We start from the raw sequence: 72,089 nt of genomic DNA on the forward strand, positions 1-72,089 counted from the left end.
ATTTGCCACGATCGCACCAGGGGCACATCTTGCCTGGTAGGTCAGTATTGTTGGACAATAAGGCCCATAGCTAAATAAAGTGTCCAGCCTTATAAGGGAAAGCCATCAGGGAAAGACTTCTCAATATGTGTCTACCTTTATTTTTTCCCATGTCCTGTGTCCAGAGGATGCGATGTCCTTAGTGATAGAATCTTACCATCTAGGTCTGATGGGCAGCAAATAAATATTGTGTGATGCCATGCCAAAACTTGGCCACTGGTAGTTTTAAAAGGGTTAGTTGCAATGTGGAATCTGAAAAAAAATATTAATGAATGTGTTTCAGTCCCATTATCTTAAAATGCTATTGGTCTGTCATACATTCTGAGTGCATTCCCATTTCATACGCATACATATGATGCTGTAGCATTGCACACTGGTCATCTGGAGGTTTCTTTCACTAGGTATACAGGTCTATATGCTGACACATTTCTTCGTGCAATGCCCAAATTAAAAAAAATCATATTCATTTCATATCGTGTCGTTAGCAAACTCAGTGTCATAAAGTTGTAAAATTGTTCACATCTTATATTTTTGCTGGAAAGTTCAGATATTACCACTGACAGGCACTGTTGCAGTTATTTTTCTTGAACTGACATTCTCTGCATTTCTGAGAGAATGCCTGCCAAATATCCAAATCTGAATAATCATAGTTTGACACTCTTTCTGATGAAACTAGTATTATGTGAACAAACATGGTAGTTCGGCCCACATTACGAGTCATTGCAAATGATTTATTAAGATAACCATTGCTCTTCACGATACAGTAGACTCAGGACGTGGAATTCCTGTTTCTTCACAAAGAATGTTTAAAAGATGTGCTCTCAAGAATCACAGGCACAGAGATAATCTGACAGGAAGAAAGGAATAACAGTGGGGACAGTGTGTTGTCCCTGCCTTGTCTTCTAAGTACTGGCAGCTTTACCCACGATGGCTTTTGTGTCACCACTGGAAATGTCAAAACTATTGTTCAAGGATGCAAACCAAAAACATTGGTCAAAATGAGAGAGAGGGAGAACCCAAAACACAGGTCCACACAACTTCACCACCACTTGTGTTTGTTACCAAGCAACCTAAACAAGGTGCTGTCATGGTGTGGAAGGGGGAAATCTCACAAGGCTTCACCGCAGGTGAAGAGTTACAGGCAAGGAGCAACGCTGCAGAGAGAATCAGCCCAGGGATGGGCATCCTGACAGGTTATCCAAGAGGTCAGCCCTAAGCACACACATGGAAGAGCAACACTAAATGGACTCATGTATATATGTGTACATATATATGGAGAGGGGGTGGAAAAGATACTAAATGCAGTACTCATGTACCAAAATCTCAAAATACTTAAATAAAAAGTATTCAGATAAAAAAAAAGAAAAAAAAAGTATTCAGATAAGAGAAGAGGTTATGAGTAGTCCATGATGATATTCCGAGGCTACGAGAAAACGCTCAGTCCCTATGCATGAAGCAGAAGAGAAGAGAGAGCAATGTAGGTTTCATGCTTGCAGCTGTGCCCTGAATTTGACAAGTGACTGCATCCTTGCAAAGTGGCATTGAGCTGCTCCAAATCCCATTCACGGACTGCATTCAGCACCATGAGGAATGAGGGAGTCCGAGCTTTGTCACTCTTGAGTCGCTGTGGGCTCCTCCAGCTGAGGCAGGGAGATAACTTATCTGGGGAGATGTTCCAGTAACTATTTCACTCTTAGCTTGAAAGCTGACAATTTTTGGCTTTCAAAGAGTGTATCATTTCTACATTCGCGATAGCTGATTCAGTTTTCTCTAAAATCTCAATGACTGCCTCAAAATGATGCTGTCACTTGCCCAGACCTATATTCAGTATACTCTGCTGTGTAAGGCATGATAGCACTCACTGCTAATATCCACATAATGGAGGCAAGGAGAGCTCATATCTTTGCTTTTTATTTATTTAGTTTTGCAGTTTCTTCGGAGGATATCCCTCCATTCTTCTAGTCAGAGAACTCTCTGGAATGCCCGTCTCATTTTTTTCTCAGTTTACTCAGACATAGTGATTCCGCTGTGGACGAGAAGCAGCAGCTGAACATCTTTCTTAAGTCACTAAGGGTTTAACTTTTCAGAGAGTACAAGACTGTGCATGCCTGGTTCTAAATGGGATGTCTGTATCACCCCCACTCCCACGGCTCATTCCAGAAGAGAGAGGGCAGAAAATCTTCTAAGAGCCAGAGAGAGTGAATATTCATGGTGAAAGAGCATTTGCTGGACATGTCATTGTGTCTGCAGGCACCAATTATAGCAACCGAGACTTGTGCCTAAGACCTGTTTGGTTAGGATCAAGACAGCCCAAATCCCAGCATGGGGAGGGGAGGGCTCATGAGGTCTCACTTTATCTGAGGAGTTATTGGCAAATGATGGCTTCTGAGGTAGGGGAGTCGGTGTTCTTCAGGCATGTGGCCCTTAAGGGGCTGCCCATGCTCCAGTAGCTGCTCATAATACATGTATAGACGGCCCTAAGTAGACTCAGTGAGAAAAAAAAGAGCATGTAAAGTTGGAAGGAAAAGTGGTAGAGGAGAGGAAATGAGGGTAGATTTGATTAAAACACATTATATGCATTTATGAAATTCTCAGACAATAAAATAAAACTGAAAACAATTGCACAAGAGAAAGTGTGTTTATTTTCCCCTCAGTACTAGGGTTGAACACAGACAGATTCCTGCACACTTAGGCAAGTGCTGAGCTATCCCCACTCTCCTCCTTTAAATTTCACTGGGACACTAAGTCTCTGGTTTTCCCAGGCTGGCCTTGAACTCACCATGTAGACCAGGCAGACATTGAACTTAGAATTACCCTAACTCAGCCTCCCAAGTAGCTAGGATTGCAGGCACATGTTATGCCTGATTTAAAGTGCTAACTTCGCTGAGACCCCAGACCAACCAAGCCCGGTTTTTCTGTAAGCTTGTTTGTCCGTCTTTTCCTTATTCCCTCACTTACTGGTCAGGTCCATGGCCCTAGAGGGGCTATGCGTGGACTTGGCACAGCAACATGCTAGGCATGAAGGCCATGCTCATAATCCAAGCACTCAGGAGGAAGAGACAGGAAGATTGTCAGTTCAAGGCCAGCTTGGGCTACATAGTAAAACCCTGCCTCAAAAGTTCTTTACTCTTTTCTGAACAGAGTACACAGTTTATAAGCTGGACTTTTTTTTTTCTTCAGATCAGTTAATAAGTGTCACCACTGTTTACTAGAAAACTATCATCAGGAGTGTGTGTAAAATATGGCGGTTGCTATATGAGGCTGGCAAGATGGCTTAGTGGAAATCGATATCTACTAAATGATGGAGAGGGAGGATCAGTCTTACTCTGTAGCCTGAGTTTACCTCCAAAGGTGTTTGGGTCTATTTCTGAAATTTTGCTTTTATGACTTCAGTTGTTCACGCATCAATGCAACAATGTTTTAATTATGGCTGCTTTATTCAAAGCCCTTTATATTCTAGGGTTTTTCTGTTATCTCTTGAATGGCTTTATTATTCTCGAGGCTCCTGGTTTAGTTGCCCATTGCTCCACAACAAAAGAGCCTGCAACCCTCAAGCTAGAGAACACATTGGCTCTGACCTGCTGGTTCCAGCTCAGTGCTCTCATGAGGTTGTGGTCAAGCTACCATCTGGGCTGCAGTTGTCTTCACTAGACCAGGGCTCAAAGATTAGCTGCCAAGCTGGCTCACTGAGTAGATGGCTGCAAAACTCAGGTCTTTGCTTCCTGGACCTTGTCATGGGTGACTCTCAATGTGTTAGATAGGACTGAGCCAATACGGAGACAGGAGGGCAGGGAGGGCCCAAGATGGCACTCAGCTTTTTGTCCTAATCACTCAGAGGCAAGACTGGTTTTTTGCCAGTTGGTCTGAAGTCAGTGGAGAACACACAGGGTGAGGATGCTGGGCAGCTGCGGTCATGGGGCCATCTAAGAAGCTGGTGTTCCGGGTCTAGCTTGTTTCCCTTTTCACTTGATTTACAGTCCTGGGGTCTCATATCGTCTTGAAAGCCATCAATGCCCCAATTGCTGTCCTCATCACTGAGTGGTCCTCCTGAGCACACACCTCAAGGCACAGTGCTTTCTCCGTTGACCTCACCATGTGGCTTTTCTCGTTGCTCTCAGACGGACCGGGCCCCACGCTCATACCATTCTGCACGTCATTTATCAGAATCGTCCAATCAATGGCAAACCTAATTGTACTAATTTTGAAACTCAGTGGGGAAATGCTCACCCAGGCTCTGCCTTCCTCATTTTGGTGTTTTCAGTACTCAGCATAGTTCCGGGCTTGACGTATGTTTTCCCTAGGACAGCCTGAGCGATTCATGGGTACCAGGAACTCCAGCTATTGATTTGGTTAGTTCCAGAGGTCTGACCTGGGAAAGAGGAGCCAATTCAGTGGCTTTGCAGCTGCGGCCTGTGGCCTCTTTCTGGTGCTGGCAGAAATGACTCTGCAGCCTTGTGGCCAGCTCTGCCTCTCCAGCCAGCTGAGCCCAGAGCTGTCTTCCCGCCCATCTTGGCTTGCCCTGTTTGGGGCCTGGAGCCTGCCTGAGTTCTGAGTCTGTTTCTGATATGACAGTTTATCAGGGGGGAGAGTCCTTGGGAGGGAGGTGTGGGGGCTCCATCTACTTGTTGACAGGTCTGCCCTTCCCCCAGCTTCTGCCCTCCCCAACTTGGGTGAGGCCCTTCCCCACATTCCTGAATTATGGGACTGTAAATTCCACCCGTATTGGAGTTTATTCAGATAGAATCGGCAGTCCCAGGAAATCAGCTCTGTGACAGCTCGTGAGGTCAACCCAACACATTCACAGCCCAAGGTTGGAATGATGTGGTCTGGGACAAGGCCTCATGGCTATACCAGGGCAAACGACTCTTGGAGCGGAGTCTTCATGCCTTTTCACTTCATGTCCCATCGCTTTCTCTCTGGACTTGTCTGCAGCTGTCTGTTGCTGTTGGTCGGTCACGGAAACCCTCAGGATCACCCAAGTCACCTCGGCTTTTGGAGGAGCAGAGGAGCTGAGAGGGGATGACAGGAGCCCAGCAGCATCCTTAAGCTCTCCGCTGACTGTCAGCATTTTAAGCATTGTGTGCTTCTCATTTTCTCCTTGAGTTTTTTTTTTCTCCCTCCTGCCTGCCTTCCTCATTTCCGCCCCACTTTTCTCTCTTTACTTCCTTGCCTCTTCAGGACTAAACATTGAGCCCAGGACCTCACATATGCTAGGCAAGTGTTCTACTTCTAGTTTATAATCCCAGCCTCTTTTTTAATGTTTATTTTGTGACATTGTCTCCATAAGTTGCTCAGGCTGGCCTTGAGTTCACGATCCTCTCACCTCAGCCTCCTGAGTAGCTAAGGTTACGGGCCTGCACTACGAGGATCGACTTTCTCCCCTAATCTTTCTTTTCTTTTTCTTTGCCCTCTCTTTTTGCTTTGGACCTAGCATTGAAGGTCGTTGGCCTCTGATTTGGGGCTGGTTTGAAAGTATGTCCATTTGGCTTCTGCACTCTCAAATCTATGCATCTGAATTAATCAACTTGGACAGGCTTAGAGACCACTGCAAAGGGGATGGATCTGCTGTCAGCTCGGCTCCTTCAGACTGCCTTGGAATAAAGTGTGACTCTGGGGGCCAGTGAGTGAGGGCTCTCTTGCTCCCTCTCTCTCTGGGTGAAAGGCACACGGCATGTAAGGAGAACCAAGCATAGACAAGGCTCACCTCCTCTCTGCAGTCTGTTTGCTTGCACCAGGCTAGAGCTGTTTTTCTAGTCAGTGGGCTAGCTTCTCTGTAATACCATCAGGCAAGCTCAGACCAGCAGGCCAAAGGAAATTTCCTGAAACAGGGCGGCTTCTCAGACATGTTATAACGCAGGCATTCCAGCAGGGGGTGCTCTAACACACAAAGTGTGAATCCTTTTTCTCTTGGGTCTAGTGGAGGAGCCTTGATTCTCTGTTCACTTACCCTCACTGTGTGGGGTTAATCTGTGTTGTGGCTTGGGGAGAAGAATCCCCCAGAGGGGTATTAGAATATTTAGAGCCCCGTATTTAGAAAAGGTAGATCAACCAACATCTGAAACCCCCTTAGCCCCTGGAAATATAAGACTTTCAATGTATTTCGTAGAGAAGAGGAAGGGACAGTTCAGAGGGGAAAGGAGGAAAACTGAGGGGTGGGAGGAGAACAGGGTAGGTCCAGTTTTGGAAATAAAATATCAAAAGAAGCATAATTTGGAAGCCAAGGCTGAGCCTGCCAACGTGAAGAGTTTGGTTGCCTTCATGAGGACGCTAGCTACAGACCAGAATTTAATATAAAATTTCTCTCCATTGCTGGAGCAGCACCCATCTACTTATAATTTATAGATATCAACTCTGAACTCAAGGGAATTGGGTTATGCAAGGGTTGCTAAGGAACAAGAGCAGACGTAGTAGGTAAGGCAGGGGTTGCTTAGTAACCAGGAGTCCCTGGGTGATGGAGTGGCCAGAGTAGGTTTGGAGCTGACAGGAATCATTCACATTGCGGTCTCCTGCAAGCTCCTTCAGTCTCTCGGCCTGGCATTGCTGGAGTTCACCTCTCTTCTGGTTGCCAGTCCCCAGGGGCCCTGGATTAATCCTGTCCCCTACCACTCTCTCCCTGTCTCAGTGGGAAGCTAGTCCTAGATGGAGTACAAGCACATGGGACCCTCATATTGAGAGACACAGGAGCTGCTGGGCTGATGTGGAGCTGGCACAGTTGGATTTGGGTGAAAGAAGACCTTGTAGACAAGCTGCCCATAGTCTTCCAACTCGTTGTGCCTGAGACTCCAAGGCCAGACCCTCCCCCTGCCTCGGTATCTGCACATATCTGTGGGGGCATATCTCTTCCCTCACGAGAGGCCTCCTGGGGCCCTGGGTCTCTATGTGGAGTTACCTGGCTTGGCTGCACGTGATGGACCTGCTTCAGAGAGCTTCACAGCCTGCTTTTTAAGTCACAGGCCCCGTCTCTGCCCTCCAGACACACAGGTGTTCGCACTGTTCCCGACTCCTCTGGATGCTCACACTACATACTCCTTTTCACCATTTCTCTCTGAAGACGAGGGTGTCTGTCCTGGCTAGGGAAGCCATGTCTTCCGAGGGAAAGCTTGGGTTTCCTAAGTCCTACTTCTCGGCAGCTTCCTATGCCTGAATCATTCACATCCTGCGTGAGCCTCTGGACACCGCGGAAGCCGGCAAGCAGGGAGGAAGCTTCCGATTCAGTCCCAGCTCCGTTTCTTTCTATCTTGCAGCAAAGGTGTGGAAGTGTCTTCAGCAGTAGGGGTGTTTTAAATTAACGACGGGGTTTTCCTAGGAGGCACGCTTAGACCAGCTGGCATGGAACTTACTCAGTAGACCAGCCCAGCCTCAAACTCACAGAAATCTGCCCACTTCTGCCTCTCAAGCACTGGGTTTAAAGGCCTGTGTCACCACGCTCAGGCAACAATAAGGTCCTACCATCTAGTTCCTAATGACAACCGAGAGTATTGGCAATAGTCTATAGTGTTTTCGGGGCCTCTGGGGCCTCTCTGACTAACAACTCATAAGGAGATATCCCTGGCACTGAGACATAATCCTAATTAAAAAAAAAAAAAAAAGAAAAAAGAAAAAACTAAAAAAGCCTAAACAAAACGAGGCTATAGACCTCTGGGGATTGTCTGAGTTAGGGTTTTATTGCTCTGAAGAGACACCATGACCAAGGCAAGGTTTATAAAGGACAACATTTAATTGGGGCTGGCTTACAATTTCAGAGGTACAGTCCACTATCATCATGGCAGGAAGCATGGCAGCCTGCAGGCAGACATGGTTCAGGAGAAGGAGATAAAAGTTCTATATTTTGATCTGAAGGCAGCCAGAAGGATACTCTTTTCCATACTGGGCAGATCTTGAGCATAGGACCTCAAAGCCCACCCCTACAGCCATGAACTTCCTCCTCTAAGGCCACACCCACTCCAACAAGGCCATGCCTCCCAATAGTGCCACTTTTTATGAGCCAAGTATATTCAAACTGCCTCTGGGTCCTCATGAGTACTTTTATTTAAACTGACACACAACACCAAACTGCAGTCTAAAGATTCATGTTTATACATACAGACAGTGCCAGTTTCATTCGAGAGAGACTTTTTTCTTTCTTTCTTTTTTCTGTGGAGGGTAGTGAATGCAGAGATCCATTGCAGTTCCACGATGACTGAGTGCTTCCCCCCAAGTGGGTACCGCCCTGTCTAAGGCTCAGGGAATATTGTGGAAGAGAGAATATAAGGAATTTAAGAGCCAGGGAGATAAGTAGGAGAGATATAAAATGGTATCTTTAGAACATGACACAGCCATTGTAAACAGGATCTCACAGCAGCTGTGGTGGCCTGCCCGGTGTCTGCATAGGCTGAGGCTTGTTGACAGCCAGTCATGGGTCACCTGGGGGCTGCTAGGACACCATCCCTGATGATTCTAGCAGAGGGAAAGTCATTGCCCTCAGAGAACCAAACCGTAGACCCAGCAGGCCACAGTGGACAATTCCAAGCCTGTGGACACACAGAGGGTCCTGGTTAAAACCAGCGGGTGACAAAGCAAACAAGGAGTCATGAATGTGGGACAGGGGAGTGTGGTGGGAAGGAGAAAGTGGGAAAAATATAAGGTGGGTGAGAGTAAGGAGAATGCACTGCACACCGGTAAGAAAATGTCAAAGGACAAATTCAGTTCATCAATAAACATGAAAACGATTGCAAACTATCGAAGCGAATTATATATAAAAAGAAGTCCTTCTGGGTGTGGCTGGACATGACTTTAATTCAAGTCAGGTAGATTTCTGTGAGCTCTACATCATGAGTTCCAGGCCAGCCAAAACCACATAGTAAGACCTTATTTAAAAAACAGAAAAACAAGACAAAAAAATAAAACCCACAAAAAAACCCCTCCAAGACCCCTATCATATTTCTGTGGAAGTCCTTGAGACAGTGGCAAGTGGCTTTATCTTTTAACTGAGACGGGGTCATGCTGGTCTTAAACTTGAGATGCTCTGCCGGTCGCAGCCTCTAAGTGTGGGGATCTCGACATGAGCCGACACGCTTGGCTACAGATTTGACCCTGGGAAGGGATGCGGGAAGTTTAGTGTTTGAATCCGTCTTGACCTGCTTGAGTTTTGAAGTTTACCATGAACTTTGAAAACTCTGTTCTTTCAGGTTTCATCCTCCTAACCCTGCCTCTCACTTACCCCAGAAGCACCCCCCCCCCAACCTCTGGAGTAGTCACGGCCACGTGCTTCCTGAGTTCTAACATGTGTTTGCATTATGACATGACAGAATTGCTTTGTCTGTTTGGCAAACTTGTACAATTACATTTGCATTTTGAATTAGGTTTCCTTCACTGGCTATCTTTTCAAGAGATGGGTTTTTTTGTTGTTGTTGTGCAGTATATCTTCTGAGCATTAATTTTTCACCGCTATGTAATATTTCACTGTACACATGTAACAAAACTGACTTATTTCTCTTATCACTAATGAGCACTTGCATCTGTCTTTCCTGCAGGGCTCTGACGGAGAATGTGGCTGTGAAGACACAGGGGTTTGTCACACAAGCACTGCTTCTTTTTGCTGGGCATGATGCAATCCCTTTGCATCCAGAGGTCTATTTTTACCGTCTATAAGTGACGAGCCATTTTCCCAAATGATTGTAGATTTACCCTTTGTCTAGAACTGAATGGGGGTTTCTGTTGTTTTTTACTTTTTGACTACACACAGTTAATTATGATCATTAAGTAGTAGGGTGTGGATAGCACAACACCTCTAATCCTAGCCCTCAGAGGAGGCAGGGGGACCAAGTTGGAAGTTGGGTTAATCAACAAAAAGAGGAAGGTAAGTTCAGGAAATAAGGGCTTTTGGTAGAAAACAAAACAAAACACCCAACAACATTTCTCACAACCTTAAGTTTGAGGTGAGATGTACTTCCTGCCAAGTTCCGTGTTAGACATGGTTGTACAGCCCCGCATCCCCCCCCCCCGCCCCCGCCCTCCGAGAGCCCATAACCCCAAGAGCCCACACCGCAGAGAGCCCACGGCCCCTCTGGCACACCTTGCCAAGTGGGAAGCAAGGAGGCACTAGTGCAATCCTTTTTGTTGTTGCTCAGAACCCTCGCTTGCTTCGTGATGCTCCGTGGTGGGGGAGGGGTCAGAGTGGGCCTGGTGCCCAGTGAAGGAAGCGTCTTGATATCAACTGCCCAGTCTGGGAGGCTGAGGCGGGCTGATTTCTGTGAGTTCTAGGTTAGCCAGAGCTACATAGTTCCTGTCACACAAAATCAATAAGGTTGGCAAGATGGCTTAGCCAACTGGCTGCTCTTAAAGTGGAATGAGGTGGAAAAGACCAATCGTTAGACGCTGATTCATTGATTTATTTAGTGACTTACTTAAAAAGCACTGTTTGCACTGCCTGTTGCCAAGATGACTTCACCCGATACCTGGAACAGAATGACCTGGAGAAATGGCTGAGATCACGGGTCGTTGCCCTTAGCAACCTGCGGACTGCCACGTAAGCATCTGAAAGTCCCACTGGCTCGCCCGGCCTCCTCACCTTGTAGTTTTACAGCAATAAATCAAGAGAACGCAAACGGAGCCGTGACCCAGGCCTTCCTGGAACTGTCCTGTCTTTGGCCCACCCGACATCTCTTTCCTTCTTCCTTCATGGGTGTAGAATGCTTACTTCAGAAATCCCCCCATGACACTCTGCTAGAGGACCCTGGCTTGGGTCCCAGCACCCATGTGGCAGCTCACAACTGTCTGTATCTCCAGTTTTATGGGATCTGGTGCCCTTTTCTTGTCTCCCCAGGCACCAGGCACACAAGTGGTACACAAACATACATGCAGGCAAAGCACCCACACACATAAAAATAAATATGCACTGCCCAGTATCTGGCACCATCAAAGAGCTCAGAGATTGCTGGTGGGGAAAATTTCCTTGGTCTGCTGAGTGTCAGGATGTAGGAGCTGTAATAAGCTTGGGGGCTCTAACAAGTCAGGCTGGCCCACTAACCTTCGGTAAGCCAATTAGACAAAGCAGATGAATAGTGAAAGGCAGAAAAGTAGCTTTATTCAGTGAGGCCACACTAGGGAGAAGAACAAAGAACTCTATTTAGCAAGCTCCCACCAGTCCTTCTTCAGCATCCTACAGGAGGGTAAGGTCCAGGCAGCAGAATTAGAGGGTCAATCCTGTACAGCTCACCCACTACTCTTGTCTCAGTCCAGCCTCTCCTGAAAGGATGTCGGACAAATCTTTCCTGGGAGACCATCTCCTCTTCCAATTGCCCTCAGGCCTTGCCCCTCCATCCCCAGCCTGGGCCATTGGGAGATTCCAATTTTGTGGAGTGTATTGTTTCAACAGTCTGATTGATGAGGGTGAGAGCAGGTATCTCTTGAGTACAGCCCTGGTGCTGTCCAGCAGGCCAGACTGCAGTCTCATACCATTTCCTTTTTTGTTTGTTGTGGTTCTTAGATGTCTTACCACTGAGTTGTAGCCCCAGGTTTCCTGCCTTCAGAGCCCACCTCCCATCCCTGACTTAATTTTGAGACAGTGCCTTACTAAATTACCCATGCCAGCTGTGAACTCGTAGTCCTCCTGCCTTGGCCACCCCAGTAGCTCAGGCTACAGGTTTGCACCACCTGACCCATTGGATCACAGACTGTTTATTGGTGTGGATCATCACTCACAGTGCTGGCTTTTGCAAAGGTATTTTCTTTTCTTTTTTTTTTTTTTAAAGATTTATTTATTTATTTATTTATTTATTTATTTATTTATTTATTATATGTAAGTACACTGTAGATGTCTTCAGACGCACCAGAAGAGGGCATCAGATCTCGTTATGGGTGGTTGTGAGCCACCATGTGGTTGCTGGGATTTGAACTTCGGACCTTTGGAAGAACAGTCGGGTGCTCTTACCCACTGAGCCATCTCACCAGCCCCGCAAAGGTATTTTCTTACAAGTATTCTAAATACTGTACTCTGACCACGTTAGCCCATTTGTTGCCGCCTGTCTTTCCTCCCCTCTCCACATTCTGCTGCCCCATTTTCTCCTGGGCTCTTCTGTCCCTACTTCATTTTTATGTATACATGTACGATTTTATGTGTCTGTATGAAAATCTAGGGTCCTCAAATGAAAGAAAAGATAGTAGAGCTGGGTGTGGTGGCTCCCATTGATCCCAGCACTTGGGACGAAGAGGCAGAGGGAAATCTGAATTTGAGGCCAGCCTCAACTCAAAATTGAGTTCCAGGATAACCAGCACTACACAGAGACCTGTCCTGAGAAACTGAAAAAAGAAAAAGAAAAGGAAAAAGAAAACACGATTTTTTTTCTGAGACCAGTTCAGTTCACTTAAACAGAAATGCAGCCACATCCTCTCTTTCCTGCAAATATTTCATTCTTTGCAACCAAGTGTAATTCCACTGTGCACACGCACTGCATTTTCTTTATCTACCCCTTGGCTGATGGTCCATAACTTGGCTGTAGTGATGTCGCAGACATGGGTGTGCTTACTGTCTTTGTGACTTACTGACACCGAGTCCTCGGGCTGACCACTCAGCTACGGTCGGTCTAACTGCCATCTGTGCAGGAGTGCTCTCTCTTTAGTTTAAGGAAATATCACCTCCTGATTTCCACTATGGGAGGGCTAGTTTATGTTCCTACCCACTGTGCACTGTGGAAGTGCCCCCCACACCCTCCCCATTCTCAACAGCACTTGCCATTTCCTTAGTGAAGGCCATTCTGACTTGAGTGAAATGGTCTCTATGTTTGTCTTGGTTTGCATTCCATTGGTGGCTAATATCATGGCCTAGATTCCATCTTGCTAGGATCTAGAATCAACTAAGAAAGACACACCTTGAAGTAGGTCTGTGAGGGTACATCAGAAAAGGACTAACCCTGACTCCAGTCGGGTGTCAGAGAAGGGAGAGGGAAAGAGGTTTGAGAGAGGTGTGGAGACAAGATAACCCTTCACACGGGAGCTTTACTAAGAGGGTTATTAACGTCCCAGAGAGTACAATGGGGGTCCAAAGCAAGAGGGACGTTCAGTTCAATCAGACAAAGTAGAGGGAAGAACCCAGACATCACGAGGAAGCAGGCTTAGTTAATATGTGACCTATGTATGTTGTCAGGTTGTATCTGGTTTCTGGGTAGTGGAGGTGGGGAGGATTCTGTCTGTCAGCTTTTTGTAGCAGTATCAGAGGTGGGTGTTGGGGAATGGGCACACACAACAGGGGGCTGTGGTTGGAGCAGTGTCCTAAATAGGCCCAACCCTTGCCATTATAAGAAAAGAAACAGAGGATGGCTTTAATAGAAATGAGATGGGAGTCCATCACTGATGGGCATCAACATCAGTCTGCTCCTGTTGAGCTGGGGTGTCACTGGGTCAGTCCCCCCATAGTCAGGTGCTGGGGTGTCACTGGGTCAGTCCCCCATAGTCAGGTGCTGGTCTCTGGGTTTACGTATCAGACGGATATTGTCCACATGTCGTAAGAGTGTTGGAACTGGGTTTGTTGAGTTCTGGGAGAGATGAACTGTTTGTTTATTGGGAATAATGGAATGGAAGCAAAGAGGAGTCAAAGAACAGTCTTTATCAGAAGAAGGGGTGCTCTTAAGACCACGATTTAAGTGTTTTTGCTCCTTAAGGAACTTTAAAAAATTTATTTACCTTTATTTTATGTGCATTTTTTTTTTTTTTTTGCCTGCATGTATGTCTGTGTCAGAGTGTCAAATCTTGGAGTTAGAGTTTTGAGCTGCCATGTGAGTGCTGGGATTTGAACCCAGGTACCTCCTCAAGAGCAATCAGTGCCCTTAACCACTGAGTCACCTCTCTAGCCCCTTCAGGATATTTTTGATAACTCAGTAGTTATAAGCTAGGTTATAGAAGGCTGTTGGGAGGCATCAGAGAGTAAAGATGCTTTTCCAGTGGGGCTGCTAAAGATGTTCTGTGGTTAATTCCAAATAATTGATGATGTCTCCCCTAAAAAGATGGATTGGCCAGGGCTGGCAGTCAGGTGGGTTTGTTTTTCCATCCAGAGCCTCTTTACTGTATATACAGGAAGGAATTTGTCATTTTACCCAGGTTAAATATTTGCACAGTAAGCATCCAGGGGTGAGCGAAGTCTCACTTGTGCCCAATTTGTGACTGGACAAGTTCGATGCTGTTCTAAGTCTCCTAGGCCAATAACCATTGGCTGGCAGAAGATTGGAAAGGCTGCTTCTATATGTTTTCCCAAATGCTGGCTGAATGTGACTTCTTCATCTAGTTGGAGGCACATAGCAAGCAATGGTGGGTGATATTTAGGAGGGAAATAGCTTAATTGGCCAGGTCATAAGCAATGGGGTGTTGAAATGTTATAATTCAGAAGGGAATAGAAGGATCAAAAGGAAAATGTTTAGGACACCCCTGATGGTGAAAGGCGTAGGGAGACTGCTAAAGTGAGCCTGGCACATAAAAGAATGGTTTCGTCCCGGGAGAGTAAACAGGCTCTCACGAATAATCTAGATACGCTGCCTTGAAAGAACTGCCCCTCAGAGCAGGGTGTCTCGGAGCATCTGGGTGAACTTCGCTTCTCTGATTGGTTGAGGAGTCATCGGGAGAGAAGTTTCAGATATTTTATTGGTTTTCAGTCATCTGAGGCAAACTGCAGAGGACTCTTCTGGCACCGGAGTTCCTGTCACAGGGCTGTGATGTCACACAATGGCATGGACAATGATTGACTATTTTAAGTAGCTGAGACAGTCTGCGAGAGTCTCGGCTGCGGACCTGCACTGCTCTCTGCAGTTGCTGATGTCCATCACCTAAGTTCTCAGGACCCGGGTAGCTTTCATTCTGGGAACTTTCTAGTTCCCCTGCTGGCCAAACACCACAGTTTGTGTGTGTGTGTGTGTGTGTGTGTGTGTGTGTGTGTGTGTGTGTGTGTGTGTGTGGCAAAGAGCATCTCATGTTCTCTTCTGCCAGGGAAACTTAATCCCAGGATCTCAGACAGATGAGGCCGAACAGGCCGGGAATCAGTCATCAGTGGAGAGAACCAGTGGGCACCTCATTAAGGGAGGAACCCACGGATCAAGCCAAGGCTGAGTCATTGTGATTGGGTCTGGTTTTTATCTTGTGTCCTCTGTATATGAAATAACATTGCATGTCACATGTAATAGGAGGGTGACACTTAAAATAAGCAAGAACACAGTATGGCCTAAATAAATCAAAGTAGCAGATGAAGGAAAAAGCACTTATCTTCTTTTAAGCTTATTTATTTTATATACGTGGTCACTCAGTCATTGTTGTTAGACACACAGGCATCAGGTCCCATTACAGATGGTTGTGAGCTACCACATGGTTGCTAGGAATTGACCTCAGAACCTCTGGAAGAGCAGTCACTGCCCTTAACCACTGAGCCACCTTTCCAGCCCTAGAAGAAGGTATTTTAAAGTTGGTTAGGAAGAGTTAACCCATGGAGGTAGTTACTGTAAGTCTGTTAGAAGTTTGGGAATATTGTGGGACTTCTTAGAACATTTAATTTAGTTGTAGCTTAATATCACAGTAACATAGTGATACAACTGGTTGGACCCAATTCATATTTTCCCTTATTAGGAAAGTCTTTGTTTAAAACTTTAAATATGGGCAAGAGAGATGGCTCAGCAGTTAAAAGCACTGACTGCTCTTCCAGAGGTCCTGAGTTCAATTCCCAGCAACCAAATGGTGGCTCACAACCATCTGCAATGGAATCTGATGCCCTCTTCTGATGTGTCTGAAGGCAGCTACAGTGTCCTCATACACATTAAATAAATAATATTTTTAAAAAACTTTAAATATTTGAATTTGAAATAGAAGTACCACCCAGATGGAGTTCTTTTGGATTTTTTTTTTTTGACAGGGTCTCACTCTGTAGCTCTGGGTGTCTTAGAATTCACTTTGTAGACCAGGCTGGGCTCAAACTCATGGAGATCTACCTGCCTCTGCCCTGAGAATGCTGAGATCAAAGGCGTGCACCATCATGCCCAGCACTACCATTTGGAAAATTAAAAATAAGGGTTTTTTCCTACTTAAAATTAGAATTTAAATTTTTTTAAAAAAGATTTATTTATTTTATGTATGTGAGTACACTGTAGCTGTCTTCAGACACACCAGAAGAGGACATTGGATCTCATTACAGATGGTTGTGAGCCACCATGTGGTTGCTGGGAATTGAACTCAGGACCTCTGGAAGAGCAGCCAGTGGTCATAACCACTGAACCATGTCTCTAGCCCTAAGTTTTAAAATTTTTTAAATATTAAAATGTAATTACATCATTTCCTCCTCTCCCTTCTTCCTTCCAACCCCTCCTGTGGAGCATCTTGCTCCTTCTCTCTGGAATTTTTAGCCTTAAAAAATAAATATCAATTAAATATCATATATATGCCTACATACATAACGCAACCTTTACAGTCAGCTTACTGTGACACACCACACACACACACACACACACACACATACACACACGCCTGTGTGTGTGCCTGTGTCCCGTCCCTTTTCTCTAGGCTGGAAGGAGTCTTGGATGAGACCTTTTTCCAATTAACTAAACCACCTACTTTTCTTTATCTTCTGGGCGTTTACTGTGAAAAGACTTTATAAACAATTTTGAATTTTTAGCTAATATGTATAAAACATCCATTATAATCACATTTATCTTTCTTTAATAAAAGTGGGTCATGTAATTTTTAAAATTAGTTTAAAAAAGTATTTATTTGTATATGAGTGAACTATCTTCACACACACCCAGAAAAGGAAATCAGATCCCATTACAGATGGTTGTGAGCCACCATGTGTTTGGTGGGAATTGAACTCAGGACTTCTGGAGCAATAGCCAGCTCTCTTAACCCCTGAGCCATCTCTCCAGCCCTTAAATTTAGTTTTTATAGAACATTCTGTACTTATTTTATAAGGAGATAATGAATGTTTTCCTGAAGGGGCAGATCACAGATTTAAAAAAAGTGATGGGAATATTTTAGGCTAAGAATATAAAAAGAAAAAAATCTTTAGTTAACTCAGACAATTATTATACCATTTTTATATCACCAGTATAAAAGACTGAAGATCACAGACACAATGAAATTTCCAGACAATAAGCCAACTTTTAAATAGATTTAAAACGTTTGTCCAATAAGGTTTTATGATAATTTTGTAACTTGAAAGGAATGCCTTAGGTAGGAATACTTTTAAAGACTTTCTATTAGTTCTTTGAGAATTTTCCATCATGCACCTCAGACCCACTCATTTCCCTTATCCTTCCTACCCTCTCCAGCCTTGCAACTTCCCGACCCACAGAAGGAAAAATATTCTCACTGTGGAAGCTGTAGTGTGTAGCAGTGTGTCACACAGTATTCCCTTTTGTCCACATGTCTTTGCTTGTAAACGTTCATTGCAATGAGTCTTTGGTCTGGTGCAAGGCCTCTGGCGTCTGCTACACTCTCAATATGGGAGCTTCACTGGGACTCCTCTCAGATATCCTGTGGTTGCCCTGTGTCATGGAGATCCTGTAGCTTTGGATCTGTAGGACCGACTCCTTCAAGCACTCTAGCAGTTTATCAATGTGGTGGATGATGTTGGGGTGAACCAATTCAAAGTCCTGGATCTGAGCCTGAGAGGCATCTGAGCTGGCTAGGCTGTCAGCTCACCCGCAGCCCAAACCACTAGGGCCTTATCCAGTTATGCAGTCCGCAAGGGGCAGAGCCAGCTCCGCGCTCCCCCCCCCCCCCCCCCAAGGTCCTTGAGGCCTGTTCACCCGCAATCCCCATATGCAAGGCAAGTTCTACTGTACTGTTCAGGCGAGGTTCCCAGCCTGCTCTCCTTAGTGCTGCCATAGGGGCACTGTCTGCTCCTCTGCTCGCATGCCCCCAGAGCCAGCTCTCCCACAATGCCCAGGCAAGGGTAGGGCCACTTTTGCACAGCCCTCTGACATAAACATGTCCTTGAGTGGCAGCCCAGAACAGAGATGTCTGCCTGGACTTTGGTAGTAACAAATCCCTGCTGCTGCAGGGCCATGGACCCAGAAGTGGTCTCCAGTGTCAGTTCAGGCCAGGGACCCTACCATGATCCCAGGTGGCACCACTGGGTACTCGCATCAGGCTGTTCCTTGTTACCCTTGAGTCTCCAGTTCTATCTCTCTTCATTGTGCCCACATCCTTCTGTTTCTCGTTCTCTTGCATTTCTCCACCACTTGTTTGCTCCTCTAAGTGGCTCCTGAGGTCTCTGAGTGTTTGGGGTCATTTCAGGAGTGTGCTCCGGAGCGCTATGTCCCACCTGTGCAATTCAAAGCCAATTATATTATTCGGTAGGGGTCATCTCTGGCATGGTCCGCCTGCCCCAGGCTTGCGCCGTACAAGACTGGTGGTCATCTCAGGCTAGCTCCCTTTTTGGGTCCCATGGGGTTGGACCGGTGTTGTCTCAGGCTCGCTCCTGTCCCCATTTGGCCCCATTTGGGAGTTGTCTGTCTTTGACTCATTCCTGCCTGGAGCTTGCAGTTCCAAGCAGGGTTTTTCTAGTCTCTGGCTCATTGCCCCAGGTGGGGTTTATCTGTTCTCCCTCCAGCTTGCTCCCCATCCTGGGAGCCCATCTGGACCTGTGCCCAGCCTGGTTGCGCCCAGCCTGGTGAGAGGAGTCGTCACAGGCTCCTCCTTTTCGGGGAGTTTTGACTACGAATCATTCAGCTGTTCATAGGTCAGAACAGCGAGCATAGACCTAGCCTCGCTCCTTTCTGCCACCTACTGGCACAACGAGACACAGCAGCCACACCTGCAGCGTCTCTAGGGGCAGCAAGAGTTTTTTGTTTGTGTGTGTGGTTTTTTTTGTTTTGTTTTGTTTTTTTGTTTTGTTTTGTTTTTGTTTTTTGTTTTTTGTTTTTTGAGATAGGGTTTCTCTGTGTAGCCTTGGCTGTCCTGGAACTTAACTCTGTAGATCAGGCTGTCCTGAGTTCTGGGATTAAAGATGTGTGCCACCACTGTCTGGCTTATATATATATATGTATATAATAGAAAAATTTCCTATGTCTAATACAAACAACATACAAACTCAGCATTAGGATAAATCTTTTTTTTTTTTTTTTACTTTTAAAGGTTCACCTATATCTATTTATTTTTAAGGAAGATCTCTTATTTTTGTTTTATGTGCATGATTTTATCGGCATGTATGTGTGTGTGCCGGATGCATGCTTGGTGCCCAAGGAACCAGAAGAGGGCGTCAGGTCTCCTGGAACTGGAGCTACAGATGGCTATTGTTAGGAGGGGTTTCCTGAGTCCAGCCATCTAGGGGATAAGTTCCACTAAGATCAAAACTGAGTTCATGTTCCCAGGACCCAGAATCAACTCCTATGCCGCGTCTTCATTTGTTTTATGTCTGTCTGTTAACCGGTAAAGGATGTACAGAGGGAAGATGCTTTATCCGGTTGCCTAAACTAAGGCACATGAGTCATGAATGTGCTGCCTCCTCTAGACTTAACTGACTACCTGCAGCTTGCCCACTCCTTTGTTCCTTTATCATTCTAGATTCCAGGTCAAAGTCCATGAGGGGACCCAACTCACTGCAAAAGCTGACTCAAGGGCCCTGAAACCAGGTGACCCAGATAAGGCCCAGTCACCAACGTTAATTGGTCAATGCAACAACCCAGCCCTGTCCCCCTTGCTTTATGTTCCCATATTATAAAAATCTTGTCTAATATTCGGGGACAAGGTTCAGATGCTGAACTGGCTGCCTCCCTGAGTGCTCAGAAAACAAAGCTTTCATCTTTAAGCTTTGGTATCTGAAGTGAGTGAGTTTTCTTGGCTTCCACCCGGATCTGAACAGTTCCAAGTCATCTTGTGGGCACTGGAAACTGAATGTGAGTCCTCTACACAAAAGGAACTCAGGCCACTAGGCGTGGTGGTAAGAGCCACTTGGCTTTTCCCACCAAGCCATCTTTCTGGTTGATTATTTATTTATCCAGACAGGGCATTTCAATGTAGCTCTGGTTGTCTTGGAGCTCACTATGTAGACCAGGCCTTGAACTGAGAGATCCTCCTGCCGCTCTCTCATGAGTGCTGGGATTAAAGGCATGCACCACCACTGCCTGGCCTTTTTGTTGTTGTTGTTGTTGTTGTTTTTTTTAATTTTCCATATTCTTTCAGTTCAATTTGCAGTGTTCAAGTATAATTAATTTATAGTGTGGCAGAGATGGTTCCTCTCCACTTTATCAGCTAAACCCTCTCAGGTCACATGCTTAGGGGGTAGGTACAGTTCCCAACATCACTCCAAGAGTAAAATCTTAACTGCAGTGGCAACTGAATTGCTGCTTAGGCTTGTCATGAAATAGTGTAGTAGCTGGTTAGGCGGTTGTTCCTTTAGCTCCAATAACTACCAGGAGCAAAGGAACAAGGGTTGTATGGTGTGTACTAAGACACTTGCTATGAGAGAGTTTCTGGGTTCAAACTCCATCTCAGAGAACCTGACTTAAGTGTGAACTCAGGTAAACTAACAGGCCAGTATCTAGCGTCAGTTTCCAAGTTACCTCCCAGCAAAACCCAAGCTTAGCTCTAGTTTCTAGGCTAACTCCAACAAGACCTAAATCTCTTGGTTCATCTCCCCCAACAAATCCAGCATTTCCAGGTTAATCCAACAAGCCTGCCCCCTGCCTAACACCCACCAATGCAGAGGGAAGCCGAAGTTAAGTCTATGCTTTGACTCCCAGCACCAGCCAATTATGCTAATGGCTCAGGAGCTCTCCAATCAGAGGCTTGTTGGGCTAGAAACACTCATTCCCTGCTTGCTGCTTTCTATAAAACCTTGCCCTGACAGATGCTCGGGGCTCCTCTCCACTAAAATCGTCCTGGGTGTTGGTGGCTTGATTGCATCAGATCAGCTCCTGTCTGGTCTTTTGAGGTTCACTTCCTTGGCACTATAGTTACTAAGGCTGGAATGGATAGGCTAATGATAGGTACTAATCAGCTGAGAAAAATAATCAAACTGAGGAAAGCAGGTGGAAGAAGAAAGTGGCGATATTGTTAGAATCCAAAGTTCAAGGGTTACTATTAAAGCGTTTGGAAGCCACGTTGAGTCAAAAGAAGAGGGGCTGGTAAAGAAGAGGTCAGAGAAGCAGAAAATGTGTTATGAATTGTGCATAGCATGACCAGCAGAGCACACACTTAGAGTAGGTTCAGAAGAAAACTGCATAACCATGAAGCCTACCAAAGCAGTATCCGAACCAAACATCATTCTAGTCTCTCTTAAGAGATTCATGCAAGAGTGAAGATTTTTAAAAAAAGTAAAATAAAAGTACACTAGATAAGAACTCTGATGACAGGACAGTCCGAGTTGCTTCCTTGATGGAACGGATTGCTTTGATACCTGTCAAAACTGTGTACTACACGTATCAAACTGTGCGAGTGGAAGAGGGAGAGTTTGTAATCCAGGCCAAACCTATGAAACCTGATTTATGGGTATCCAGTTTCCTGGTAGGGTTTAAACAAACGGCCTTTTGATCAAGTTTCTGTCCCTGGACTGGGTTCAGCAGTTTCTCTCTCAGTCTCTGCTTTGTTCACTAGACCAGTAAGTGACGCTCACCTCCTGGTTTCCCTGGGGAGTCAGGGGCAACCTTACATGCACCTGCCTGTACTGATCCAGCATCTCCCTGCTCATGGTGTCTCCAGTCATCATAGCTGGTCCCTCCCCAGCTAGCTTTTCATGGGGTCTGTAAGAATTAAAGTGGGCAGAGAGGATGGAGAAGAAGATTGAAAGCTCAGATTGACCTCAGTGGCAAGAGCAGAGTTCCAGGGTCTGGAGAGGGAGAGGCACAGTGTGGGGGGTGGGGCAGGAGAGCTCACAGTCTAGAGACTGGGAGGAGATTTTGTTATTGAGTGGGGATGGGAAAGGACCATAGCTTTGCCAGACCCAGAAACTGTTGTGGATAAACTGCTTTTCCAAACTATAGGGTGGAAGATAAGCCAGACAGGTTAGAAAGTTTCCGAAATTTCCCCAGTAGCAGACTTACTAGAACCATAGGCCGATTTTAGGGCCCTCGAATTGGAAGGACGTTTCCTTTATGAAGTGTAGGGAGCACCATGTTGGATCTGGCTGCTTCCTGCTGGTGGATGTGTATGGGGCATTATTTTTGGTTCCTGGGATGGAAGGACTGTGAAAGAAACATCGTCTTTACTTCATCTTGTATGGTGGACTGGATAGTGTGGGAACGTGACTCAGGAGGAACTTCTGCCAAAAAGTTTAAAAGACACAGTAAAATTGTAAATACGCTAAAACTGTAAATACGGTAAAAGCCCTGACTCTGAGGATAACCAGGAGCAAAGGGGTGAGCCCTGGGAGGAGCTCCAGTGGGGGAGAACTCAGGGCCCACCCACAGGAGGGGGCTCGTTGCCCAATTCGGTGTCGGGTCCTAAGTCTCTGTTTCCGTCTCAACCAGTTTTGATCTGTTGGTATAGAAGCAGCTCTGCTCATGGAGGACCATGCAGATCCCTCCAGGGCCAGGAGTGTGGAGGTCTAGCCCTCTTTGACCAAAGAATCCAGTTGATCCTGAGTGGGGTTGAGCTGATCTGACATTTCTTTAAGGCTTTCTGAAAGCCGGTGAGGTGAGGCAGAGAAGTTACTGATGTCAAGAAGTCCCCAGTCCAGCTATTCCTGTTCTGAGACCTGAAAGGATGCCCAGAGACAAGCTAGACATCTTTCTTAGACTGGGGTTTTGGGGGTGATGAGGGAACAGTGGATGAGATAAAGCCAAGGGTACAGGTACCTTGTTCAGTTAGTTATAAGCATGCACATATTTGTTCGAAAACTCAGAAGTCTTGTGTTGTAAGGGAGGCAGGGAATGGGACTAAAGTGAGTTATTTGGTATAGGCCCCTATTTCCAGGGCAGTTTTCCTTGTGTGATGGAGCCAAATGATGACACCTGTAACTTAGTGTTTGAATGAATGTCCGTAGTTCAGCTGGTCATATGGCAGAGCCTCTGTATTATCTTTATTGGAAATTGCCCTGGGATGTATAGAATTAGGTATATTGATCTCTCAACATTGGGATTAGGTTTACTAAGAGGGGGAGAATGGAAGGCCTGGATAAAGGAATGGCCAACTAGACTGCTGTGGAGGTCCATGCTAGTTGTGTGGTGAGCTTAGATATACTTGAGACAGGATGCAGTGCCATGCAGGACCAGGATGCAGTGCCATGCAGGATCAGGGTGTGTGCATTTAATCCATTTTCCATAACCAGGTTTTATTTTTACAGAAGTCTGTATTGTGAGAGAGATAAACTGTCCTCTTCCTCCAATCTTGTCTCTATCAATAGATAACATTTATATTAGATATGACTATAAGTACAGTTCTAGGCATATCAAAGACATTTAATCACTTATAAGGTGAATGTTTATTAACTTTTATATTTTAATTGCCATTGTTTTTTTAAAACAGTTTATAATAAACAAGAAGCTCCCATAAGATTAGGATTTTAACTAAGGTAACTTAACTTTGCTAAGATTCTGAGTTTTAAGAAACAACGGTTTTTGAAATTCAAGTTCTTTTTACTACCAAAATAAACATTAACCATAAATACAACCCATGAAGAAACTGGGAACCTCTATCTAAAGTGTGGGTGCTGGGAATTGAACCAAATTCATTCATTTTAACTATGAGTCTTCAAGGGCTCTAGGTTCCAAGATTAGTGAGTTTAAAAAGAATCAGTGTACCCAGAGAGGCAGAGAGGCAGAGAGGCAGAGAGGCAGAGGCAGAGAGGCAGAGGCAGAGGCAGAGGCAGAGGCAGAGAAGCAGAGAGGCAGAGGCAGAGGCAGAGGCAGAGAGGCAGAGAGGCAGAGAGGCAGAGAGGCAGAGAGGCAGAGAGGCAGAGAGGCAGAGAGGCAGAGAGGCAGAGAGGCAGAGAGGCAGAGAGGCAGAGAGGCAGAGAGGCAGAGAGGCAGAGAGGCAGAGAGGCAGAGGCAGAGAGGCAGAGGCAGAGAGGCAGAGGCAGAGAGAGAGAGAGGCAGAGGCAGAGAGGCAGAGGCAGAGAGGCAGAGGCAGAGGCAGAGGCAGAGGCAGAGGCAGAGGCAGAGGCAGAGAGGCAGAGGCAGAGAGGCAGAGGCAGAGAGGCAGAGGCAGAGAGGCAGAGGCAGAGGCAGAGGCAGAGGCAGAGGCAGAGGCAGAGGCAGAGAGGCAGAGAGGCAGAGGCAGAGAGGCAGAGGCAGAGAGGCAGAGGCAGAGGCAGAGGCAGAGGCAGAGGCAGAGGCAGAGGCAGAGGCAGAGGCAGAGGCAGAGGCAGAGGCAGAGAGGCAGAGGCAGAGAGGCAGAGAGGCAGAGGCAGAGAGGCAGAGGCAGAGAGGCAGAGGCAGAGAGGCAGAGGCAGAGGCAGAGGCAGAGAGGCAGAGGCAGAGAGGCAGAGGCAGAGAGGCAGAGGCAGAGAGGCAGAGGCAGAGGCAGAGGCAGAGAGGCAGAGGCAGAGAGGCAGAGGCAGAGAGGCAGAGGCAGAGGCAGAGGCAGAGGCAGAGGCAGAGGCAGAGGCAGAGGCAGAGGCAGAGAGGCAGAGGCAGAGAGGCAGAGGCAGAGAGGCAGAGGCAGAGAGGCAGAGGCAGAGGCAGAGGCAGAGGCAGAGGCAGAGGCAGAGGCAGAGGCAGAGGCAGAGAGGCAGAGGCAGGGAGGCAGAGGCAGGGAGGCAGAGGCAGAGGGAGGCAGAGGCAGAGGCATCTCTGGGTTTGTTAAGGGTTGATTGGGCTTTACACTTGCTCATTGCTGTTCATCACTGAAGGAAGTCAGGATGGGAATTCAAGTAGGCCAGGAACCTGGAGGCAGGAGCTGATGCAGGAGCTATAGAAGGGTGCTGCTTACTGGCTTGCTCCTCATGGCTTGCTCAGCCTGTTTTATTATAGATCCCAGGATCACCAGCCCGGGGATGGTACCACCCACAATGGGCTGGGTCCTCTGCATCAATCACTAATTAAAAAAATGTCCTATAGGCTTGAGTACAGCCTCATCTTCTGGAGCCATTTTTCTTTCTTTCTTTAATTGATAACTTAATATTTGCTAAGCAAGTTTATTAGTACATCCTTTATAGCATCAATTTTATTTTTACAAGTTCCTCTTGCATCAAAAGGACATCTGATCTTGAAGGGTGACTCTATGATATCTGTAAGTTAATAAAGATCATAGGTACATGACACTCTGCATTTATGATCAAGCAAAATCAGGCTGGCCAAGGAAGGTGCCTGAATTTCCCCTGTCTCCGTTTGGGAGCCGAATTGCACAAAAGCATATACCCACACTCAATTTATGTGTATCCGCAGATGGGAACAGACAGCTTGAAAAACTTAATAAGTATTTTTACCTTTACATGTCCCCTTTGGCCTCCCTTTTAAATGTGTAAGTACTTACAACCTAGGGGACGCTCAACAGCAAGCGATAAGGCAGACATTTAAATGGATCAGAAAGTGGGAAGTGGGAGTCTGAGGGGACCCATTCCTATTACCTGCTTTTCTGAATCTCACCAGCAGCAGATTTCCTGGAACCCTGGGCTTGTTTTAGGAGCTTGGCTGGGGGGTGGGGGGCGAGGGGCAAGGGGTGTGGGAAGGGGCGGGGGGGGGGAGGAGACAGATTTTCCTTTAGTATTGCTCTCTCTGCGTGAATAGGAAACCTTTTCCTGAAGGCTTCAACGGAGTCAGCTGGAGGCCAGCATGCAGGGCATCTCTGTTTGGGGCTGCACCTGTCACACTTTAGCCTCCAGCTTCACAGCTTGCTCTAATCCTTCTTTCTCTCTGCCTGTGGTATAGGCAGCCTCAGCGCTTCCCTCTTCCTGCTCCCAGTTCATCGAGCTCCGCAGAGAATTCCCGCTTCAGGCTTCTGCGTGTTCCACTTTACAGCCCATGTAGTCCCCTGTCTCTCTCCTGCCATTTGTCCAGCCCTTGGTCTCACTCCTTCTCCTGTTAGTTGTTCTGTGGCATCGCTGGTGTTGGGGAGGGCACATTTTGCCGCACCTCCTGCTGATCTTGGCCTTAACACCCTAGCCATGTGCTGCGGACTTGTTCATGGGCTCTCCTGCCTGCTTCCTTGTGGGGGTTCTCACCTGGATCATTAAGTTCATTGTTCAGTTATTACCTCTTTTAGGAATAGAGATTATTGTTTATTACCCTGACTACTTTTCTTTTATTCAGTGGAACCAGAAGGGCTGCTAATTCGCTGCCTTATATGGAACCTTGTTTTATTCTTATTCTTTTTTTCCTTCCCTTCCTTTCTTCCTCCACCCTCCCCTCTCATCCTCTTCCTTTCCTTCCCCTTTCCAATTTCTTGGGTGCTAGAGATGGAGCTCGGGGCTCACATGCACCAGGCAAATACTCGGCCCCAGAGATCCAGCTCTTATGTGTCAATTTTATAGCTGTGAGGTTTTCATGGACCCATTTCCTGACCTGAGACACAGGAATTAGAGATTCACTCTGTCTAGCTGGGCTTCCTGTTACCCTCTGCTGGCAGCCTTGGCTGCCTAAGAGGTGTGTGTGTGGGGTGTGTGTGGGTTGGAGGTAGGAGACTGTCTCATTAATGTCACCACCATGAAGTGGAAATGGACTCTTTCCTCCGGGTAGCAGGATCCAGCAGTATCCGGCCTGTTCACCATGCTCCGAGTAGTGGTTTGGCCCCAAGGGTGCCTGTCTCACCCAAGCACTGGGCTCTCTGAGGATGCTGAGCAGTGGAGAGCAGAGGCCTGGCTAAGCATGCGGCTGTGTTCACAGGGTCCATGGCAGATGAGTGATCTCATCTCCCGGAGTCTTAACCTCTTACACGGACGGACCTTGGTCTCCGTGGAAAGACTCAGACGTGTAGATCAGGTTATCTACATCTTTGTAGATTTCCAAGAAGGTGCTGGAGCCCTAGGGGCGAGGCTCATTTGTATTCTGCCGGCCTGCAGGATTGGCTTTGCCAGTGCCCAAAGTCTGGCCTAGGATGGAGTCCATGTGGTCATCGGCCCCTGTGAATAGCGGAATGTGGATCCTGCGGTGGCCACGCTGCAGGAGGAGGGCCTGAGTGTGATTGGCACTGTGTGTCATGCGGGAATCAGCAAGGGCTAATGGCCAAGGTGGCTGGGCGTTGGGAGGACGAGGAGAAGGGGGCGCAGAACCTTTGCTTCTCTGCGCAGGCCCGGGAGAGGCAGGATGGGAGTGGGGGCCCAGACCTTCTGCAAAGCGAGAAGGGAGAGAACTCCACGGTTGAAGAATGGATAAAGGAATCGGGGATGCCCTAGGGGATTCCTGGGGAATAAGCTACACCTCAGGACCCGGGGGTCCTGAGTTGAGGTAGCATTGTATCAGGAAGCTGTGTCTCCAGGTCCTGCACTCGCAGACTGCTCTAAAAAGCGTCCTCCTCAGGCCATCTCCACCCTCTCCCAAACACTCTCTCATAGGCCTTGGGGCACTTATACAGAAAACATTTAACCAGGCCCGGCTTACGGTTTGAGCTCATTTTCATCATGGCAGGAAGCATGGGAGCAGATAGGCAGGGGTGATGCTGGAGAAGTAGCTGAGAGTTTTCCATCCAGATTCCCGTGCAGGAAGAGAAAGGGAGACCCCAAAGTTCACCCCACCAGTGACACACTACCTCCAACAAGGCCACACCTCCTAATCCTTCTCAAGTAGCGCCACTCCCTGATGACCAAGCATTCAAATATATGAGCCTATGGGGCCATTTTTACTAAAACCATCATACCTTTTACTCCTTCTGGACACTCAGCTTGTATTGGGTGGTGCTGCCCACATTCATGGCAGATCTTCTCTGAAGAGTCTCTCTGGAACATGCTCACAGACATATACCGGAGTATGCTTTACTAATCTAAGTGTCTGTCAATCAATTAAGGTCATAGCCAAGATTAACCATTGCCACAGACCACCCCAGTCGGGTATGGGGGTCCCTGGGATGAGGATTCTCGAAGGCTAGGTGGGTAAGGATTCGGCGGGGACAAACAGAAACAAACACAGAGGCAGTTTGAATCGGAGTGTATTTTGCAGCTGTCAATCAAGGGTTTTTATACATAAACAAACAATTATTACAACTCTGAGAAGATGTGTTCAATGAAGCAGTCACGGATAGGATAGATACCATCATAGTCATTTGGCACAATAAAGCACAAAAATCATCCAAGGCTAGCGGCATAATTCCAAGAGCAGCTTAATACATTTTTATGGTCAGTTATTATTTAACTTCTAGTACCTGTTCTTTTTGTGAATCTTCAAAACGTAAATTTAAACTATTTTAATTCTTTTTATTGAAAGCTTTCTAAAACAATATACCAAAGCCCACTTCTGATGACACACGTGTAGTCATATGAAATTTTACTGTTGGGAAAGTTTTTATCTATCAATATGATCTCGTAAATGATTTATAAAGTGAAGCACTGGTTTCCCCAGAGATGAGGTCATGGTTAGTGCCTCCATCTCAAGGGATGGTTTCATACTCATTATTCTCGCTTAAGATCTTGGCCTAGGCTATCGGGAACATCTCGTATATAGGAGAAGGAATAGAAAACATAAAACACATAAGTTGCCAAGAGAACTACGACTCAGTAATTTTTCTCCAGGGAAGAGTTCCACAACCTGTTCCAGGAGGCCTCCCCCTTTTGAGGTGAATCGCCTCAGTCTGTGGAACCTGTCACACTGATCCTCCTGGAGGTGGTGTGGCAAACCATCACATCATGCCAGACACTGTTCCAGGCCTTGAGCATATGGCTATGGGCATATTGGGAAGAGTCTTATTGGGCTGTGCATTGCTTACTGTGTTCCTCTTTGGGGATTTGATCAGCCAGGACTGGGTCTATGGGCTCAGACTTTCTGGGCACCATGAATTCACTCCTTAGCCTTAGGATCCAGAAGAGATTGTAAGATGAATCTAAATCATCTTAGGGTCTGATAGTCTCCTACTTCCTGTTCTATTAGGTCCTATGGTTTGTTCCCAATTCTCTCTGTTAGATCAGACAGACATGGATTGAGTCTCATTATACCTGCCAGTATTTCCTGCTGTGTTCTAGGCACTGAGTCAAAGCTCTTTCTGCCTGCTGACCTTGGTGTGTTCTGCCCTCCCCAGCTTCTTTTGTGCTGATACCATCTTCATCCCCCTCCTCTCTCTCTGCCCTTGGTTGAGTGCCCTTCACTCCAAGCTCAGAGACGACCTGAAATTTGAACTGCCGGCAGCCACCGCTGCGCGCCCTTCCAGGCTCTTTAGCTTCACTCCTAATGTCTCTGAAAGATCATTTGTGACTAAGTAGGTGGCATTTTGTTGCAAACAGTCTCCCATTCCTTTGGAGTTCCTCTTTTTGGTGTCTTAATTCACGAGATCATGACTTTTCTCAGACTGTTAGAAACCATTCTTCTTGACGTGGCTAGAACAGGCCTCTCACTGGCCTGACTTTCTCTGATACACTCTATTATTTAAGGACTCGATAGTAAATAAGCCTTTCTGCTCACTGGACAGACATTTTTTTGATGGAGAAATTGTCCCTGGATCATATCTACCAACATCTTAGAAGCATTGTCATAAAGTGAGTTTGGAATTTATGCTAATACAGTCATTATGAAACTCTTTCACTCCAAGACCCTGGATTTTTTGCTACACCTCACAGCCAGCATTAATAATACGCCTTGAGGTCACTTAAGATTTAAGACTGCTATCCTACTGTGTGTTCAAACTGCTTGTTTAACCTGCCTTTAAGAGGATAATGTAACAACTGACCTCGCTTGCTTTGGATTTCCCATGTGGTTGACTTTTAGAACCTGAACTAGTGCATAGCTATCACCTTAAATTATGGACTCTTCCACGCTGCTGACCCAGAGGGCAATACGTGTGTGTTTGTATGTGTGCTACGATAATCTGATAATTATTTGGTTTTTAAAAAAAGCAATCATATGAAACAACTGTTCACCATAAATGAATGTTTATGGATATTGCTTGATAACCTTTGCAGGTTTGTTGTCTGGGTCTGTTGGAGCAAGTGACTTAATCCCTTGTGAAACTCTGTTAAAGATTTCTTGAAAAGTATCTCACTCCTTCCCCATGTGATGCGTTCTGTGCTGCTCAATAAAAGATAGAACAAAGGCCTCTATTAGAGACAGGCTCATTAGACAGATGTCAGGTAGTCATAGGGACATAGATTCAGAGACATACAACAGACAGATTCTAGACAGCCAGAAACCACATGTTACAGAGTGATGCGGGATACAGGGAGAGAAGTGGAGAATTCAAATCTGGGCTCGCTCTTGGTCAGACTACTCCAAAAGGAAGTCTTTAGTTCTTTCCTTAATGTGACAAGGACTTGGTAACTCCGAGTCTGTCAGTAATGTGTTTAACCAATGAAAGAGTTACCAGATGCAACTGGGCGCTGGTGACACACACCTTTGGTCTGAGCACTTGGGAGGCAGAGGCAGGTGGAATTTTATCAGGTGCTCTTTTAACTAAGAGAAACTGGCAGCTAATGTCTGTGAGAGGCATTCCTTAACAGTGAGACTGCTCATCCCTGGGCCACTGTAGGGGAATCTTCCTGGTCTAGACTTCCTGGAAACTGACCAACCACTACAGCTACACTCCTCCCTCCCTGTCACTGCCCAGTCACTCTCTAGCATGTGCCTTCCTGAAGGGTTACAGCCATCTTACTTAGGATCTCCTGTCTTATGGAGATGGTCACCCTTTTATATCTATCGTTTCTATTTGCCATGTCCTAACATGACACCTCTTCAGTTTGCTTTTTCCATCTTCACTGACAGCAAGTCTTAAATTCTATCAGGACAAAGCACAACAACAACAACAACAAAAGTGCTAGAGAGACAAAGATGACTATTTTAGAGATCTATCTGTCTCTTATACCTGCTCCCCCCAATCTATGTCTACCTCAACCCACCCACTTTCTAGTGGCTTTCTTTTTTTTTTTTTTTTTTTGAGACAGGGTTTCTTTGTGTAGCCTTGGATGTCCTGGAACCCACTCTGTAGACCAGGCTAGCCTTGAACAGAGAGAGATCTGCTTGCCTCTGCTTCCTGAGTGCTAGAATTAAAGGCGTGCACCACCATCACCTGCTCAGAGGCCTATGCTTAAAGGTTTCTCCTTCACAGCCAGAACATAGTCTAGTTTCCAGTCTTAGCTATGGCTGCCCAACCCTCTCCTGGTCCTCTTCTTCTTCCTGCTTTTCTGTTTCCTTGTCTCATGTAGCCCAGACTACCTTCAAACTTGCTGTGTACCCGAGGCTGGCCTTGAACTCCCAATCCTCTGCTTAACCCTCCGTGTGCTAGGGATTACAGTCATGCACCACGGTCCTTGGCTCAGTGCAGTCACTTAAAAAGCCATGCTCTTCCTCAAAACTCTTCTAAATATTTTGAGGCTATGCTCATGGGCCCATCTATCTCGTAGCCAGGCTACCTGTAAGTCAGGAACAAGTTGGAAACACTTCTTGATCCACTCAGAAGGGGAACTGGTCTCTCAAGTCTGAACATATTTGTATCAACTGAACAAACAATAAGACTCCAAGCGTCATATGGCCCTCATTTGCTCTGATTTCAGATCCTGAATGTGACATCCCTGCTGCTGAGTCAGCATCTGCCTTACATGGAGAAGAGAGGGTCAAGCTGCAGAGCGAGGGTGGAACTCCCGAGAGCTGTGTAAGCCTCGGGGTCTCACGTCTTTGCTGACCTTCACTTCCCTGAGAAAGGCACAGCTGAGAACTTTTTCCTGGTGCTCCTTTTAGTCCCTCCTGCTGACTTGAGCCAAGGCTATGGCCTGGCTGTCACTGCTAGGTCGTGTCACCACTGTTGCTAACACGACTCTACCAAACTGGACTGCTGGTGCATCTGTGAGGTGTTTGTGAGTGGATCAAGCTGCCGCCGCCTGCTAACCTGTGAACTGAACTGTCGATTTCCAGACAACACAGATGGGTGTTGCTCCAGGAACCTTTCTAGACAGGTCCACTTTCCCCTTATCCTCCCCTTTCCACTACCTCTGGTGGGTGGCGGGCTACAAGGGAGATTAAAGTGTTTAAGAACCATCATTAAAAATAAGGTTTGAAAAAATTAAAATTATACTATTTAATTTCTTTCTTTCTCTCTCTCTCTTTCCCTCTCTCTCTCTTTCTCCCCCCCCCCCTCTCCTTCCTTCCTTCCTTCCTTCCTTGCAAGTCAAGGTCTCCGACTGGACCTGAAGCTCACTGATTTGGCTTGACTGGCTGACCAGTGTTCTCCAGAGATCCACTTGTCTTTGCTTATGCTCTTGGTTGGCTAGGATTGTACGTGGGTGCTGGGGATGAACCGCAGGTCTCACACTTTCACTATAAACATTTACCTGACCAAGCCGGCTTCCCAGTCCGACAGGCTCTAGTTACTATTTATTTCGTCTCTCCCCTGCACCACTGATAGACATTTGTCCCTTGTCCTGGTGGTCGTTTCTCCAGACCTACTCTACACTTCCTTCTAACACTTGATTTTCTGCTTCTCTCTTTCTTAGGAAGAAGTGTCAGAAGAGGACAGCACAAGGGATAAACGTGGAGATTCTGCTTATGAGAAATGGGACTGGAATCTCAGCTCTGCCACTCATTGGCCTCAGTTTCCTGACACAGACTGGGGTAGTAATAGGACCTGCATTGTCCTGTGCAGCTGTCATGACACCCCAACAGACAGTAGTCAATCTTTAGCTTTACCTCTCCTCTTGCCTTTCTTAGTCTCTTCTTAGGAGCGCTGCTGGCATCTCTGTCTCTTCCATGTCAGCTCGTATTTTGTTTGTGGTAAGTGCTTGGTTCCTATTTGTTTGTTTGGTGTACAGTAAGGGGTAATTGTGTATTCCAGAGCCATCCAGAGACCATGTCCAGGATAGACACTTGTCTTAACTCCTGATGTCCTGGGCTGAGCTTGTTCCCATGTGCCTTTGCTCTTTCACAAGGCTGGGCAGAGTGAGTCTGAGCTCTGGGCTTGTCCAGTTGTGATCCTTGTGAGTGAGAAATCCAACCGGTGCTTTCTTCTACCCGTTCCCCATCCCAGCACTTGTCATTCTCTTTCAGGAGCTGGGTGCCTATAATCTCAGCCAGAAAGCCCTGCTAGGTCTTAGTAGGACACAGCCACTGGAGTCGGCTCCCAAGAACATCCAGGTGAATTGTTTGGTTCTAGGGATTATTAAGACTGACTTCAGCAAAGTGGTGAGAACTGGCTGTCTCCAACCTGACTGCATGTCCTCACTGTCCTCTGAATTCCGCTGGGGCTCACTCCACAGATGCTGCAAAAGGCAGCCATGGGGAGCCCGGCGTGATGAGCCGGGCGTGGTGACGCACACCTTTAATCCCAGCATTCGGGAGGCAGATGCAGGTGGATTTCTGAGTTCGAGGCCAGCCTAGTCTACTAAGTGAGTTCCAGGACAGCCAGGGCTATTCAGAGAAACCCTGTCTCGAAAAACAAAAACAAAAACAAAAACAAACAAACAAACAAACAAACAAAGGCAGCCATGGCTGCTTGGCCAAGGTAGCCACTTCAGGGTCTCACCGTGTCCTTGTCTTAGCTGGGCTGACTCACTTCTCTCTTCGCTTAGCCTTGGTACACAGCAACCAGGCCGTCTGGAACCACTTACAGGAGAGCTACCAGCTACAGAGACAAGTGGGTTTGCTGTTCTGGTGCTCTGAGCCTGGGAAGGTGCAGCTGAGGGTATACTATTTCTCTATCGATTGGCCTTTCCTTTTGCTGAAGTCTGGGTTCACACGGCTGAGCCCACCCCAGTCCTCCCATGGCATCTGTGCCCTGTGAGCTCCAGCACATCAGAACCAGATTGCAAATCCTCTTTCCATCCAGGATTGGGCAGCCTGAAGACTGTGTGTCCTTCCTGTGCTTGAAGGGTATTGGCCTAGCAGCTAAGGAGAGGCTCTGCTGCGTGGTTAGGGTAGCACCTTGAGGCTCACTTCTGCTAGGCTCGAGGAAGAAGGAAGCCCATCAATATTCTCGTCTCCTGATTCTCCACGGGACCACTAGAGACTCAGTGGACCTCACCAACATTTCAGGCTCTTGAAATGAGGCTGTGGGCTTACGAGTGTAGTGGGCTTGACATTCTGGAAGAATCTTAAGGGAAAGGAGTGGAAGCTTAGGCCGTAAAGGATCTCAAAACTTTCTCTGTAATTTGTACTTTACATCTCTTCTCTAAAATAAAGTTAGATTTGCCCTCCCCTCTAGATGCTTCTGGGAAGGGTAGAGTCGAGTGCAACATAGGATGGACAGGCCTCTCCTGTCTGCTGTAGCAGGCCCACCGTGGTAGGAACTGGAGGCAGGGCAGAGGTGTGCTGACCCCTCTGCCTCAGTTCAATGAGAGCAGATGCCACATTGCCTACCTGCGGAGTCATGAGGGGGTCACCCAGAGGGAGAGTCTTGTTTCTAGACAGAGTATCAAGAAGAGGATTTTGCTTGCAATGGAGCAGTGTTCAAAGATGAAGGTTGGTGGTCCCACAATGTGTGCTTGGATAGGAGGAGACTGTTGTTGGGAGTGGAGAGGCTGAGGAACCATCGCAGGCAAAAATGGGGTGTGTATGTGGAGGGAAGCTTTGCACTCCACACATGGTTCTTGTCTCCCTCCTGTCCAGAACTGGTGAGGCGAGGGAGGAGTGGGGGGATGGGGCCTCAGAAGAACCAGTGGCTCTGACTTCTTCTGTGTCCTCGATGCCCAAGTCTCACAGCCTCCCCCTAGTGGCCTCCCTGGGCTGAGCAAGGGTGAGGTGGTTTCCAGCTCAGGGGTGGAGGATTGTGGATACTGCACACATCCGCTTTCTTTGAGAGATTTAACCTTGGAATCTAGGTGGTTCCAAGCAGGACCACGACTCTTTCTCTTGGATATCTGTTAATATCTGGAAAAAAAAAAGCAGAAACAAAAGACAACCAAGATTGGTACTTTGGAGAGTCCCTGCTGGCTGGTGGTCATTTACGTGGGGAGGAGGAGGTAAAGGAAGGCTGTGGGCAGGGCTCCTGCACTTGCTCATCTTCAGCTGCTGGGGAGTGGAGAGGGACAGGAATCTGAATAACAAACCCTGCATTGGGAGTGGTTTGCTGTGTATTTGCACATTTCAGCTGGGGCTCAGGCTGTTCTGACCCCAGGGTCCACTGTAGTGTAGTCTGCAGTGGAGTGACTCCATGCTGACCCATGCTGAATTGGGACAGAAGTGGTCCTGGGGTAGCCCAAGGCTGGGTAGCTAGGCTAGAAAGGTGGGTGTGAGGAAAGGTGGATGTGAGATTTCATAGGAACCAGGTTCTTTGGGGTGAGGTGAAGACAAACAGGGAAGTATCCAAGGCTGTTGTGTTCTCTATTAATAGATGGTAGACAAACTGGGCTGGATTGTACTGAGACACGTCCCTCTCTAGTTTGAATGCATGCTTTAAAATCCAATGGTTGGAATCTCAGGTTCATGTATCAGCAGTATTTGGAGACTAAGCGCTTGGAGTTAATTAGTGGTAGATGAGCCGTAGGAATGGGCTTTACTTAGGCAGGTCTCCAGTTTTAGAGTTTCTGTTCCTTTAATCTTTAAAGGCTAAAAGATACTGTCCATCAATGCAGGCAATGTTCCTGTAAATCCCAGTGAGTAAAAATGTCATTTTGTCCCTGGGCTCGGAGAGGGTTTCTTGTCTGTGTTTTTAGGTAGCTTGGCAGGGTTAGGATTTGAATTCAAGTCTTCTTTCAGTCAGCCTCTGTGAAAAGTGACCTCGGGCCTCTGTCCAGCTCTCCTTTGCAGTGCCTGCATGGTCTGGTTGCTTTTGAAATCCCTGCCCAAGCAAGGTTTAGGAGCAGACATGGTAAGCAAGGGGTGAGAGTGAGTCAGGGAAGTGGGAGAAGCTGCTGTGTATTCTGTTACAGGCACAGATCAGGCACCTCCTGAGGTCCCTCAGTTCTTGCGTTTTGGAACAAAGAGTCAGATCAAGGACACATGGACAACAATAAAAACAGAGATAGGTTTTTGAGGATGAGAATGGCACTCTCTGGAATTGAAGTGGGCCAGAGAATTGGGAGGTCTGAGTCTCAAAACCTCTGGGCATGGAGAGCATCTACCCTTTATAGACCGATTGTTTGTATGTGTCCTCTTCCAGGCATTCAGCATCTAAAGATCACAGGCTTGTATGCAGCCTAAAGGTGAGACTCTCTCCAGTCCTGCTCTATATTAACTTCTTACAGATGCCAATTTTGATGCCTTTGGCCTTTTCTTTTTCCCCATCCTCCTACTTCATCATGGAGGATGGCGCTGTAGGTCACAGGGCTGTCTCTCGCAGGTTCTCTAAATAGGAGTACAGCCTACTTCTCACAAGTGAAGTGTCTACTAACAGTGGCAGGGGAAGAGTTTATCTATGGGTCGTCACCTTCTGTCCATCAAGAGATTCAGAGTTGGGGAATTATCAACCGCTGTTTCCAACCAGAGAGGAACTGTTCTACAGTTCACAATGGGAAGCAAGCAGCTCCCTCAGTCACATCTGAAATTAAAATGAGGACCAGAGGATGCGAACAGGGCAGTAAACATGTCTGCAGCGGTCTCTAGGAAGCAGCAATTCCTGTGCTCAGATGTGTGCATGGACAACACTCCATCCGTTGCTTTGTGAAGCTCTGCACAGAATGAAGCAATCACTTCATTTCCCGCAAGGATCGGCATGGAGAAATGTCCGGAAGCTTTCAAGCTGCTAATCTCAAATCTCCACTAATGGTTTGAGCGGTCCTGTGGCTGTCCCATGGGAGGGGAGGGCTGGTTAACAGAAGAAACCAGAGAATGAGAAGGATGGAAAGGCAGGAAGGGAGGATCATAGAGAAGACCCTTAATTAGCTAATCATGCATAAAGGAACTGGGTGTCTCTCAACAACTGAATGTTCTATTTGCTACAAATAGAATTGCTTAAATGCAATACTGTAAAAAAATTTCCATCACAATTTAAAATTTCACTTCCATTTTCTCTAAGCTAACATTAGGACATTTTTAGACTGTGACGACCCTGGAAGGGAAAATGTGCAGGGCTGCCTCCTATCTGGTTTCTGGTGATGCAGGTTTTGAGGATAACTGAGAATAAGTGCAGGTGGCAACAGTGGATGCCTTGGTAACCTGAAGGATGCCAAGGCTGAGATGTGGGGAGCTGAAGCTTTAACAGCTACTAACCCCAAATGGAACACCAGGCATTTAGAACTGTCCTGGGTCTGATCTTATCAAAGACATGAACTGTTCTTCCATCTACAGAGAAGGTCCCTTACATGACATTTGGCTCATTTACGGGGAGTTTCCTTTTTCTTTTCTTTTTTTTTTTCCTTTTTATTGGTTCTTTGTGAGTTTCCCATCATGCACCCCAATCCCACTCACCACCCTGTTCTCTTGTATTCACCCTACACACTTACAACCTCCCTCCACAAATAAAAACATTTAAAACATCTCATTGTGGGAGCTGTAGTGTGTCACAGTGTGTCCCACAGTCTACTCTTTCGGCCACACTTCCTCGATTGCAAATGTTCATTGTGATGAGTCACTGGTTCTGGTTCAAGGTCTCTGGCTTCTATCACACCATCAATTCTGGATCTTCACTGGGACTCTCAGTTATCCTGTTGTTGCTGGGTGTCATGGAGATCCTACGGCTTTGGATCTGTAGGACCAGCCCCTTCATGTAGCTCCAGTAGTTCACAGATAGAGTAGATGTTGGGGTGGGCCAACTCAAAGCCCCAGATCTGGGCCTGAGAGGTATTTGAGCTCGTCAGCCCCACAGCTCTTCTGTACCACACCATGACTAGGGTGAGTTCTTTAGCCCTATCCTGACTAGCTCATCCAATGCTGCAGCCAGTAAGGTGCAGAGCCAGCTCTCCTACTCTCAGGTCCCCAAGGGCTGGTTCACCTACACCCATGCCAGTAGGGCCAGGTCTACTGTGTTGCTTAGGTACAAGGCTCACTCACCCAAGTGCTACATCAGGCCAGGGGCTGATACAGTAATCCCCAACTCTTAAGGCCTCTGGGCTGGCTCACCTGCAGTTCTGGCAACCACAGTCAGCTCTGCTTTGCTGCCCAGGCCAGGTACAGGGCCTGCTTTCCCATTCTCTCTCCCACCTGCCATAGGTGGTGAGGGATGGAGTAGGAGATCATCACTCCCTTGTCTGGGTCACAGCACAGCAGACAAGCTTCAGGGCCAACTCTCCCATACTCATGCCCTCAAGGCTCACTCACCCTTGCCCCTGCCACCAGGGTCAGCTCTGCTGTGCAGGGCTTGCTCTCCGGAGTGCTGTAACAGGTAAGGGGCAGGGCCAGCCCTCCTACTCTCATGACCCTGGGGCTAGCTCTCCCACTGCTACAGGTGGCAAAGGCAAAGAGGGGAGGGCGTCTGGGCTAGTTTCTTTTAATAGGTAGGAGGAATGAGTACAGCATGTCATGTGAAAGAGACTGTCATCACCCTTGTTTTAACCTGTTAGTGCTGCTGTAATCAGTCAGTCAGCCAAACAAACAATAGGATAAGGGCTGGAGAGATGGCTTAGCGTGAAGACCATTTGCTGTTCTTGCAGAGGACCTGGGTGTGATTACTAGAACCTTATGGTGGCTAAAAACTGCCTTTAACTCCAATTCCAGGGATCCATCAACGTCACCTGACATTCAAGGCACACACACACACACACACACACACACACACACACACATACACACACACACACATATACACAATACACACACACATACACACACATATACACAATACACACACACATACACACACATACACACACATATACACAATACACACATATACACAATACACACACACATACACACACACATACACACACATACACACACACATACACACACACATACATACACACACTCACACACACACACATACACAATACACACACACACACACACACACACACACACGGGAGAGAGAGAGAGAGAAAGAGAGAGAGAGATGTAAAAACACTCAAATCTTTAAAATTTTTCTTTAAAAAAACACAGAACAGAGTTATTTATTTAGTTATTTAGTTATTTCTTTAGACAGCGTCTCATGTGTCTCAGGCTGGCCTTGAACCTGCTGTGTAGCCTTGTTTCTGACTGATAGGATTACAGATCTGCACCACCATGCTAGGTTTATGTAGTGCTGGTAATAGGACCTCAGGTGTTGTGCAGTCTAGGTAGGCATTTTACTAACAGTGACATTCCCTGGAGAATTTGTAAAGGATGTACTTCATTCTTACAGTTCTGGAAGCTGTGATGTGTAGCTTTGGAGTCTGGAAAAGATTGTTCTCTGCTTCCAAGATGGCCTCTCATTGCTCTGTCCTCACGTGGCAGAATGGTAGCGCAGACCATAGTCCCTTGAACTTTTTTTTCCTTTTTCCTAATTTATTAGTTTTTGAGAGTTTCATACTGTGTTTTGGTCCAACTCAGCTCTTCCTTGGCTTTTATTATCTATCATACCGAACTATGAACCGTTGAGATACAATAATCACTGGTCTGGGAAGATAAGCCTGTTGATGAAATAGTTGGTAAACATCACAAATGGAGCCAAACACTTTCCAATTAGGTCTAAGTCCCATCCCATATGCCCAAATTCACATCTGGTACCACTATCAGGTCAAGAACTATGGCTAGACAGGTCAGAAGGTCTAGGGGAGAGCCTACTGCTATGCTGCTAAATGCATATAGAGTTAAACTGGTTCCTATGGACCCCTTAAAGATTTAAATTCCACCCAGAAGGCCACAACATTCCTCCAATTCATTCTTTTTTTTTCTTCTACAAACTCTATCAGCCAACTTCACACCATACATGGACTCCATACCAATGCACAATCTTGCAATAAGCCAAGAGAGGAACAGAGAGAGCTTACTTAGCTGCTGGTGGTGATTTTAAGCATATAAAATTTTACTTGCAGAGAGGCACACTGGCTGCTTTCTACTCATTCAGAACTCTTTCTGGAACAGAATGTCACTGTCATAGAAACTGCAGAGTTGTTTGTTTGTCTGTATATCTATCTATCTATCTATCTATCTATCTATCTATCTATCTATCTATCTATCTATCTATCTACCTATCTATCTATCATCTATCTATCTATCTATCTATCTATCTATCTATCTATCTATCTATCTATCTATCTATCATGAAGCCTTGCTTTGTAGCCCAGGCAGAGTTCAGCTTGGTGATCTTCAGTCTTAGCTGTTAAGAGTGCTGGGATTACAGATGTGTGCCTGCTACCCACTGTTGAAGCAGCAGATTTTAAAACATGAGCCTGCCTACACTGCCGTAACAAAGTGTCTGGGAATGGGTACTTCTTACAGAACAGAATGCCATTTAATTACAGTTCCGGAGGCTGGGGAGTCCAAAAACAAGGTGACAGAAAAATTAAGGTTCAGTCTCTTCACTTCTAAGATAATATCTTGAAATTCTGCATCGTATGGAGGGAGAGAAAAGAATGGTAGACAAGGGAAGAGAAAGAGAGTCGAACACAGCGCGAGGCCTCTTTTGTAAAAGTTTTAATCTCATTTACCAATGGGGATGGCTTATGGTGACTTAAAGACCTATCTCTTTAAAAATATTTAATTTAAAAAAAATCTGTGGGCTGGACATCTCAGTGGTTAAGAACACTTGTTGCTCTTGCAGAGGAGCCAGGCTTAGTTCTCAGGATCCATGGTGGCTCACAGCTGTGTGCAGCTGCAGTTCTAAGAGATCTGGTGCCTTCCTCTAAACTCTGAAGGCCTACATAGATGTACATGCAGGCAAAATGCTCTGACACAAACCACATGTGTTTTTGGTGCCCATGGTGGTCTGAAGCGGGTATTGGATCCTCTAAAGCTGGAGTTACAGGCAGTTGTGACCTCTTATGTGGTACTTGTAAAAAAGTAATAAAGAACAGCAAGTGCTTTTAACTGCCGAGCCGTCTTGGAAACTCCAAGACCTAACTCTTTTTTTTTTATTTTTAAAGATTTATTTATTTATTTTTATTTTATACATTGGTGTTTTGATTGCATGTATATCTGTGTGAAGGTGTCAAATCCCCTGGAACTGGAGTTACAGTCAGTTGTGAGCTTCCATGTGGGTGCTTAGAATTGAACCCCAGGACCTCTGGAAGAGCAACCAATGCTCTCTAACCATCACACTTGCTGCTAGGTTTCAATGCCTGAATTTTGGGAGAGGCATACTCACCCACAGCTAGGCAGTGACTTTAGGAGATAGATGAAACTATTTGGGCTGTCTTTCCATCAGCTTAAATCAAGACCAAAGTCCTTTGAGTGGCAAACTTTCCCCCAGATTCTGCCTCTGCCTTTCTTGCCACTTTCCCCTTTCACCACCACTTGCCCTTGAAAGCTTTTCTCCTGCTGTTTACAGGACATGGGCATCATTGCTGCAGAGCCTTGCTCCTGCTGACCATGGGCTTGGGCATCACTGCTGCAGAGCCTTGCTCCTGCTGACCATGGGCTTGGGCATCACTGCTGCAGAGCCTTGCTCCTGCTGACCATGGGCATAGGCACCGTAGTCCTTCTCTTTGTTTTCCCTTAAAGCCTCTAACGGGAAACTTGTCATGCAGAAGGTCCTCAGCAAAAGTTTGTTAAACAAATGAGGTGTGACTGCATTCCTCCTGTACAGGATCACTCAGACATGTCTAGTTTCTCCTGCTTCTTGGGAACTTTTCTTTGGGCATGGGTTTTTCAGTAACATAAGAAAATTGTTCTTTTAAAAATTATCATTCAATTCTTGCCCCGGCCCACTCCAGAGCTTCAGGAGTTTGTCTTTCTTTGAGGAAAGAAAGGAAGAAATCAGTCTAGCCTAATTGGCATGCCCTGGGACAATAAGAGACTCTTGTCTGCAGAGGGGCAGAGGTGGACAGCACACGAGGAGTGGCACCCTATGTAGATCTGGGCTCTGAATATGCGTGTATGGTGGTCTGAATGAGAGTGACCTCTGTAGGCTCAAAGATTTAAATGTTTGGTTCCTGGTTGGTGGAACTATTTGGGAAGAATCAGGAGGTGTGGCTTTGCCACTTTCCCCTTTAACCACCATTTGCCCTTGAAAGCTTTTCTCCTGCTGCTTACAGGACATGGGCATCATTGTGTGGCTTTGTTGGAGGTTTGGTTTTGTTTGAGGAGGTGTGTCATTGGCACTGTCACATGGTAATTAGTGATTATTCTTATGCAGATCTAGGATGACAAAGGGCAATCGGTAAAAAAAAAAATGTAAAATGTAGAGTTTGAAGTGAAAAAGAACACCAGGAAATTCAATGTCGGAGCCAAGGCTCATGCTGAACTGGATAAAGATGCCTGATGTGGGCTTCCCTGTGTGTCACAAAGTAGCAGCCACCAAGCAAGTATATTCCTTGAATTAGCACACCTGGTGGGCCATGTGCACACCAAGCAAACAGGTACTACGGGGAGCACCAGACTAGGTTTTCTTCCCCATTTCTTAACTATTTCCATTCTTCAGTGAGGGTGAGAAAAGCTATGGGGGTAGCGCCAGCTCAGGAGCCTGGGTACCCAGAGATTTAGGAGCTTACGGAGCCAGAGAGAGAACGATGTGAAGGCTGTGGAGTGAGGCTGAACCCAGCCTCCTGCCCTATGATTCCACACTGCAGGGGAACTTCAAGTTGTTAACACTCACAAGTGTTACATTACTGTGAAGGAAGTAGCCACATCTATAACAGGATTTAATGTTCTACAGCTTTTCCTTTTAAAGCTGAGAAGGTAGCATGTGTGCTCGCTAGGCATATAATCCAGATATGCTCCAGAGTCCTGAGATTTTTTTCCATGAAGGTTAACTAGAAGCTAGTATACTTTTTATATTTTTGTAACAATTGGCTTTTTTCATTGGTGTTGGAGGTGAAAGGGTTAGTATTTATAGTCCTAATAAGTCCAATAATTTTTATGTGTCTTTTTTTCCTTTTTATTAGATATTTTCTTTATTTACATTTCAATTCTTATCCCCTTTCCTAGTTACCCCTCTGAAAATTCCCTATACCCTCCCCCTGCTCCTCAACCCACCCACTCCTGCTTCCTGACCCTGACGTTCCCCTATACTGAGGCATAGAACCTTCACAGGACCAAGGGCCTCTCCTCTCATTGATGACCGACTAGGCCATCCTCTGGTACATATACAGCTAGAGCCACATGTCCCACCATGTGTTTTCTTTGATTGGTGGTTTAGTCCCAAGGAGCTCTGGGTATACTGGTTAGTTCATATTGTTGTTCCTCCTATGGGACTGCAAACCCCTTCAGCTCCATGGGTACTTTCTCTAGCTCCTTCATTGGGGACCTTGTGCTCTGTCCAAGGATGATTGTGAGCATCCACTTCTGTATTTGCCAGGCACTGGCAGAGCCTCACAGGAGACAGCTATATCAGGCTCCTGTCAGCAGGCTCTTGTTGGCATCTGCAATTTGGGTTTGGTGGTTGTTTATGGGATGGATCCCCTGGTGGGCAGTCTCTGGATGGTCATTCCTTCAGTCTCTGCTCTGAACTTTGTCTCTGTAGCTCCTTCCATGGGTATTTTGTTCCCCCTTCTAAGAAGGATTAAAGTATTCACACTTGGTCTTCCTTCTGCTTGAGTTTCATGTGTTTTGCAAATTGTATCTTGGGTATTCTGAGCTTCTGGGCTAATATCCACTTATCATTGAGTGCATATCATGTGTTCTCTTTTGTGATTGGGTTACCTCACTCAGGATGATATCCTCGAGATTCATCCATTTGTCTAAGAATTTATGTGTCTTCAGATTATAAATAATCCTCCAAATTTTGCAATGTTTTTTTTAAGATGGCAAATATGCTTGATTTGCTTTTTAAATAAACATTTAGCTGTTCTAAGAGATTAAATAAATAAAATTTAAAAAAAGATGCCTGAAGTGAAACCACGGAGAGAGAGGTGCCCGCAGTGTAAGACCCCACCCAGATAAGCTTCCAACCTGTAAAAGGGAAATGCCTGAGGAATTTTCTGTTCCAAAAATCAATAAAGAAAAGCTTCTAGAAATGTAATTCAAGGAGTGGGCCAGGTTCTCTCCCCAAGTGGGCTAAACTGGGCAGTGTTGTCCACGAGGTTCGGGCTTTCGAGTCACTAAGGACTGTAAAAGTAAAAAGTGAAAGGGTTGTAGAACCTTTCTCCACGGTTAAGGAGAGCCAATGAGGTCTGGTGTGAGGCAAGGGAGTTCCTGCATAAGAGGCTCTAAGATGCATGAAACTATGAAAGTGAAGCCTTGATCATTCTGGAAACCCCAAGATATGGGAGATACCAGAGATACCTGCCAGGGAGAGCTGCGCAGTGGGAGTGGGGCAGCCACGAAAGAAACGTATGTCACAGTCAGCAAAGATGAAGCCATCTAAGCCCTTTAACACCAGACAGAGCTACATGAATTCACACAAGGTAGAAGCCTGGAGGCAGGAGCTGATGCAGAGGCCATGGAGGGTGTTGCTTATTGACTTGCTCTGCCAGCTTTCTTATAGAGCCCAGGACCACCATCCTAGGGGTAACCCCACCTACAATGAGCTGGGCCTCCACCCTCAATCACTAATTAAGAAAATCCCCTACAGAGTTGCCCACAGCTCAAATTTATTGAGGGGTTTTCTCAATTGAGGTTCCCTCCTCTCTGATGACTCTTGTTTTCATCAAGTTGACATTAAACTAGCCAGCACAGAATGATAATGTATATTTTGTGCCTTAGTATGTTGAAAGCATGTAATTTGCTTTCTGCTTTTGATTATACAGGGAGTTACAATGAAGAGATTCCTTTGAGTCTCTGAAAAGACTTTGGACTTTAAAATAGTGTTGAGACTATGAAAGACGACGAGGTCTTTTGAAATTGGACCAAATATATTTTGCATTATGATATGACCACAAGTCTGTGGGGTCCACAAGGGAACAGAATGTGGTGATTTGAAGAGAATGGTCCCCTTAGGCTTGTACATTTGAATGTTTGATCCTCTGTTGGTGGAATTATTTGGGAAGGGTTAGGAGGTGTGGCCTTGTTGGAGAAGGTGTGTCACTGGGGGCAGGCTTTGAGATTTTAAAAGTCCACTCCATTCTAGTAGCTCTCTCTGTCTGAGTCATGGTTGTTGTCTCAACATGCAAGTTCTGGCTACTGCTACAGAACCATTCCTGCCTGCTACCTGCTGCCATGCTCCCTTCTATGATGGTTATGAACTCTCTGAAACTGTAAGCCCCAAATAAACTCTTTCTTCTATAAGTTGCCTCGGTCATGGTGTCTTATCATAGCAATAGAAAAGTAAGACAGCATTCAAATGCACCCTGAGCAACATACACACATCCACCAGAGAGAGAGAGAGAGACAGACAGACAGAGAGGGACAGAGAGAGACAGAGACAGAGAGACAGTCAGACAGAGAGACAGACAGAGACAGAGATACACACAAAGGCAGAGAAGAGACATAGACATGGATCAATCATCTTTCCCATGTAGAAAAGGGTGTGGGAGGGAAAAGGGGTGTGTGATTGAGCTAGAGTCCTAGATTCACCAGAAGAAGGAGGTCTCTGCCGTTAAAGGTTTCCAAGGAAGGGTGTGGTCCTTGCAGCTCAAGGAAGCAGGTTTAGTTCATAAGTGACCTACACACAGCACAGGACATATTGACTTAAACTATGTGATTAGAGCTGCATCTGCCCTGGGCAGGGGGATGCAGACAGTCAGTGTGCAATTGCTGTTAGGCTGCTTCAGATTCTGGGTGACATGGGCTTGGGTTTGTGTCCCCACCATCCTTCATCTCCAAGTGGCTGGGCTCTGCTCTCAGGGTTCTCTGCTTTGGGCTGGGAAGGCCTGGGTTCTCTCACAGTGACAACACCCCCAGCTTCAGCACAGTAGAATTTTATGAGAAACCACATTGTTGGCCTTTAAAAATAGGAGCTGAAACAAAACCAAACTCCCTTTAGGATCCAAAGGCGTCAGAAGCAACAGGAAATGCTTTGGAGAACAGACCTACTTAGCCCTTCTAACACTGTTGCTAAGAGGGAAGTCCAAACCGTTCTTCCAGTACTGATCTTTGCACTGCCGCCGGGTCTGGTTTAACCTCTGATTGCCTTGAAGGAGCACAGCATCCCTTCTGTTACTAAGCCACAGTCAAGCAGGGATGGGCTTCTGATCCTTTTTAAAAAGCAGGTGTAATAGGGAGAGATTAGAGGTGCTTGGAGGAGCCTGTCTGCCCAAGAGGCAATCGCTCAGAACCCAGCTCCACATGGTTGTGCAAACACCTGTTTTAAAAAAAAAAGACTAGGAGGCTCAGAAAACCCTATGGGGAGCCCGAATTATGCCAAAACCCAGGTTCCCGGTTTGAAAGACAAAAGAGACCCCCAGGTGACAAAGGAAGATAACTTCTGGAGAGTGGGTGTTTGTCTCATTAAAGATCTTATACGGAGAGGAAGGACATTATTTTCAGCTGTTTGAGCTCATGTCTTACCCAGGAGGAGTGGTCCTAGGGGCAGGTCAGGGGTGGAGAGAGGCTAAATTCTATGTAGACTTGGGAAGGAAGGTGGGCAGAGAGGGCTTCTGTGGACCATCAAAGGGAAAAGGTGACCCTTTTCTCAGCCATACTTTTCTGTCCTGCATTTTTTATTTGGTATAGCCAGAAATTTGAAGTTGACCGTACTCTGTGGCTACCAGCACAACAGCACTTCCAGTTGGGAAGCTGATCCTCTAGGGCGAGGTGGAGGGAGCAGGGGAACGGGGCGGGGCGAGCAGGGCTGAAGAGCTCTAGCAGGGGAGTCTGCTGCTCTCCAGCCCCTCACTCCCACCCTCTCCCTGCAAAGGAGGCTCATTTCCCAGGAGTGTTCCCACGAGTTCATTTCCAAGGCCAAACATCCTTTCTGCACAAATCCTTTTTATTGCCATGGAGACAATCTGCAGCTCCGACCAATCACAAGTTTGAGCAGCAGGCACCATGACAACCTGTGGGGGCTGAAAAGAGCTCCAGAACACCTCAAAGACCAAATCCAAGACAGCAATCCAATCTGGAGATGCAGTAATTCTCACAAGTGTGGCCGGGGAAGGGCAGTCGCCTTCCTCTCAGAGTGAGCTGGTGCCCTGCGGGGGTACAGCTGGCTGGCCTGGTGGGCTGAGGTCTTGGGCTGCCAATGTCAGTCAGCTTCATTTCACCTGACTTCATGTCTTGCTTTTTTTCTGGCTAGGCTAGCTAATAGAAACCTGGAGAGATGGCAGAGAATGATCAAATGACTCTGGGGCTGGGGCAAGAAGCAACAGTCCCCTGGGACACTACCTGCCACTGAACAAGTACTTGTTGTTAGGTTGCTATCTCAGCAGCAGGACTTGCTTGTAGTAGGAGGCCAGAAGCCTGCCACATCCTCCCTTTCAGATCTCAGCATCATCTCCCACCTACTGGTGTCTGCCCGACAAGGGTGGCCCTGGTGACTTCTGTGTTAGTGTAGCTGGTTCTGGTACAGAGCTGTCGAGGAGCCCTTTCCTCCTTGGCTTTCCTGCCATTCCTCTCATCCTCTGATCCTGGGCTTTCTGATGTTCCCTCCAATGTTCTTATATCATTCTGTTCTTAATGTCTCTCCCATATCCTTTTCCCAGGAGGTCATAGAGGAGTGAAGTGGTACTGGGATCTGCTTGTTTCTGGGGTGTGTGGGCATAGCGTGGCGGGGGCATGGCGTGGCGTGGCATGGCGTGGCAGGAGTGGCTTAGGATAGCCACAGACATTAGTAAAAGCTTATGCCCTGCTGGGGCTGTTCTCATGAAGGCTACATCTCAGGAAGGGCAAGGGGCATGCATGTGTGTCCCTCACAGCTAACCTGATGGCTGAATTTTGACAACAGACACAAGTCATATCTTTCTGGTCTAGAGGGCTGTTCCAGTTTGCTTTTCTGTTTCTACAATTAAACACTATGACCAAAAACAACCTGGGGAGAAAAGCCTTGCCCCATGTACTTCCAGATCACAATCCATCACTGAGGGATTTAAGGGAAGGAACTCAGGGCCAGAACTCAGAGGTAGGAACCAGAGAGGGATGCTGATTGCTGGGTGTCTTAGTTGGGTTTTTCTTGCTGTGAAGAGATGCCGTGACCAAGGCAACTCTTATAAAGACACATCTTTAATTGTTCTGGCTTACAGTTTCAGAGGTTTTGTCCACTATTGTTACAGCAGGAAACATGGCATCGTGCAGGCAGACATGGTGTTAGAGGAGAGTTCTGTATCTTGATCCGAAGGCAACAGAAAGGGATTGTCTACTCGGGCATAGCTTGAACATAGAAGACCTCAAGGCCTGCCCCCACACTTTCCTCCGACAAGGCCAGACCTTCTAACAGTGCCATTCAGCTATGGGGGTCACTCACACACACATGAATCCATGGGGGGCCGTATTTATTCAAACCACCACACCAGGTAACTCCAAGTTGTGTTGTCTTAACAAGAAAAACTAAGCAGTATGAGGTACAACCTCTCTATGTCTCAGTTTTCTTACTTTAAAACTTAAAAAAAATGTGTTTGGGTGTTTCACCTACCTGCATGTCTGTGCACAGCGTGTATGCCTGGTATCTACAGAGGCCAGAAAGAGTGTGTCAGATCTTCTGAAAAAAGTTACAGAAAGGGAATCAAACTCAGGTCTTCAGGAAGAGCATCCAGGGCTCTTAACTGCTGAGCCATCTTTCCAGCCCCAGCTCAGTTTTCTTATGTGTAAAATGGGAAGAAACTCTCAAGGCTATTAGGAGCATGAAGGGAGTGGAGGCAGGAGCCTGACTTAGGGTATATCTTAGCTGCTATGACAACAAGTTCTTCCACAGAGCATGAAGCCACATCCCACTATCCATCCATTCTCAGTAAGCAACACACTCCCAAGGCCACTGCTGGTCCTTCACCTGCTGGGCTGAGGGGCAGCCTCTGCCTGCCCTTGTCAGTGTGCACAGAGTATCTGAGATGTTCAGGCAGTGTGTACCTCTCAGCGCTCTGAGCTGGTGGGCTTTCACCTTACCCTTCTGCATAAGAGAGCGTCTCTCAGGCCTTCTTCGTTTTGGAGTGCTCCTCCACTGTTATATCTGTCTCACAGACTCTTCCATATTCTGTCCCCTTGCACAGAGCACAAACCTCTGACTGCTAGCCACTGACCCTGTAGGTTTGCATGTAGTTAGATTGTCAGTCCTTTGAACAGATCTCTGTCTCAACCCTGCTGGTCTTGCCTTCCTGTCTACCACCTAGCTAGCCTTTGGGTCATCACTGGGGAGAGGAAGTCATGATGGGTAATTCTCTATGGGATGAAACTACTAAAGCTGTCCCCACAATGTGAAGACATAGCAAGCTGCCTTGTGTGGCAGTAAGAGGGTGTGCCTTAGTCAGGGTTTCTATTCCTGCACAAACATCATGACCAAGAAGCAAGTCGGGGAGGAAAGGGTTTATTCAGCTTACACTTCCATGTTGCTGTTCATCACCAAAGGAAGTCAGGACTGGAACTCAAGCAGGTCAGGAAGCAGGAGCTGATGCAGAGGCCATGGAGGAATGTGACTTACTGGCTTGCTTCCCCTGGCTTGCTCAGCTTGCTTTCTTATAGAACCCAAAACTACCAGCCTAGGTTGGCACCACCCACAATGGGCCCTCCCCCCTTGATCACTAATTGAGAAAACGCCTTACAGATGGATCTCATGGAGGCATTTCCTCAAGAGAGGCTCCTTTCTCTGTGATAACTCCAGCCTGTGTCAAGTTGACACATAAAACCAGCCAGTACAGGGTGCTTCACCAAGAATCCAGCCATGCCTGTACCCTGATACCTCACTTTTAGCTTCTAGAATCTGTTGTTGTAAGCCCAAAGTGACTAAGACAATGCTTTACATAATCATCTCTAATTAAACTTTGGATTTAGTCTTTTCAGTAATGTTCCGTGCACCAGGGACCCAGGACACTCTGATTATACAAAAACATGGCTGAGTCATGAATGCCACCACAGCGATCCCAAGAGTGAGACGACGCATGACTGCAGAGGAAAGCATATACTGCTTTGCCAGAGATGGCAAGTGCTCGGTGGGGTCCAGGAGGTGATCGCTGATGTGATAACACAGAGAAGTCAGGCTTTGCAGGATGTGAAGGGGCACTAACAGCAGAGGCGCAGGGTGGGAGGGCTTGGGTCTCCTGCCCCTGCCACGGGACTGCAGAGTAGAATTGGGAGGAGGTGGGCCTCACCCTAAGATGGAGCTAGTGCCAGGTGTCATTTCTTCTCAGCAGTGGTACCTTGCCAGGCCTTTGCCAGTGGCTGTCTCCTTGGGACCGTAAGCAGTTTCAAGTTGCTGCTGTGGAGGGAGGTGGGAGCCTTAGAATGGGTCTCTGGGTCTCTCTTCCAGCTAGGGTATGAACAGCAAGCTATGTTCCCCAGGCAGGAATTTTATTATTTTTAGTTTTGATTCAAACAGCTCTCAACCTGTGGGTCACGACAGCCTTGGCGGTCTAATGTCTCTTTCACAGGGGTGGCATATCAGATATCCTGCCTATCAGATATTTACATTACGATTCAAACAGTGGCAAACGTTCAGTTATGAAGCAGCAATGAGATGATGTTATGGTTGGAGGTCACCACAACGGGAGGAACGGTATTAAAGGGTCGGGTGGCAGCGTTAGGAAGGCTGGGAAGCGCTGTATTCAACTTCCTGTGTTTCAGATGATGATCGCTTTTTCTCCTGGAAGACATGCATAGAGGATGACCTATTTTCTTTACCAACTACGTTATTAACATCATGTGTCTATTAATATAAGAAACACGTTAGATCTGTTTCCTTCTGTTTAAGCAGAGAAAGGTTGATGTCGGAGACTGTGGTTGAGGGGGACACCTGCACACTCCCCTGGAAAGAGGAAGGAAGAGCGGTGAAGACTGAGGGGGCTGTAGATATCCTTTACCACCAGAAGGCCTGATGCTGTCCGGGCAGATGATGAATTTGTTGGTCCAGGGAAAAGGACTCACCGTGCTGCCCGTCTCCCTGTTTCCTGGGTGACAGAGTCTCTAGAAGACCCAGCAATAAGGAGATGGAAGCAAAAGCCCTGCAGTGTAATAAACATGACAGAAATAGAGGTGACATCTAATGACAGGTCAGTTGTGGCTGAAGAGCAGGGAGAGGAGTCACACCCAGAAAAGGGAGACCCCTGTTGTGTCACTGTGACTCGGTTTGGCTAAGGCTTGCTTTGAGACCTGGTATGGTAAGACTGTCAGAGAGGAATTACAAGGCAGGCCTAACTGAAAGCTTTGAGGAAGCGCTTCTGCTGTTCTCTGTGAACAGAGTCCACCAGAGGAGGGCCAAAGATGTGGTAAGCACGGATCGCCGACAGTAGTTGTGAAATCACTGCCTTACATAGATTTCTTGATTGCCCGTCAAGTATCAGAACGCTATCTGTAGGCAAGGCTCATTGGACGCAATACCAGCACTTGGGGGGCCAGAGAGGAGGATCACCAGGGACTCTCCGAAACAAAAATGAAACCAAACCAGCCAGAAACAGTAGGAGGAAAATCGTCTGCTACGGTTTGGATCTGAGAGGTCCCACAAAGGCTCCTGTATTTGAGGCTTGGCTGCCAGCTAATGTGCTTTGGGGAAGGGATTTGATTCCAAGGGCTCTGACCTTATGGATTGTAGAGAAATGAGTTAACATACCCTGACTGGCAGCCCATAATGGCCCGCTTATGTGCAACAGCCGCATCCACACTTTCCAATCTTAAGATCTGCCTGGCTCATGGAGACAAATGATGACAGAGTTCATGACCTGACCAGCTAACCAGATGGTGCCAGCAACAAGTGGGGAGGTGTCACGGACCAATAGGGCATGGGTGGAGGGTATAAAAGCACTCTCCAGTTCTGCAATAAACGAGTCTGATTCCACACCTTCTTACCCCCTACCTGCAAGGGCCATCCTGAGGAGCTGAGGGCTGGGGCAACAATGGATGAATTAATCTCTTGATGACTTTAAGTCGTTGCTAGGAAGTGATGGAAACTGGGAGGTTGGATCTAGCTGGTAGAAGTAGCTCACTAAGGGTCTTCTCTGGCAAACCGCATTGGTCCCCTGCCCCTTCCCTCTCTGCAGGTTGGCTGCCTCGGAGGAAGCAGCAGCAGTTCCCTTTGCCACTGAATAAGAGCAATGGAGTCAGTTGTTTGTAACTTGAGACTTCTGAAAGTGCAGAGCCTTTGGTGACGTGAAAGCGACTCACATGTGGTCTAAGAGTTAATGTCCCAAATGGTTTCTACCACCTCGCCTCCTGTCCACTATGCAGACTGGAAGACACCTGTTCACTTTCTTCTTCCTTTGTTCAGTTGGTAGCTTGGTGCATCTGCCAGGAAAAGCAGCTGTTCCCATGGAAGGAGGGACCGAGGTGCTATAGGGACAAGCTGCCTGGGGAGTCTTCTGGTGCCTAGCCACACTATAGTCTCTCAAGTTATTTTCTAAAATTTAAATTCAATGTATTTTTGAATAACGAATGCATGCACATAGTATGGAATTCAATGAGGAGCAAAAAAGATACAGTGGAAGGAAATACCCCTCTTCCCGAGCCCCACCCCAGTCAACTGGCTTCTTTCCAAAAGACAACTACTGAGGTTTGCTAAGTATGAATAAGTGCATGTACACATACACACAAACAGATACAGACAGACAGACAGACACAGATACACACAGACAGACACACACACAGAGATACACACACAGATAGACACACACACATGTGCACACACATGCACACCCACTCATGCACTTTTAAGAACATAAATGCTAACATACTAACTGTATAAACAGAGCTGAAGAAATCAGATAGCACACATCAAGTGAGTGGAGTTAAGTATGTGTGTCACTGGCAAGGGTGTGGACAGACTATGGGCAAAGCACAGGGTTGACAGGCATCAGCTGAGTGAGAAGTCGTGGTGATTGTGTGAGCTATATAGATTACTGAGGGGCAGGGCAGAGAAAACGCCTGGGCACAAATACCTGCCCTTACCACCTTCCTTCCCTGCATTCTCACTGCAGAACCCCCTGAGAGGACCAAGCCTGTATCTCAGGACAAGAGAGCCCACTGTATAGTTTACAGGGTCGAGAGTGGGTGGGAAGGGTAGAAGGATGAAAAAGGCCGATGGTGGTCACTCAGCTGCTTGGCACCTCGAGTGGTGCCTTTATGTTTTCCACTTTACAGTCTGTCTGGACCGGTAGCCCCTTGCCTTTGGATGGCTTAGAGTTTTGTACTGCGTTTCTTTTGTTGGATACATATTATAACATGTGCTGTGGCCCTAACCATGCCCCTTTCCTATGCTGAAGTCCTAATGGGCAATGTGACTCTTTGGAGGAAAGACATCATTTGCCCTAAATGATGTCATGAGGACAGATCCAAGGGTTAGACTTATAGCAAAAGATATCCCGTAAGAGAGGGCATCAAAAAACTCTGTCTCTGCCCCTGTCTATGTCTGTCCTTCTCTCTGTCTCGCTCTCTTTCATCAGGACACAACAGGAGGTGAATCCAACAGGTCCTGAGAGAGCAGCCCTCACTAGGAATCTACTCAACAGACTTTCCTAGTCTTCAGAACTGCAAGAAATACAAGGCTTTTGTTAAGGCACTCAGCCACTGGTATTTTGTTTTGGCAGTGTGCACTAACTTAGAAACATATAAAAATGATATACTACATATGTAACAATATATGCCACTGTACATTCAACTACTCCTCACTAATAGAGTGTTAAGGCCACTATACACAAACAATGCCACCAGGTACGGCCTTTTACCAAGTCATTTCCCATGGTAAGGGTATGCTTTAAGAAAACGCCTGGGAAGGGATTGTTGGATCAAAGTGTGCTTTACCATTTTGATGGACATAGCCAGAGCAGCCGCCATAGGCTTCACACCTGTTCACAGCAGCCATGTATGAGGCTCCTGTGCAGCTTTTAAACACCTGGGTTAGAAAAATGTGAGTGACTTATTGAGTTATCTGTCAGCAGAATCCGTCACCTTCACAATGCATAAACTGTCTGAATTTATGAGTGTGTACGTTTCCTCCTCGTTTTCTGACATCTCTTCCAGATTTATTCAGCAGAAATAAAATTCCTTTACTGAATAGAATTCTCTGGAAACAGTCCCGTGTGTCACTTTAACTCTCAAAGAACAGCACCTGCCCCTACATACTGAAAACCTTTCATAATAAAAATAACCTAGAGGAATGCCCCACCAAAAGAGAAGTCAGAATTTAATGTTTGATTCACAGGTGGCTTTCCCTCCTTGCTTCTTTTTCTCCTCTGCCAGGTCCCAGGATAGGAGTCTGATTTATGAAGGAGACATCAGAGCTTTTGCTCTCTTTGCACTCACGTCCTCTATGATCAGGGTTGGAGAGAGGTGATCAGGAGACAGGACAGTTTACTTGGCTCTCTGAACCTGGCAGATGTCTTCAGCAGCTTTCCCTGTGGCACTGTTTTGGAGCCATCAAAAGCCAACATGATTAGTGACACTGGATCTTGTGGTTTGAGTATAAAACATCCCTATTGGCCCATTTGTTTGAATACTTGGTCCCCAGATGGTGGTGGTGTTTGGGAGGTCGGTAGAATCTCCAAGAGGAAGAGTGTGTGGCTGGAGGCAGAGCTTGAGATTTGACAGTTCCCCACTTCCTGTCTGCTCTCTGTTTCCTGACTGTGTCTGCAATGTGACCTCATGCTTCAGGCCACCATGCCTTCCCTAATGTGAAGGACAGAATCCCTTCATAAACTGTAAACCAACATAACTCTTTCGTTTCTTCTTCTCTTGTCCTTGTTCTTCTTGTTCTTCTTTTGGTTCTTCTTATTCCTCCTCCTCCTCCCCCAACCCCCTCCCCTCCCCTGCCGCCGCCGCCGCCTCCTCCTCCTCCTCCTCCTCCTCCTCCTCCTCCTCCTCCTCCTCCTCCTCCTCCTCCTTTATTCTTTGAGGCAGAGTTTCTTTGTTTAGCCTTGGCTATCCTGGAACTTGCTTTGTAGACAGGATGGTCTCAAACTCGAGATGAGCCTGCCTCTGCCTCCTCAGCGCTGGGCTTACTTTTATGTGACTGAAGCAGTCAGAAGAGCTTGATTTCATTTTTCTCTGGAGACGCAGAAGTTGGCGTGTTTTGCAAACATTGCTTTGGGGGCAACATTCTTATATGCAGTGCTTTCTCTTTTAATGGTGCAAACATTTCTCCCTCTCTGCTTGCTGACTGTGGATCAGTCTGACCAGCAGCCCCATGTCCCTGCTGCCATCCCTCTTCTGCCCGCCATGGTGGACTTCTCCTTGAACTGTAAGTCAGAATAAACCCCATCTCCTTTAAATTGCTTCCTGACAGGCATTTCGTTTCAGCAATGATAAAAGTAACTAATACACATACATTTAATGTTTCAGATATATTTTCATAATGGGTCTTAGGCCATTAAACTTCATTTGTTTCTAATTGTATCATGCATAAATTATCTATTACTACAATAGCCAAAACACCAATGTTCACTATCTCATACACTATCTGAGGGTCTGGAATTCATGCTAGTTTAATGGACAGTTTTGTTTCAGAGCCTCCTGTGAGTCTGTAGTCTCAAATGGGCCTGTCATCACTTGAAAGCTTGCCTAGAGAAAGAGCACCTGCCTCCCGGAGGTTCATGTAACTGAGCAATAGTCAGTTCCTTACCACGCTGGCTTATCTGTAGTGTTACTCAAGATAGGACAGTTAGCTCCAGGATGAGTGATCCCACAGAGCCATAGGCTTTTTCTTGACAGCCTTGGAAGTGATCTGACATCACCCATGACAAAACATTGAAGGGACAAAGGTGTGAACACCAAGAGATCAGGACCTCCTGGAACTTGCCAGAGCAGGCCATAGGATCTGTGATGTCATCCAGCATGTCCTCACAGTCAGTGCCAACTGTCCCATAGACTTTGGCTGACAGAGTTACATCTGTGGGAGAGAATCCCTCCAATGTTTTAAGGCTGCCATTTGGTCACTTATTACAAATGCAGAGTGAGGTGTATCCCACTGTCTCTAGAGGTCACAGCAGTAATAGCACTGTAACTCTCTTTGCCATGACTCTACTCCAGATGACAACTTTTCTTTTCAATGGATGGGGAATGGGTTTCGAGATAGGTTTCCTAAAACTTGATCTGTAGCTCAGACTGGCCTTAAACTCAGAGAACTGCTTGCCTCTGCCTCCCTGGGATTCAAGGCATGTGCCACCGCTGCCCAGCTCTAGATGACAACTCTTATAGGCTGTTTTCAATGCAGTTAAACTTCTCCCATAGTGCCTAGTGCTTGTGCCTTACCCATAGATTCCTTAAATAAAACCCTGGGTGGCCAGAAATACAAGTGTAAACTGCACTCTACCAAAGATTTAGCACAATCAGAAAATACTTCTAATGTCCCCACAAACCCACAGTACCATGCTCACAGTGCAGAGGTGGGGACCAGACTCACAGGATGCACTCTGCCTGGAGCAGAGACTGTCTACCTCTCTGTAACAGGAGAAGTGAGCACGGATATGGAGATGCCCCATGGAGAAGACCTAGATGCCTACCCCATCTCCGAATATTCAGATCTGTGAGTTTAATGGTTCTGTCATTACCATGCTCCTACAGGAAGGGCTCTTTTCGAGCCTGGTGGGAACTCTCTACTTGACATTTATATGTAACTGAAGGTAATAGACCATATTTGGGTTTCCATACCAGAGTCTTGTACTTTTGGTTCCTGTGCAATACTTTCTGTATTCTTATGGCCTAGGTAACCCCTGGGGTTTGCTGCCAGGAGGGGCAATCCTAGCTATAGCAGGCACTTATCTTGCTAGCTAGTAGTACCTGCTGATTGCCAGGACTCAGCCAGCTTTGGCACTACTTCAGTCTACTCGAAACCACAGAAGCATACATCACCACGTGGCTTTATGGATGATGAAATGTGCCCAAGAGGGGTACAGGTCACTCTGTGTTTGCTCCCACTGACCAAATCCCTTCTTTTCCACAGTTGTAACTGTGTGGGCCATAAGTCTATGAGACAGTTTGTATTGACTAAGAGGATATGCAGGAGCTGTCTCAGTCTGTCAAAGTTGTCCTGAAATCATGGAAGAGCTTTAAAACTTGAAGGCTGAAAGCACACACCCTAACTGGCTTGTTAGAATGCCTCCCACTGCTGGAGATGGGCTTTGATGAAGATTGTCATGTTCCCCTCAATGTGTGAGGACAGCCCTTCCTCAGTAACGCCTTCCAAGTCTTCCTGGTTTGAAAAGAAGGCTCCTCTGACTTGCGTCATTCCTGGATTACTGTTGTATCTACTTGATGCCCTGATGTCTGCCAGCAGTGGGTTTCATCTACTAACCTTTTGGTGCAGGGATATTTCATCACAGCCTGTCTTTTGGAAGTAACTGGGGAAGACAGGAATGAACGAACGCCATGTCACTCTTTGTAAATCATTTCATTTGAGGAGTGTCTTATAAGCAGTACTTAGTAGGATTCAGAGAAATCTGATCTAAGACTCCTCTCACGCTCATTTTTGAAAAGGTATTTTTAATTCATTCTTTGGACAGTATCACCCATGTATACAATGTATCTTAATATTTACCATCAGCTCTCCCTCCTAACTCATAGACCCTCCACCAGTGCACCCCTCTCACCATCTTGTCCTTCCACCTCTCTCCTTTTTACAAAAAAAAAAAAAAAAAAAAAAATCTAACAAGCCTAGGAGACCTCAACCTGGCAACCAGGAAATGCCGAGGGTGGGAGAAATGGTGTTCCCTAGGGAAGAGCATCCTGGTGGGGTGGTTATCCAGTGCCAGTGGTCAGCCCCCAAAACAAACATACAAGGAACATACAGACTGTGCAAGCTGTACTTATGCATGTGTGTGTGTGTGTGTGTGTTTGTGTGTGTATAACAACAATTAATGAAAAAAGAGGCCATGAATTTGAAAGAGAGCAAGGAGGGCGAGGTTGGAGGGAGGAAAGGGAAGGGAGAAATGACCCTTCTTCTGTTTCATTTTGAGACAGGGTCTCACATGTAACCCTGACTGGCCTGGAATGAGCCCAGGATGACCTCGAACTTATGGCAATCTTCCTGCCTCAGCTTCTCCAGTGCTAGGATTACAGAAGTGAGACAATGTGACCAGTTCTGGTCCCCCTTTTTTCTTATTGATTAAGATATCATACAAAGCCATGGCACCTTCCATTTATAACTTGCTTTTGCTGATTCTCCTTCTCCCCTTTCCTCAGGCCCTGCTCCTCCAGTAACCACTTCCCATGTTCCATGCCATATGTGCTCTCTTACTCTTTCCTCTTCCTCAGACCCTCTGTTCCTCTCCTGTGTCTCTTCTGCATTTTATGACATACCTACATATACATAAAATTAAAACCTAGGAGCCCCATGTGAGATTAGCACACAATATTTTCCTTCTTGAGTTGGGGGCTAACTTATTTAATATCCTAATTTCTAGGTCCAGCATTTTCCCTGTAATTTTCATTCTTCTTTAGGCTGAATAAAATTCCATGTGCATACACACCACATTTTCTGTGGCCATTCGTCTGTTGATGGGTATCTAGGCTGATTCCATTTCTTTGCTGCTGTGATAAACACGGGCATACAATTATTTTTGTGGTATGATGTACAGTCCTTTAGGTGTGTGCCTACAAACAATGTAGCTGGGTCTCAGGGTACCGGTTTACATACCCATCAGCATCCCTTCCATACATCCTTGCCAGCATTTGGTGTCTTGTCTTATGTTAAATCACAACAATGGAATCTCAAAGTAGTTTTAATTGCACTTCCCTGATAACAGGAGACATTGAACATGTTTTATATCTGTTGGCCATTTCTGTGTCCTCTTTTGAGAGATGTCTGTTTAGTCATTAATTCTTTCATTGACTTGCAGTTTTGTTTTTATAGTATTTTATTTTTGCAGTTAAAAAAAACCATATTCTAGATACCAACTCCTTGTTGTGGTTTGAATGTGAAACATTGCCCATAAGAGTCACATTTTAATACTTGGTCCCCAGCTGATAGCATTGTTTGGAAAGTTGTGGGTCCTTTAGGAGGTGGAGTCTTGTTATGGGAAGTGGGTCACCAGAAGTGGCTTGAGCCTTGGCAGCCAGGCCTCACTTCCTGTCCACTCTCTGCTTCTTGAGTGTGCCTGCAATGAAATGAGCCCACCTCTTGCACTGATCACTGCATCTTCCGTGCCTGCTGTTGTGTCTTGCCCACCATGGAGGATTGTATCTCTATGGAACTGCAAGCCCAAATAGACCCTTTCCTATTTAAGTTTTATGGTCGTTTGAGTAAAATGGCGCCCACAGGCCCATAGAGAGTGGCAATATTAGGAGGTGTGGCCTTGTGGGAAGACATGTGTCACTAGGGGGAGGTCTCAGAAGCTCAAGCTTGGCCAGTGTATCACTATCACTTCCTGCTGCCCATGTATCCAGACTTAGAACTCTCAGCTCTGTCTCCAGCAGAATGTCTGTCTATATGTTTCCTGCTCTGATGATAATGGACTAAATCTCTGAACTGTAAGCCAGCCCCAATTAAATGTCCTTTATGAGTTGGCTTGGTCACAGTGTCTCTTCACAGCAATGAACCCTAAGACAAGTTGCTTTTGTCAGAATGTCTTATCACTAATAACGAAAACAGCTCCTGTCTGAAACATGGCTGGCAGAGATTGTTCTCCCATCTTGTAGGCTGCCTCTCCACTTTGCTCAGTTTCCTTTGCTGTGCAGAAGCATTTTAATTTCCTGCCTCTGCATTTCTCAGTTCTCGGTTTTCCCCCTATGACCTTAGGGTCCTATTTAGGAAGTCCTTGACTAAGCCTACGCCCCCCCTCCCCCCACACCAGTTCTATGAAGTTTGTCATTGGAATTTTAATGGGGATTGCATTGACTGTGTGGATTGTTTTGGTAGTATAGCCATTTTCGCAGTAGTAGTTCTGCCCAATCTCAGAGCATCATCTAGGGCTTGATTTCTTCTTGGGTGTCTCTCACTTCCTAGGCACTCATTTCTTTCCCACTATGGTGAATGGGATAATTTTCTTACATTTTTTTCTCAACACATTCATTAGATGGACTAATCGTCAAAAACTGTAAGCAAGTCCTCAATGAAAGCTTTCTTTTGTATGCTGTTTGGTCATGGTGTCTCCTTACAGCAAAAACAAAACAGTTACTAAGACACCACTACCAAGTTGGTTTCATTTTATTGGTACATATGACACTTCCTGAGTTTGTTTTAGTTTTTTTGGGGGGTGGGGGGTTGAGACAGGGTTTCTCTGTGTAGCCCTGGATGCCCTGGAACTTGCTCTGTAGACCAGGCTGGCCTTAAACTCAGAGATCTGCTTGCATCTGCCTCCTGAGTGTTAGGATCAAAAGCATGTGTCACTACTGCTTGGCTAAGTTATTGATCTTTATGGAGAGTGTTTATTAATCTAGTAGTTTTCTGGTGGAGTCTGTAGGGTCTTTTGAGTATAGAACCACCTCATTTGCACACACAGGTAAGCTGACTTCTTTCCTACTGATATTATTTTTATATATCTCTCTTATCTAATTGTTCTAGCTCAGATCTTTAGCATAGTTTTGAATAGGAGTGGAGAGAGTGGGCATCTTGTCTCAGTCCAGATTTTAGAGAAAAGGCCCCCAGTTTTCTCCCATTTAGTATAGTGCTGGTGTGAGTATATAGCCTTTATTGTGTTGAGGTAGGTTCTGTTTTTTTTTTTTTTCCAGAACTTTATCATCATGGCATGCTGAGCTTTGTCAAATACCTCTTCTGCATCCATAAATATAGTAAGATAGCATGTGATTTTTGTCCTTATATCTATTTACATGGTAATTACACTTAGTTATTTGTGTGTGTTGAACCAGCCTGCATCCTTGAAATAAAACCAACTTGATAATGGTGTCTTAGTTACTGTTTTCTTATTGCTCTAAAGAGACACCATGGCCAAGGAAGCATATAAAGGAAGACATTTCATTGAAGGCTTGCTTACAGCTTTAGGCCGTTAGTCCATGGCTTTCTTGGTGGAAGAACACATGGCGGCAGGCAGGCAGATATGTTGTGGGACCAGAGTTATTGGATCCACCTGGAGCTGGAGTTACAGTTGACTATGAACAGCATGATAAAAATGCTCAGAATTGAACTTGGGTCCATCTGCAAGTGCAATATATGCTCTTAACTGCTGAATCATCTCTCTAGCCCGTATTTTTTAAAATTACCTCCCTCCTCTCTTTCCCTGTCTCTCAGTCTCTCTGTGTGAAGGTGAGTGGTGAGTGCAGGTGCCTATAGAAGCCAGAAACCACCAGGTCCTCTAGAGCTGGGATTACAGGCAGTGGAGAGCCACCTGATGTGGGTGTTGGGAACTGAACTCCAGTTCTCCGAAAAGAAGCAAGCAGCCTTAGCTGGAGTCCTCTCTCCAGTCCCTGAGCTGGAATGTGCTATTGGATTTTTGTTATTATTATCTTTTAAATCTGTCTTTGGAATTAGGGTAATGCTGGCTTTTTGAGTTTGGTTGTGTTCCTTCTCTTTCTCGTTGATGGAATGGCTTGAGAAGTGTTGATGTTGGATCTGCCTTAAAGTGTTGATAAAATTCATCAGAGAATCTGCAGGGAGCCTTTTCATAGGGAGGCTTAAATCACTGCTTCAATCTCATTGTTTGCTAACAGTTTGTTTAAATTGTTTCTGTAGTCTGGCTTTGATATTGGTAGGTCACATTAGTTTGAAAATTTAGCCATTATTTTGGGTTTCCCAGGTTTTTAAAATAAAGCTTTTCTCAGTCTTTCCAAAGTATTGTCTGGGTTTCATTGGCATCTGTTGTAACAACTCTTCTTTAATCCCTTAGTTTCTTTATTTGTATCTTCTTCTTTGTGTTGGTTTAGCTAAGGGTTTGCTATACTGTCAATCGTCTCAAAGAACCAACTATTTGCTTAAGTGATTTTTTAAAAGAACTTTAAAATTCTTTCTCTCTCCCCCATCCCCCACCCTCCCTCTCTCCCTCCCTCCCTGTGTGTGTGTGTGTGTGTGTGTGTGTGTGTGTTGGATATTTGCATGCTTATATGGTGCACACAGATGCTAGAAACACTGGGTTCCCACAAAGATGGATGTATAAGTGGTTGAGAACTGCCAGATGTGCCAGCTGTATGTGCTCTTGACTTCTGTGCCGTCTCTCCAGGCCCTGTTTGAAAGATTTTATGTATCGTTCTCTTAGTATTTATTGTGTGTGTGTGTGTGTGTGTGTGTGTGTGTGTTTTAAAATCTAATCTTATGTTTGTTACTGTGTATTGGGCTTGGGTTTGGCTTCTTCCTGTTTATCTGAAGGAGCCTGAAGGGGCATCATTAGGTCATTTGCTTGAGGGGTCTCTAATGTCAACATGAGCACTTACTGCTAATTCTTTCTTTCAGAACTCTTGGCTGTGTTCTAGAGGTTCTCTGGGCTGTGTGTGACTTTGACTCGGAATTAATCTTTGATTTCTTCAGTAGCCTACTGTTCATTCAAAACTGTTTTCTTCACTTTCCATGTATTTCTGTAGTTGCTGTGGTTACTATGGCTGTGGTTGCTATGGCTGTGGTTGCTATGACTGTGGTTGCTATGACTGTGGTTGCTATGGCTGTGGTTTCTATGGCCGTGGATTTGTAGTTTTATTCCACTGTGGTCTGATAAGGAGCCAGGAATGATTTTGAATTTTTTTTCTTGTACTTCTTAAGGTTTGCTTTGTGGCCTATGATGTGATCAATTTTAGAGAAGGCTCCATCTGTCACTGAGAAGAGTGTGTATTCTTAACTTTTGGATGGAATAGTCCAGAAATACCTTTTAATCAAGTTGTTCTATGATCCAATTTAGCTGTGAGGCTTCATTACTGATTTTACTTTAGAAGACCTATCTCATGACGAGAGGAGGGTATAGAAGCTCCTCACTACCTCTGCATCAGGACCAGCATGGCCTTTTATTCCTTTGGTATCTGTTTAAAAAAACTGAGAGCCCCAATGTTTGTTGCATAAGTCCTTATAATTGTTATATGCCCCTGATGGTTTGTTTCCTTTATTAATATATAGTGGCCTTTAAAACTCTCTTCTGACCAGTTCTGCTTGAAGTATACTTAATCAGATGGAAGAATCAGCCTATAGGCTGCTGTATCTTCTGTTAGAACTCTCCAGCATTTGATTCAGTTTTGGGATGTCTTTCCAAGTTAAGTGAGTTTCTTGGGTACCACAGATATTGGATCTTATATATTTTTAAATTCATTTAGTCTACATTTTTATTGATGGATTATTTATTAACAAGGTTGTTATTGGGATGAGCTTGGTATTTCCTATGATTTTGCTAATTGTCCTGGTCAGTCAGATTACCTGTGCTTCTCTCATTCCTACTCTGTTAGTGTTAGCAGTTTTCTGGTTTGCTATGTTGGGCATGGTTGGGTTGGATCTCTCCTGCTCTTTCATTATCCGTTCCTCTCAGGGGATGAACTTTCTTGCAGGCGAGACTTCCTCCTCTTTTTCTGTATACTATTTCTTTAAGCATTTTCCACAGTGCTGGCTTCATTGCTACACGTTGGCTTAATTTCGTTTTGTCTTCAAATATTTTCAGTTCTCTATCAATTTAAAGAGGTAACTGTGTTAGATAAAGCCATTTTGGTTGTGTCGTTTACTCTCAGAGGTTTAAATATACCATGCTATGCTTTCAGGGTTGCTGGTGAAGCTCTGACATTGTGATGTTTCTGATGATGTGTTGTTGGTGTTTTCTTCCCCTCAGAGCTTGTCATACTGTTTCTTTGTTTTGCATTTTTGACTATGAGATGTCATGGGGAGGTGGTTTACTGCTCATGTTTATTGTTTACATGGCTCTTGTGTTTAGATGTCCATTTCTTTTTCTAGGTTTGGGAATTTTCCTCCTATAAGTTCGTTAACTAAATTATCTACACCTTTTGACTTTGTCTGTGATCTTTTTAGTCTGTGAGTTCTTAGGTCCAGTCTCTTGACTATATTTCAAACTCCTTGGAAGTTGGATCACCCCCAACAGTGTTGTGTTCTGTTGCATAACGCCTTGACTATACGATCATCTTGAATCTGTCCTCCGCTCTTTAATCTGATTCTCCTGTTTGATCTTGTTTGTTGATCATGCTTTCTATTGTGTTTCTTATTTGAGTGGTTGACTCTTTTTCCTCTCTCTCCCTTCCCCCTCCCTCTTTCTCTCTTCTCCTTTCTTTCTTTCTTTCTTTCTTTCTTTCTTTCTTTCTTTCTTTCTTTCTTTCTTCCTTTCTTCCTTCCTTCCTTTCTTTCTTTCTTTCTTTCTTTCTTTCTTTCTTTCTTTCTTTCTTTCTTTCTTTCTTTCTTCCCCTTTTTCAGCAATTGTTTTTCTTGTCCTAGTCTTAAATTGATCTCCTTGCTTTACCCACTTATTTGAGTCCTCTTATGGTCACTGGTCCTTTTAAAAATAAGACTCTAAATTCATTATCAGCCCTCTCAGTGTCTCACTTCCATTATTGGGGAGCTGTGGGGTTGTGGGTTTTCACCACAGCCTTTGTGCTCTTTGTTGTGTTTTGTGCATCTATGGATGGGTGAGTCTTCCACTTCTGCCCTTTCCCAGTCCTCTGGCTCCTTGGTTTTGTTTATGTCAGTCGTTCTGATGGGTTGTCTTCACTAGGAACTATGTTTCCTGTTGCTGTTGATGGAAGAGACAGCTGCAGTTCCCTTCATCGATTCACCAGCAGTCTCAATGTTGACTGGCAGCAGGAGACACTTGGCAAGTTCACCTGTGTGCTCAATAAGGCTCAGAGACAGCTTTATTAATGTCCTAGTTGGGGAATGTGTCCCTTAGTGCTAAGGACATCAATATTTAAGTAGTGAAACAACGAGCTTACACGGGAAGGAATAAGGCTGGGAGAGAGGGCAAGCCTGGAGCACAGCAGTGTGAGAGGGAGCAGAGGCACTGTGACCACAGAAACAGGTAAAAGACAGATGTAAGAGCTGATGAAATATGTAAAAAAAAAAAGTAGGTGTAGAAAAGTGGAGGTCTTTCCTGAGAGATGGAAATAAAAACACAGTAGCTTCATTATTCAAGAATATAAATAACAACAGATGAAGAAAAGACTCTCCAAAACTAAGAATTAAAAACACAGGCAATAATATGAAGTAGAAAGTGCTATTATACTCATATGGGTTAGTCTTTTGTCAACTTGACACAATCTGGAGTCCTTTAAGAGAAGAGAACCTCAACTGAGAAACTGTCCTGATGAGACTGGACCGTGGGCAAGTCTATGGGGAATTTTCTTGATTGATGATTGATGTGGAGGGACCCAGCTCACTGGATGTACGATCCCTGGGAAGACAGTCCTGATTATAAGAAAGCGGGCTGTGCAAAGCCAAGAGGGGAAAGCCTGTCTGCAGCACTTCCCCAAGCGTCTGCTTCAGTTCCTGCCTCCAGGTTCCTGCCTGGAGTTAACTACATGCATTCCCTTCATGAAGGACTATGAACCATAAGCTGAGGCAAACCGTTCTCTCCCCAAGCTGTTTTCGGTCACAGTGGTTAACCACAGCAATAGAAATCCTAACCAGGACAATTTTCTCAGCCAGCATTTCAGCCTCACTGTAACGGCGTGGCTTCTGTCGTCCCAGGATTACCGTTTGTATCAGTCTTCACAAGTGGGAGAGAGGATGGCTCTTCTCAGCAATCCAGGCAGGTGACAGCAGCGTGTCTTTCTTGATAGAAAGGCTCATTGTAAGTGTAGATTGCTTTCTGTCAGAATTGTCTGGTCAGACCCCATTCTTCCCCAGCAAACTATAGCCTTGTCCCTGGTGAGTCATGGATCAAACTTTCCATGAGCCAGGGCTTTCTATGACTCAGGCTCTGAATCAGGGTGGAAGGTTTTGCTCACCTGGGTACCTCTGTGGAACACAGAATACTGTGCCAGGCTCCAAAGCACACATCAGTGATTCTGGTAGTGTTCACCAGCAATATTAGAGAAAGTCATTTTTTCCCCCTCTCAGGTTTGGGCTCACTGGTCACAATTCTGCACATGCGTGTGCCTACTGTGTGCCAGTGTGCTTTTTGGGCTTGTTTTCAACAGCCTTCTCCTTGGGAAACTTCTGGTACCCTTCCTGCAGGTGGGGTTCTGGCAAAGACAGCTAACACTATCAGCGGTGCCTGTGTGGCAGCAGCTGTGCCTGTCAGATCTGTGCTGGGAGCAGGTCACTGTAAATGCTGGTGACTTGAGGAGTTGGTGGCCGGAGACTGGAGTAGTTCCGCTAGCCCCAGCTCTTTTACTTCTTTTCTAGCCTTTTAAAAAAAAGTCATGTTTATTTATATGTTTGATTGTTCAATTATTTGCCATGGTGTGTGTGTGTGTGCTTGTGTGTGTGTGCACGTGCGCACATGCTATAGAGCTCATGGAGGTCAGAGGACAACCCTTAGGTCCTCTCCCTTCCACCATATGGGATCCAGAGATCAAATCTACATTGTTGGACTTGGTGGTAAGCGCCCACTTCACTGATTCTTCTCTGAACTGTGATATCTCACTTACTCAGATACAGCTTCTAGTCTGTCAACTTACACGGGAAGTCTCCAGCTCTATATTTCTGTTGGTAAAATTAACAAAAAATTCTTGGTTTCTCTATTGGTTTAGAAGTAATACATTCTTTTTTTAAAAAAAAAATTATTTATTTTATTTATATGAGTACACTGTAGCTGTCTTCAGACACACCGGAAGAGGGCATCAGATCCCATTACAGATGGTTGTGAGCCACCAAGTGGTTGCTGGGAATTGAACTCAGGACCTCTGGAAGAACAGTCAGTGCTCTTAACCGCTGAGCCATCTCTCCAGCCCCTAGAAGTAATATATTCTATTTCTACCTTTTTTATGACTAAGTACTTCTCCCTTTGTTTCTTTGTTCTTGGGGTTGAACCCAAAGCCTCATGAATGTCAGGTTAGTGGTCCATCACCTGGACACCCCCCCCCCCAGGATTTTAACTTTTTTTAAAAATTAAAGTCAGCCGTTAGTTTAAATTGTAATGTTTTTCTTCTCTCAAAGAAAACCAGGCTGCCTGTATCTCCATCTGCATGTTTTCTTCCTAAGGCCACATTACTGTTGTCTAGTATTTCAGTTCCCCAGGCTTTTAGCCTCTCAATAGTCATGATTTATTATCCATTGAGTGATAGATTTGCCAACTTTCTTTATTGTTCTCCTGGCCCATTGCTGTGTCTTGCACTGCATTTATTCTGTATAGGCCACATTTCTTCTTGCTGGACTGGTCCATTAGGACTTCTCTCAAGTCATTCCTGCACTTTGACTCTTCCAAAGAATGGATTTATCTGCTTTACATCTTATTATGTTGCTTGGTATTTGATATTTTCCTTCAATTATGGACCCTCAGCTGTAACTTCTGAACAGGACAATGTTTAAGAAGGGTGATATTGTATAGGAAGAGGAGGGCGAGGTCTCTGGGGGAGTGATTGGGAGCCAAGACCTAAAAGATCTGCAAGAGTGGTCCAAGCAGAAGGAGGTGTAGATGTGAGGGCTGGAGGGGAGTCAGTGATGGAAAGGTGAGTGAGTGAATGTGGGCAAGTGAGAGAGAGAAAGCTAGCCAAGACTGCTTAGGGCAGAGAAGGAAGCAGGGCTGTCTGGGGAGGCTTCCTGGGCCTTTCATAGGGATATATATATATACTTAATTTTGAGACAGTCCTAGTTATCCTCAGTGCTGAGATTAAAGGTGTGTGCCATCACACCTGGTAGTATTTCCTACTATTATTAGTCACCCTATTATTTTATGATGTCTCCTTTATATTCCTGTTGTTTATTCTCTTCTTGAACGCTATATTTACAATTCAGTTGTATCTTACCTCTAGATATTTGCACCAGCAGGATAACTTTGGGGTTGTGTGTAATTGCATCCTGCTCTTTACAACATTTTTAATGCTGAAAGCTACTGAATGGGACTCTACATCACCCTCTCCAAGGCTCAGGAGCTATCAGAGGGGCAGAGAGAATGTAAGTGCTGGTGAATTGGAAGGAGTGCTGTAAAGTGGTTTGGGACATGACATGGCCATTGCCCCTATAAACTCACAGCATCAGTGGCTAGCTACCTGCACAAGCCTGGGCCCATCAACATTCACAGGTGGAAGATGGTCTGACTCAGAAGGCCCCACCCCTCCTGAGGGAGCTGTAGATAAAGGTCATAGGAGGAGAGTGAGTTCTATTCCTCAATGGTGTAGCCACTGGTACATGGCCCTCACTCAAGCAAATAACCCCCCACCCATGATCTCTGCCGGCAGCACTAATTAAATGTAGTGGGTATACACAGACAGACATACACACACACACAGACACACAGGCACACACAGAGACACATAGTCAAACACACACTGACAAACTCACAGACACACACACACAGATATACACAGAGACATACATACACACACACACAGGTACACATACACACAGACACACAGACACACAGACACACACACACACACACACACACACTCACACACACACACACACGGCAGAAAGGCAGGAGGGGGCCTCAGGAAGAAGAATGGATTTGGAGGGAGAGGGAAGAGGATAAGAGCGGATGGAAGGGGTGACTCAGTGAGTTTGGTGTTTGCTGCCAAGCCCGGGAACCTCAGTTCAATCCCTGGAACCAATTCACATCAGTTGTCCTCTGACTCCTGGTCACACCATAAACATGACATCAATTAAAAAAAAATGTTGCTGTATGGGGGAACATTGATCAAAGAATATCATGAAATCATAAAATAATTTTTAAAAGAATTAAAATGTCTTAATTGCCCAGCAGGAGAGAAATGAAAATTTTATTTTATTTTATAGCTTTAATGAATGCTGACAGGTAATATCAGGCTAGGTAGTGGTGTCTAGCTCATCTTTGTGGTAGTAAAGTCATTATGCTGTAATATAAAATTGAAATAGAACGTAGCATATTGTAAAATATAGACAAGGCAAGCCTCCAGACCCAGTAATTTTATAATACAAATATTCTATTTTCCTGACTGCGGCTCTGTGTTGAGTATTTAGACAGATTTTTTTTTTCAGTTTTGCTATGGTGAATCATTTTATGGTGAATATATTTACCAAGAAGTTCCTTAGGGGATTTAGTATCATGCTTCTAGCAATATTCCAAAATGTGGACTCATCAAAGCGAGGGACGTAAACATTTTCAATGCAAATAGCTTTTGACATTTATGCGTACATGTGACTTTACTCTCGACATCTTGATTAAAGTCTGGCTCTGACTTTCCTTGTCTTTCATTGATCTGCTCCCACGATGAGGTCGTGAGAGAGCTTCTCTCGTGCATTAAAGTTGTACTTTTCCCAGCACCGGACTGTCAGGGCAGGAATCTTCGGGCTTTATCTTTCTAGATAGAAAGACGCATTCACATTCATGATGGAATATCTCATATGTAACTTTAATTTTTTTAAAAAATCTTATTTTTAATGATGGTTTTTAAATGCTTTAACCTTTCTTTCTTGTAGCCCACCGCTCACCAGGGTGGGAGGAAGTGGACCTGTTTAGAAAGGTTTTTTTTTCTTTTTTTCTTCTTTTTCTTTTCTCTTCTCTTCTCTTCTCTTCTCTTCTCTTCTCTTCTCTTCTCTTCTCTTCTCTTCTCTTCTCTTCTCTCCCTCCCTCCCTCCCTTCTCTCTCTCTCTCTCTCTTTCTTTCTTTCTTTCTTCCTTTCTTTTTTTTAAGAGAAACTCTCATCAATGTTGTCTGGAAATTAGCAGTTCAGTTCATAGGTTAGCAGGCAGCCCAGTCCACTCACAACACTTCATGGATATACCAGAAGTCCAATTCAGTAGAGTTCCTTCACGAGTCTACCTTAGCCTTTCACGCCTGTGTCCTCTTTAACAAAACGTTCCTTCACAATGTTTGCCCCAGCAAAGCCCCATCCAACCGACTTTCCAAAGAACCTTTTAAGTTTCTACTTCAATTCATATATTCTATTATTTTATGTGTATGAGTGTTTGCCTGCATGTGTATCTGGGCACTATGTGCCTGAGGAGGTCAGAAGAGGGCCTCAGATACCATGGAACTGGGATTACAGATGGATATGAGCAGCCACGTGGATGCTGGGAATTGAATCCAGGACTTCTGGAAGAGCATCAAGCGGTACTCCTAACGGAGGAGCCATCATTATAGCCCCTCCCCCATCTCTCTCTTTTGAGATAAATCTCATTGTGTGATCAGGCTGACCTTGAAGTTGAAACAATCCTGCCTCTTTTGCTTGCTTCCTTCCTTTCTTCCTTCCTGTGTTTGTTTTTGAGTCAGGGTCTTACTTAGGAAGCTTTGTGGCATCCATTGACCCATAGAAGCACTCTTTACCAGGAATGCAGAGCCACCAAAGTTACATAGGATCCAGAGTGAGCAACAGCAACCAAAGAATGGAACACGCGCCCAACCAAGACCAGACCTACACCTTAATCATCATAGCTCCAGCCTGGGTCCATCTTGGGCATGGAAGCTGTTTTCTTATAAGGTCCTGACAAGTTCATTTCTGGTGAAGTCTCTGCTCGAAGCTGCCAGGGGCCGGGCTCAGGGAAGAGTAAACACACTATCTCATTAAGGGGATCAGTGTTTCTCTCATGGCCTACTTCGTCTTCAGGTGAATTAGCTTCACCGGGGGTGGGGCTGGTGGTTCTTGGGCCAGGCTATTGACAACTCAAACTGGATTAACTCCTGGGAGATTACAGTATGTGGAAGTTCTAATCTTCGGGGCAGATCTGAATTCTGATCTCCTGAATATTTCTGTTCTTTTGATCAGGAGGATTAAGGAGTGGAAAAGTTGATGTTTGCTTCTTGTGTTACCAGGTAAATGGGAGTGGAGTCCAAAGCTAACCTTGAGGGAGGAGTCTATTCAAACTGTCCTCCTAAACTACTGTTCTCTGTCTAGCTATTGAGCATCACCCCTCTCTAGAATTGATACCCTAAAACTTCTTACAACATGGACTAAAGTTGGGGGATAGAGATAACCTATTTTCTTCATGATACTCCAGAGCCCCAGTTCCAAAGTGCTTGCCAGGAGGAATTGGAGTTTGGCCTCACCCTCACATACAATTTGAAGGCAAGGGGACAAGAGCCAAGCTGCCTTCTGGGACTCCTGGTCTCTGCATAGGACAGAGCCAAGGACAATTTTGGCTTCTGACCAAGGACAAGAATGGAACTATTCTTTGCAGTGTCCTTGTCCCTAAAATGCTTTTCTGTTTCGGTCTCCTGTTCCCATCAAGACTTTTCAAGGCAGCACAGTCCTCTCCCATCATCCTGAGAGGAGAACTGCCACCATCCCGATATCTCCAGCGAGGGCCCTGTTATTCTCCCCCACCTTCCTAAAGGATACATGAGAGAGAAGTCGTAGGGGTGGGAGCAAGGCCAGAGCGTCTCGAGACTTGAGGAAAAATATCAAGCAAGTTATGGTGGAGCTCAGGCACCAGAGAGGCTGAGGCAGCCTCAGCTACATAGTAAGACCATGCAGCATAAGCCTGTGGCTGGGCGGAGGTGGGAGAGGGGCTGAGTATGCATAATAACAAGGCCTTAAAAAGGAGAGAGAGAATCAAAATCATTAGGGACCAAATCAATAGTTCAGTTTCACCCCTCCGTCTCTTCTCAAATGCATGAGAGTAAGATGGTTTCACAGCAAGAAATGGATCGTCTTCTCTTACAAAATCTGTTTTTGGAAAAGAGAGACCCACTCAGCCCCTGTGGGTCATACACAATAGCGATGTCTTTCCACTTTCATTTAATGAAGAACTCTCTGGGGGCACGAATACTCAACAATATGCCGATTCCTTTCCAGATAGTCAAGGTCTCCTCAGGTATCTTATCTCCTCCCAGTTTAAAACTGTTGGGGCTGGAGAACATGATGGTATGATTTGAAACCAGTTTAAATTTGTTGGGGATGGTGGCAGCCTAGAGGTGCAGAGCTGGAGAGATAGCTCAGTGGTTAAGAGCATTGAGTATTCCTCCAGTGGACCCAGGTTCAATTCCCGGCATATACTTGACAGCTCATGACGTTCAGTAAATCCAGTCCCAGAAGATCTAGCACCCTCTTCTGGCCACCTCTGGCACTGCATGAATGTGGTACACAGACATAAGATGCAAGCAAAACACTCAACACATACAATAATAAAATAAAAGTAATCATACTTACTGGGGTTTGCTTTATCTCTTAGGATCTCATCTCCTGTGACATTGGGTCCAAGTGTAC

The 72,089-nt window shown here is 45.8% G+C and overlaps 1 long non-coding RNA gene and 1 other non-coding gene across 2 annotated transcripts; one reads left to right on the forward strand and one right to left on the reverse strand.

The window, feature by feature from the left end:
• The first annotated feature begins 11,949 nt into the window (after positions 1 to 11,949).
• Gm46455 lies at positions 11,950 to 37,397 on the forward strand. The gene is made up of 5 exons (XR_001781265.2): positions 11,950 to 11,980; positions 31,550 to 31,948; positions 32,486 to 33,122; positions 36,085 to 36,127; positions 36,265 to 37,397. It is a non-coding gene; the product is annotated as a predicted gene, 46455 (long non-coding RNA).
• Gm23596 lies at positions 18,695 to 18,824 on the reverse strand. The gene has a single exon (XR_003951288.1). It is a non-coding gene; the product is annotated as a small nucleolar RNA SNORA17 (small nucleolar RNA).
• Positions 37,398 to 72,089: the final 34,692 nt, after the last annotated feature.

This window comes from Mus musculus, chromosome 14 (genome assembly GCF_000001635.26).
Source record: "Mus musculus strain C57BL/6J chromosome 14, GRCm38.p6 C57BL/6J".
NCBI lineage: Eukaryota > Metazoa > Chordata > Mammalia > Rodentia > Muridae > Mus > Mus musculus.